The 71,599-nt window shown below is 40.9% G+C and overlaps 3 protein-coding genes across 5 annotated transcripts; all 3 read right to left on the bottom strand.

The window, feature by feature from the left end:
* Positions 1-984: 984 nt before the first annotated feature.
* WBP2 (WW domain binding protein 2) lies at positions 985-19,727 on the bottom strand. 2 transcript variants are annotated; one of them, XM_063293068.1, is made up of 8 exons: positions 19,593-19,724; positions 16,547-16,655; positions 15,200-15,335; positions 9,863-9,955; positions 8,844-8,984; positions 8,203-8,322; positions 4,316-4,392; positions 985-3,118 (listed from the first exon to the last, which is right to left on the bottom strand). In XM_063293068.1, the coding sequence occupies exons 1-8, from the start codon at positions 19,649-19,651 to the stop codon at positions 3,065-3,067; spliced, it is 789 nt and encodes a 262-aa protein (XP_063149138.1). In that variant the 5' UTR covers positions 19,652-19,724; the 3' UTR covers positions 985-3,064. The 2 variants fall into 2 exon arrangements, with proteins under 2 accessions (XP_063149138.1, XP_063149137.1); XM_063293067.1 differs by lacking the exon at positions 4,316-4,392 and having other exon boundaries at positions 19,593-19,727.
* Positions 19,728-26,704: 6,977 nt separating this feature from the next.
* TRIM47 (tripartite motif containing 47) lies at positions 26,705-52,083 on the bottom strand. Its single transcript, XM_063293062.1, has 6 exons — positions 50,938-52,083; positions 41,821-41,916; positions 39,516-39,746; positions 38,464-38,659; positions 31,074-31,148; positions 26,705-30,486 (listed from the first exon to the last, which is right to left on the bottom strand). Exons 1-6 carry the CDS (start codon positions 51,601-51,603, stop codon positions 29,861-29,863), a joined length of 1,890 nt encoding a protein of 629 aa, XP_063149132.1. The 5' UTR covers positions 51,604-52,083; the 3' UTR covers positions 26,705-29,860.
* A 1,824-nt stretch (positions 52,084-53,907) lies between these two features.
* TRIM65 (tripartite motif containing 65) lies at positions 53,908-71,370 on the bottom strand. Of its 2 annotated transcripts, XR_010067187.1 has the most exons (7): positions 70,919-71,370; positions 69,614-69,709; positions 69,124-69,357; positions 61,416-61,578; positions 59,917-60,000; positions 54,650-55,575; positions 53,908-54,245 (listed from the first exon to the last, which is right to left on the bottom strand). XR_010067187.1 is itself a non-coding variant. In XM_063293059.1 (6 exons), the coding sequence occupies exons 1-6, from the start codon at positions 71,360-71,362 to the stop codon at positions 55,004-55,006; spliced, it is 1,593 nt and encodes a 530-aa protein (XP_063149129.1). In that variant the 5' UTR covers positions 71,363-71,370; the 3' UTR covers positions 54,518-55,003. The 2 variants fall into 2 exon arrangements, 1 of the variants encoding a protein (XP_063149129.1); XM_063293059.1 differs by lacking the exon at positions 53,908-54,245 and having other exon boundaries at positions 54,518-55,575.
* Positions 71,371-71,599: the final 229 nt, after the last annotated feature.

Below are 71,599 nucleotides of genomic sequence, written 5' to 3'. Positions count from 1 at the left end.
CCAGTATACGGCTTCAGGTATGAGCTTTATGGGTAGCGTGCAGCCCCCTCTGTGTTCATCATCAACAGGAGCCCTTGCCTTCCTCTGAAGCAAATGCAGAGGTCACTCTATGGCTACCATGCAAACAAACCAGGTGGAAGCAGTACTTAGGAGGTGCCAAGTTGGTCCCATGGTTCCTGAGGAAGGAAGTGGCACCTCACAAAAGCCTATGTCTTGGGTGGAGATCCTGTGGCCTCCAAATCCTGCTGTACCATAAACACACAGCCAGCATGGCTAACAGTAAGGGAAACTGAGGACTATAATTCAGCAGCACTTACAGAGCCACAAGTTCCCTGCCCTCATGGAGAGGACTTCAACCAAAGCCCCAGTATTTTCCAACCTCAGCAACTTTGATATGGGTACTTCAACTCCCAGAATTCCCCAGCCAGCATGGCCATTGACAGATACGTTGAAATCCACACATCTAAAAGTTGCTGAGGTTGGGAAACACTGCCTTAACAGGAAGACTGGGCTTTAAGATGGCAGCCTCTTCTAAATCTCAGGAAGACTGATAGCAACTCAAACCACTCTGCCTGTCTAATTCAGGCCTGGACAGGTAAAACATTATGCCAAATAAACCAAGAAAATGGCAATACTGTATTGACACAAAAGGAGGTGTCTTGCTAGATTAGGCAGGGAAAAAAGTATATGCCTCCATTACCAGTCTCTCAGAAAGTCTTCAAGTGAATACAGTTTTTTTAATTGTGATCTACTGGAAAATGTGCATGCATTTCCACAGCTGACTTTCAAAGAACATCTAAACATAACCCAGGTCATTTTCTGATACAAAGGGAATTACCCAGCTCACAGGATAGGTAAAAGCCACAGAGGACTTAGAAGCATTCTTCACCTACCATCCCTTCCATATCAAGGCCTGTGAAGAATGCACAGCTGCAACTGAATTACTTGCCCTCCTGAAACATGTTGACCCATTGAACAAAGATATATGATGTCATGTATTTATTTCACAGTCTTAGCAAATCAAAAGACAGCATCGCATTCAAGAGAACCATTTCACATCCATAATGTATTAACAGAACTTCTTCAAAATACATACTAATTTTTAACATAACGATTTTGTTACATCACTGTCATTTAAATAGCAAATCTAGGGAAAAAATGCATGGCTTTTTTTAGAATATATATTATAGTTCAGCTAGAAACCATTTGAAAAACCATACTAAAGACAAAGTATGCCAGTCTGTCTGCAGACTTAGAGTTATTAGTTAGATGGTGTTTCAACTTTTGCTGGAAAGTGCTCTGCAACACTTTCGCTGAAAAAGCATCTGAACTGAATTTGCATGCTACAGTACTTCCACACTGAACTGAGGTGGCTGTCTCAGTTTTACAGCTGTGTAGCAAAGTGCTTAGAATAATGCAAACAGGGACATAAATAAGTCTGTTTGTTCATCTCTTGAATTTCACAAATTTCAGTAATAGTGAAATACTTTGCTAAGTCAGGGAAGCAAAAACCAAGCACTGTAGAAGCATGCAGAAAAACTATCCTGTTCTGCCCGTTGTTACTGGATGCTGTGTTTTGCCTCAGGACAAATCTGCAGCAAATGTCAGGAAGCAGGCGGTATCTACTGCTGAGTGGGAGAGTGCAGTCATGCGCCCAAAGCTGGAATTAACTGGTGTTGCTTCAAACACTACCTGGAACCTGGAAGTAACAGCGAAAGGAGGTCCAAGTTTTTTTGTATTGGCAGTACTGAAAATGGCAATTTCGAGTACTTTTATTATCACAAACAGTAGGGAAATATGGTTTTATAATAGTTCTATATCCATTTCATTTCAGTAGTAAATCAGATGCAAGGTTAAAGAATGAAGAGTAGATTTTCACTGATTTAGACACATGAGGGGATGCCAGCACTTGGATTTCAAGTGTTCTGATAAAAGTTTCCAAAATCTTTGGAAGCCATATGTCTAAAGAGCTACTGCCATAGAAAATTCCTAAAACCCTGCCTTATACCCCCCAATATTTTGTTCCTAGAAAAAAAATTGTGTCATTGTGATTTGTGTATGGCATTTTACTGATAAGAATTGTACTTGAGGAAACAGGAAATATGGAAAACCCTACAAAGCTCTGACTTTTTTTAACACAGCCTTTGAATTTGTCAAGTTAAACCAAAGAGTTACTGGATTAAAAGATAATCCTGATGTTTACCACACGTAGAGAGTGATGGCTGAACACCATAAAAAAGAAATCTGTTGCTTCAAGTTGCAATACACTCAAAATTAAAGGAATAAAATCTATGCAAGAAATAAACTAAACACGTAAATATGTTTACATATGAGTATCTTCTTTTTAGAAACTGTATCAGCTACTAGGATGATCAACCATTTGGTAAAATCAACTACCCTGTTAACTATGGAGGTTTCCTGGATAGAACTAAGAAGCCATCACTTTGTTAACGTAAAACCTAAAGAGCCAAGGTATTAAGGGAATAGGCAAGAATGTCCGTAATGTGAGGCATTTGTGCCACCATACATGCATCTTGTGGAATAAATGGCAGAAAATTCCATTGTCGAAGTAGAACCAAATGTCTAGTACATGCCATTAAATCTGTCAGAAGATCAGTGCGTTTCCTTGGTCATAGAATGGCAGGGTTCATGCAACCAAGAATCGATCAAAAGATCATAGAGTTAATTTTCTTCTGAAGCTTCACTGTGTAAGCGCTGGACATCACCTAAAATATCAACACCTACCAAATTCAATAGTTGTTGATAAGTTTCAGCTGAAGTAGTCTTTATTCAAAAAAGAATGTTCCCCGGGACAATTAAAATGTGGGATGGGAAAAAAATTTCTTCATTATGTCATACAGAGGAGAACAATATATTAAGTGTCTATGCACTGCCAATCCAGGAAAATGTTAGAAATGCTTTCCTACTGGCACATGTATCTACCATTTCTGTCCATGAGAGATACATGTACTGGGGGGAGACAAGGTGGCTCTTACCACTGTCATATCCCTAATCAATATTGAGCCATATGGCAATAAGGATGCAACATGTGACGATGGTTCCTCTACTGGGTTTTCTTGTCCTCTGGAGGAAAGTAAGGAGGTGGAGGAGGCTGGTCCTAAAATGTGGGGGGGAGAAAAAAGCAACTTCAGTTCATTATCACACATATTTCAACTGCAGAGCAATTTTTTTTTTACTTTAGATATATGACAATATATAAATTAGACCTATACTGTATGAACCATATTCTTCAACTGACAGGGAGATTTCTCTTGTACTATCATGTAATAAAAAATAAAGCTAATTTTTTGCCATCAGATCCGTTTTAGGCACTATTTATGTTTTGTCTTCTTCTACTCTTGCCTTACTGGAGTTGGGCAGTGTTAAATAAATAAATACGGCTCCCCTAATAATTAGGCTCAGGTGCTAACAGTATTCTTGTAATAGACTAATTAGTAATACATAGATGTTAAGAAGCTATTAGGAACAAGTTGGAAGATTACGTTATCTTTCTGTTTAAGACAATAGGGACATACATGGCAAGGGACCCTTGGACATGGTCTGAGGACATACATTGCAACCAACTTGCTGAAGCTAAGAAGATTTGGGTTGAGTTGGTGCCTGGGTGGAAGAGCCCTTGGGAATCCTATGAAAGCTGCTGTGAGTTCCATGATGAAAGAAGATGACACCCACAAATACTGTCAATCAAGGATGCATTAAAGGCTGCATATGTCCATGAGAGGTACAGCAAAGGCAAAAGCAAATGTGGCACTGGATTTTTTTCAAAAGCAAATCAAATCCCCCTGACAGACCCTCTGCAGAAGGGATAAACAAGATTAACTATATAATTATGGAAAAACATAATTTTCATAAACCACCCTCAGATAGTGCATCCCACCTATATACACCTGACCATCATCTATGTCTCCCTCATTCTCCTCCCCTTTCTTAAAAAATCTGAACATATATTTATGTCCCCTCGACAAATATACACATGTGGATTGGGCAGATGTGGGGGAAGCCAATGAAGCTGCAGTTGAGAAATCAGAAAGAAGGAAGTGGAGCAGGTTGGAATACAGAAAGAAGTGGAGAACACCTAGACAAATATCTAGGCAAATATACAGAGAAGAGAAAGGCAGCATTTGGGATGGTGAAATGCAACCCCCCTCCCCAAGGTTAAAGGTGAAAGGAGAAAAGAAGAGAAAAGAAAGGAGTGGTGGGTAGATACAGAGCAGAGAAATGCAGAGGGTGCATTTTGAGCTGCAACCAGGAGACATACTTTTTCACTTGCTCTAAATAAATTTTTAAAAGTTACCATGGGCATGTAGACATTATGAGGGTTGCCTGGGTTATAATAAGCACTTGCAGCAGCTTCTGCAGCCTTAGCTTCCGCTGCAAAAAAAGAAGAAGTGATTATTTGTTTAATCAGTTTATATAGCTGCCCATCTCACATATGTGACTTTAGGTAGCTTACAATAAAAATAGATAAAATTCTATAAAATATAAAAACCCATAGCAGCTGAGCATCAAACAATTATGTAAGAGCTGTTTTTGGACCTGTTGCATGGGTTCAGATAGAAAGAAATAGAGCACTGAGGTTTGGAAATAAGAGCTGGGTTTGCATATGATGCTCAGCTGCTGAGTAAAATGATTTGTTGTCTTTTGGTTTAACGTGCTTTGTATATTATGGTTTGTAAACCATGGCTTAACATGTTGTGTGAACCTAGACAGTTGTAGTTTATTCAACAAAACAGTTGTACATCATGTATGAGTCTTATGGATAACTATTAAGCTGGAAATGAGGGTTGAACATGAACGTACGAATTATCATCATACACTGGACTAGATCAAACCAAACATATCACACTGTGGTTTAATCATCTCTGTTCCAATTTTCTTGCAATTTTCACCCAAGGCTGCCATTTGTTCTTTCCAAGAGGAAAGCAATCAGCAATTCACATTCTATGAAACCCTCCAAAGTTATTCACCATACAAGGCTAAAACAAGGCAGCAGTTCCTCTCGTACGATACTTGCTTCAAAGACAGTGCTGTTGCTTTAGTGACCAATCACCATCTCACATGCAGTACTTTAGTTCAATTCCCATTTTTTCCTAAACGCATGCAGCACAAGGGAAGCACAATAACTGTACTTTCCCTTAACCACATAATGATAGGATTCTTCTGTTTCATTAAGAAGGGCTTGTTTAACCCACTTCCAACAGCAAACAGGGCACCATTCTATATTGTGTTATATAATGCTGCTTAGTCTTAAACTCAGACCTGCTGCAGGAATACGTTGCAAGAACTGTGGCCCTTCCTATTCTAAGAACCAAACTACGAATTTCCAAAGGCTACAGGCAGGGCAGAAAGCTGAAGTCTCCATGATTACTCTCTTCTCCAGGCAGATGTCTAGTTTTTGTGCGCAACAGGACAATTATACCCTGGGCCATACTGCTACTCTTCAACAATAACAGGTCAGTTGCCAAACATGGACTCCAACTCCAGGCGCTGGAGTCGCCTATAAAATTTTCTCTCTCTAGTTCTTTGCTAATAATAAATATTGTACAACAACAGTTTCCTCTTTGATTTGCAGTATTTGTCTAGAATTCCTAGCCTGTACAATCCTAGACAAGATTAAAATATTTGTGGGTTTTATGCTAATTCTTTAGAATATAAACAGTACCATATGCCGAATATTATTTATCCCTGCATTTCATGCTTTGATTACAACCTTGAGGCATTTGATAAAACTGTTCGGCAAAATAACAGGATAGAATATTAATTGTTCCAAGTTGCAATTGATGCCACTCCCTTCATTACCATATTAAGCCATCATCCATTTCAACTCTGTAATGAAGGTATCAACTATAATCATCTTAAAAATAAATAAATTGCTTAAGGAGATCACTTTGGATCTCAACAGATAGCAGTCATTAATTCTTACCCTTTGGGTGAGGTTAACATCGTTTCCTTGAATATAATATGTATAGGAATTTCAAATAAAAAAGTATATCTGCAACATATTTTCAATAATTTAATATAATATTTTGTTAATTTTTGCGGGAACCTTAAATTCTGTGGTACCTTTAAAAAAAGTTAAGTTGTCTATACAGAAGGGGTGCTGGTGGTTTTCCAGCTCTTGAATTATACTATTTTACATATCTTTGAGCTTGATCAAAATACTGGATGACTCCCCTTAGTGGAAACCCTCCTACTTCTGCTCCTCTAGAATAGTCATATATATTACATCTCTACTTAGTTGGACTGTCTTGAGATCAAAATATGATAGGTCTCAAACAGTTCTTTTTATTATTACATCAATTTATAGGAAATGACATTTTGATCCTTTTTCTACAGTAAGTTAATGACATAAGGTAATCCAGATCTCACAATTAATTTTAAAAAATCATATGGAAAAGCTGTGCAGAAGTCAGAATTTACATTCTGAATCAATTAGTAGATTAAAATGTTAATTTTTCATCATTTTTCTCTCTAAAACACAAATATCTGCCTAGTACTGCCCAATGATAATATTTACAAACACAGCATGTACCAATAACCAATTTGGGCCTAGGAGATTTTTAGCCTCAGAAACACCTAATCTGCAAATGAGCATTACGTCTTATAACAACAACAACAACAAAAGCCTATAATTACTCTTTATAAAATTCTGTTGGCGATCAGTCAATTAAATATGCAAACTTATGATTAAATGGAATTTTTAAAAAATTAGGTTCCTATGTAGCCTAGACAATGGGAAGAGGTTATACATCAATACCCAAAACTTCAAAAAATCTTACATCTTATTTAATAAAAATAAAATTTCAGACTTATTGCGACTCCACTACGCTTACACAGAAAAGACTTCAGTAATCATCATATTGCTGGAGATGCAATGCAATTAATGCTTCATTTAAACATGTCTGTACAGTGCCCTGCAATTGTTCCATTCTGGGAGTAAGTTATATGTATTAACTCAACTTTGAGACAAGATTTAATATTCTCAGGTGTTCATATTCCTTTCAACTATATTCTTGGAAATTGATACCTGGATAAAGAAAGTGGATTCTCCAAGCCCTATGTACACCTAGAAAACCTACTCTGGAAGGACAAACATTATTCTTGCAATTGCTCTATAGAGTTGATACTATTAGCAATACATGAACAGACTACTTACAGATGATAACTATGAAATATTTGTGTGTATATATATATATGTATAAGTGTGCATATACAGGATGTAGCAAGTCAGGCCCCACAGGCCAATCAAAGTAAGTTTTATTAATTTATGTTTTCAGATAAAATGTTACTGTACTGTACTTAGGAATGCTCAAAGGTCATGTGTCAAATGAGTAAGGAAGTGTTTAGAAGAAAATGGCAATCAATTCAACCATGTAATGTAATTTATATAATAAATTGTCCGCGGGGCCTGAATTTTGGTACACCTTGTATATATACACATACACCCATGAATATATGTCCCACATGCTTTTCTTTTTCTTGTCTATTTTTGTTTATTTTTGTTTGTTTATTTTTCTTTCTTTATAACTCTGTATTGTATATTATTTTTATTTGGTATTCAATTAATTAAAAAATATTATACAAAGAAGTCATGTAAATAAAGCTTGTGCTATTCTGTCTATGTAGGACCTAATCACCAGTCATCTTTACTAAAAACTCAATCCTTCCCTGGTTTACGTATGGTGAAATTTGTTGGATGTTTTGCCTCTTTGTTGATGATACACAGGGTGGACAAAACTCCTTTTTTCCTTTCTCTAGGAACTGGATTTGCAAAGCTTGGCAATAACAAAAGGCAATTCCTTTACAAATAGATTTAATTTGATGTCCTAAAAAGGAGATTAATGAAACTTCAACTGAACAATTTTTAGAATTTTTTTTTGAAATTACCAATCTTAGTTAAAATCACATCTCTTTAGCAAGGCTTTCCAAAATATGTTTTCTTTCAAAAGGGTTTTATAAGCAAAACAAATGCTGACATGCTCTGCTTAAAGCCTAGCACAGCCTTTCCAAATCTAGTGCCCTCACAATGTGTTGGTTGGGAATAAAAGAGTTGTATTCCAACATCCTGGGAAGACACAAGTTCAGGAAAGGCTGCATACGTGAATCCTGATTCAAAGGCTTTGTGCCATTCTATTATTTTTCAGAAAATTTCCTATCTTGGCCTTTGAGCAAACAACTTACCTGCTGGAGTGGTGGGAAGATCTGGGCCAGCAGCAGGTGGTTCCATAGGCCCAGGATAGGGAGGAGGTGGAAGCTGCATGTACCCCATAGCACCATCCATTGGTGGACCAGGATATAATTCTAGGACAATGGAAACAGACGGAATAAAACACTGCAAAAACCATTAGCTGAGTCAAACCACAATACTGCTGAAATTCCTTCCTCCAAGCTGGCCTTTTTAGGTATTTTAAAGAGCCCAATTTATTAAAAAATGCAGAGAATTCAGGAACTGGCATCTTATAGCATAATATGGCTCATGCCACATTCAGAGCTATTTCAGACCTATTTCTGACCAGGCTAACTGCTTCCAGCTAATCCAGATTGGCTCCCGTGTTATTACATGGAATCTGAAAACTTTAATCAACCTATGAAGACTATTGAGAAGTATTGGGACAAGGATGAATTGTCAGCCATGTATTACTCAATTGTAATTACTAAAAGTAAGTGTTTTTATGCAAACCAAATCATGCTTACACTTTACAAGGGAGTTGCCCATTTGAAAGGCAAAAATCAGGATGAAAAAGCAAGTCTTACTTGGTTTCCCTACCATGTTTCTAAATGAAACATTAATTAAAGTTTCCTTCTTCTACTTCCAAACTCACCAGGAGGTGGTGGTGGGTAAGGGTATCCTGAAGGAGGAGGAGGAGGATACATCCCATTGGTAGCAAGTGGTGGAAAGGCATAGCCCCCATTTGGCATGTATGAGTAACCATAGGCTCCATTTGGAACCTCTCCTCTTGAAGCTAGAAAACAAAGACAAGTAAGCTAATTCAACCAAGCCTACAGGATCTGTTTCAACAGCCAGAACCCATGTCTATAAGACAGTAAGTCTGGCACACATGAAGCTCACTGAGATCGCAAGAGCAACTAAATCAACATTAACAAAATTAGTAACTACAGGTCTTGCAGTCCTCTGTAACATTCCTTTAATTAATTGTGCTATATTCTTTAGTTCTGTCACCTCCTTTTCAGTGTTGGCAACACTTTGTGGAGCCTGGTGCCGTAGCGCAAAATAAAGCCTGCAGCAAGGCAACACACTTCTGGCCTTATGTTTAAAGGCCCTAACGTATCAGTTGGAAATGGAGTAGAAATACAGAGACACAGAGCAAGCAGAACTGCTTAAGTCCAGCACTGAACAAGTAAGTGGAGGAAAACACAGGATACTGCAGAAATGAAAGTTTGCTATGTCCCATGAAAGTCAATTTGGTACTAGAAAGAGTCCAGAGGCAGCACAGGGGGCCAGTGGAAAGGATTGGAAAAGTGAGTGAGAAGAAAGGCTATAATGCACAGTAAGGAGCTCAGAGAACAGAGACCTGCCAACCGATAATCTACTCGTTTATGCAACAACAGATATTAACAGCACACAGAAGACTTCCGTTGCAAGTGCTAAGCCAAGAGTGAATGTATCTACTGGGTCTCTCATGATAAAAAGAATGATCTTGAGATGATAAATACCAAAATAAGCATTTATTTTATAATTAGTTTTATACTTAACTGCCTCAACTATTTTAAGTAATCCAGGTATATATCTTGATTGGAAATGCATTTCCAGCCCTTCATCAAGCCACATCCAGATTCCTCCCCCATCAGCCCTTAGCAGAACTGCTTCTGTTATAAATACCTTGAGATGCTACTTGCAACATACGCTGTCCAAATTCAATGGCACCTCCAGCTGAGAATGTCATTTTGAATGTTGCAGATCCTTCCCAACCACCTAGTAAGATAAGATAGGTGGAAAAATTAAAATGGTCTTGTCTATTACCAGGTTATCTTTTAAGACTCCTGAGATTCAGAGAGCTCTCTCACCTTTCCAGTAAGTTTCATCCAAGGCTTTTCGAGTCATGTATGAAAGTAGCTTTGGAAAATGAGGGATGTGTTCTTCTTTTATTATATTATTATTATGGTCACACAGTCAGGCAGATGTTTTAGACTGGATTTGGCATTTTTGTGCACCTATCAAGTCCTTCCCAAGGTCCTGGGATAGGCAGATGATGTTGTTTAATAATATTAAAGGTATCGTTGCAGGATGTAAGCTGTTCCAAGTAAGGCTGACTTCTGCAATTGACTGATGGTGATTTTGTCAATGCTGATGAAAAAATCACCATCAGTCTATCATCATCATCTTCATCCTCTTATCCCACCTTTGTTTTATATAGTATGTAACTCAAGGTGGTGAACATACCTAATACTCCTTCCTCCTCTTTTCCCCACAACAACAACCCTGTGAGGTGAGCTGGGCTGAGAGGGAGGGACTGGCCCAAGGTCACCCAGCCGGCTTTCATGCCCGAGGCGGGACTAGAACGCTCAGTCTCCTGGTTTCTAGCCCAGCACCTTCACCACTACCCCAAACTGGCTCTCTACTTGTTGCTACTTTTAACAGCAGACACATGCTTTCAAACTGTGGAGCCACAAATAACCATTTTTTATTTAGATAATATAGTCTGAACTCTAGCTAATCCTAATAATCTGTGAATGTAATTTTTCTTGTCTCTACAAAAAAATATAAAGAACTCATTGGTATATAATGGCAGGGAAAATTGGGTAAAGTGTTTTTTCCATAATGGTTGAGCAAAATACTGCTCAGAATACCAAAGTGAAATTGAGTAATGTATATACAATGTCACAGGGAGATGGATTTAAACAACAAAAAAGATACGTGCCTTCAAAAGTCATCAAAGGCCAAAAAAGAAAAGAACAACAATAATTTGCAAACAACATCATCACATAGATTAAATTTGTTGAGTCAGCCAGGGCAAATCTGATCTGTTAAAATATCTTCACAACTACTCTTCAGATAGCCATATGTCAATCTAGAATGGCAACCATATGAAGTGAAATTAAAAAGAAATATGATTTTATCTGGGCTAAAAAAATGATATGGATTATAGTAACAATATAGAACTGTAGGATTGGAAAGAGACCACCAAACATATCATCAATGTGGTCCTCCTGAACTCCAGGGCTAGGACTGACAACGCGGTGTTCGTTTGGTGGCTCAGGCAGGTCCTCGGAGCGCCCAGATATTCTCTGGCGGAAGGAGATTTCAAGGAAATATTCCCTGTGTCCTCTGCACCGCTGCCCCTTGCCAGAGGATCATGAAATGGTGTTCCAGCGACTGAACAGTGAGTGATCAGCTGAGAGGTGGGATTGCCATCTCTTCCAAGCCATGTTGAAGCCGGAAAACAGATATTAACTCCAACCACCCCACTTCTAAAATCACCTGTTTTTGAACTATTGAATTTAAAGAGGCTTTCTCCAGTACAGAAATATTGATTCTCTTGGTTGAACTTCCATTATTTTTGGGATCTTTTTTTTGTATGTTATAACTGCTTTAAAGGATTAAAGTTTGAGCAAGGAAGCTGAAAGTTGAACTACTTTAGTAATTTTTTTTAAGGGAATAAATGTTGTAAGTATTTTCTATTTTTTATTTTTAAACTTTTTAAGTACTAAAAGATTTTGTTGGAATTGGGACTGGTTTTGTTTTTTTTAATCACTGTGGGAAAGTATCTGCTGTTTTTTGAAGTTGGGATTGGCTACTTTCTTTAAATATCGATAGAGGACAACTTATCAGTATTTCAGAATAATTACGTTAAAATATGAAATAATGTGAAAAAAGATATGTTAAGATGGGAAAAACTGCAACTGTCTCTTATGGGGAGAATATCTGTGATTAAGATGAATGTTTTATCTAGAATGTTTATTTATTTATTTATATTTCAAATTTCCATCACCGCCCATCTCCCCCAAAAAGGGGACTCTGTTGTTTCTCTTTCAGACTATACCAATCTTGACAACAGATTTACCATTCAAACAATGGCAGAAGGATATCTCTAAGTTCATTTGGAAAGGCAAGAAACCAAGAATTAAATATAAATTGCTACAAGATGCCAAAGAACAAGGAGCTTTGGGTTTACCTGATTTAAAATTGTATTTTGATGCCTGTTGTTTGCTTTCGAGGAAGGAATGGATAATTTTGAAGAACAGGAATTTATTGCAACTTGAAGGACATGAATTGAGATTTGGGTGGCATGCCTATTTGTGTTATGATAAAGTTAATAAAAATTTTAAAAACCATTTTGTTAGGAGTGCCATAATGAGGGTTTGGAATAAATATAAAACAAGACTGTCTCCTAATGTACCATTGTGGTTGTCACCTCATGAAGCATTTGTTAGAAGAGAAAATGTGGGAAGAACAAGTTGACTACATTATAAAGATTTGTTAAACTTTGAAGAGGGTGAACCTAAGCTTAAATCAAGGGAACAGTTAGAGTTGGAAGGTTTTGCATGTCATTGGTTCACATATGCGCAATTGTCAGAACATTTTAAAGTGAATGAAAAGAATTTTAAATTTGTCAATGAAACAACTCAATTTGAAATGGAACTCTGTATGAATGATGAACATGCTATTACAAATATGTTGTTACAGATGCATTTAGAAGATGAACAAGTTAAAGAATGTATGATTAAATGGGCTAAGAATTTTGGATATATTATGTAGGAGCAATCCATAGGGTTTTCATTGGCACGTTTTCGGGAGCAGATTGCCAGGCCTTGCTCCCTAGTCTGTTCTTTGTCTGGAAGCTCTGCTGAAACCTGCCCACCATGGGTGTCCCTTTTGGTAGTAGAACTACTGGTGGGATAGCCTCCAGCATCATAGCAACACGCAAGCCACCACTGTGTGACAAACTGACAGACGGGTGGTGGAACAGTCAGGCATACAGCGCAAGACCGAACAGCATTTTGTTCTGTTATACATAGGGTCACCAAGAGTCATAAACAACTTGACAGCAACTAACAACAACAACATCTTGGAGCAATGGGAGAACATGTGAAACAAAGGTTTGAAATTTACTTTGAATTATAACTTAAAAGAGAATTTTTATAAAATGGTGTATCGTCGTTACTTAACTCCTGATAAGTTGTCAGAAATGTATAATGGAGTAACTATTGTTTGTTAGAAATGTTCTCTTGGCGAAGGAACTTTTTATCATCTTTGGTGGACGTGTGAGAAGGCCAAAAAAGTTTGGGATCAAATATGTGTTAATATGCGAAAGATCTTTAAAGTGGACTTACAAAAAAACCCCAGAACTGTTTCTCTTGGGATTGATGGAGAAGCAGCTTGAGAAACAACATGGGACTTTGCTTTTATACACGATTACAGCAGCAAGACTTTTATATGCACAAGGATGGAAAGAACCACAAATTCCTATAGTAGAGGAATGGCTGATTAAATTGATGGAACTGGCCCAAATGGCAAAGTTAACAGCATTGGTAAGAGAAAATACCGTGTATGGATTTGTTGCTATTTGGCAATCACTTTTAGACTATTTGCTTGTGTCAGAAAAAATGAAGTTTTGATTTTGGGTTTTAATGATTAAATGGTTTGATTTGATAGAAATCATGATACTACGGTTTAACTAATAATAAGAGATTGTATTTGTAAATGCATTCATATCTGTATAGGAGAAGGTCGGAAGTCACTTTCCGTTTCTGTTTTCTGTGTGTTTTGAACTTTTATCGTTTTTCTTTTTTCTTTAGTCCTGTACTCTATCTTTTCTATATTCTATATTTTGTATTTTAACTATACTCTGAAAATTAATAAAGTTCTATTAAAAAAAAGAATCCTGCTATAGATTAATGACCTCTCTGGGATCTCTATGACCCAGAATGCTGTTTGTCATAAGCCATTTTATGAAGTTCAGTGGCTGATTTAGCTTTACTATCAGAAATACAGGAGGTGAGAACCATTTTTTGGTGACATCTTGCTTCTTTATACTTAATGAAAATAGATAATGAGTGTGGTCAATGTTTTCCTTAGAGTTTTGGTCTAAACAAATACTGTAGATGTTTCCATACCCTGCATTATATTTTTTTTCCTCATACTTCTAGTTGAGCTCAACTGTTTGTAAAGAGGAGGGGGAGCCATTCAAGGGAAATCCTATCTCAAGATAAATAAAAATATTAAAAAATTCAAAATTAAAATGAATAAAAATTTGAAATACAAAACATGAATGCATATTTTGTACTCATACAAACAATGAGTACAATACTGGAGTTTTCACAAAATTATATATATGTATTTTGCAAGATGAGAACAGGAGAGAGAGAATTGAATGGGAACAATATAGGTGGACTTGGGGGTACCCCTCTCATCATTTCAATGTACTATGAAAGACCATTCACCTCTTTGGCAAGGAAGCACATAGACTTCTTTAGCATGGAAACTTTGGTTTAATCATGACTGCTGAGATAAACATACTTATCTGGTCTTTCATTATAAATGAAGTAGCAAGAAAAATATTCACCCTCAGAACATGTCACCCATATTTGTTATTATAATGGACAATGATTCTAAGCATTTCACTAGCATGAAGTAATTACAGTACAGGTAGTCCTTGACTCACGACCACGATTGGGACAAGAACTTAAGTTTCTAAGCAATGCGGTCATTAAGTGAGGCATCATAGGACTGCACCTGATTTTACAACCTTTTGCCATGGTCGTTAAGTGAATCACCATGGTCAGTAAGCGAATCATGTGGTCAGTAAGCAAATCCAGCTTCCCCCATTGATTTTGCCTGTTGGAAGCTGGTTGAGAAAGTCACAAATGGTGATCATGTGACCCCAGGATGCTGAAACCATCATAAATACATGCTGGTTACCAAGCACCCAAATTTTGATCACGTGACTGTGAGGATGCTGTGACGGTCATAAGTGTGGAGACTGATCGTAAGTCATTTTTTTCAGTGCTGTTGTAACTTCAAACAGTCGCTAAACAAATGGTTGTAAGTCGAGGACTACCTGTACCCACAATTCATTTGTTACTTTTTTTGGAAAGTAAATTAAGATGAATTCACAGTTCATTGCAAAGATGACATAGCAGCACAATCACAATGGTTTATAAATTGATTTTTGTAAAAATAACATAAACCAAATGCCAAAAACACAATGGTACTTACCTCCTGCCTCTGCTTTTACTATACCCTTGATGTAATTTGCTCCAAACACAGGTTGCTTAATTTCACATTCTTTCATTAAATAAAAGGGCATCATGAAAGACTGCATTGGATCTTTTCCCTTAGATACAAAAATAACCTGCAGGCAAAATAAGTACAGATCTTTAATGTGTAGAATCAGAAAAAGAAACTACTAGAGATCATTGCTGCACACTATAACCGGAAAATCTCAAATGATACTCTGAAACTAACGCTTCAGTTAATGCTTCCAAAGTCTTAGGAAAAATAGCAACAAGCCATTCACTGAACTGATATTATGAAGCAGCAATATTAATCTACCTATTTCTAGATAGCTTCAAAATTCCCAAGTAGCTTAATTGATGCATTAATCATAGTGCTTGAAATACCCACATGTCCATGTACTTTCAAGTTACAGAAGCAATTCACCCATTCCATCACCTCTTTTTTACTAGCCCCAGCTTTCCCCACCAAGATCATTCTAGTACTGCTTGGTACCACAACTGAGAATACTCAAACTAGCCAGGGGAAATGAAAACTCAACTCATCACGAAGCTCAGGGGAAAAAGGCACTGCAAAAATCATGCCATGTGTTACAGGACCAAATCTTTCCTGTACATCCTCAGCCATTGCTACATTTTGCCTAGAAGATACGAACCTCAAATCATGGGCAAACAGGAACAGAAAATGACAAGAAAGGACAAGGCCAGCCTTACAAGTACCACCTTCGCTGCTCCTGTTTTACAGTTAAACTCATGTTATGTTTCTTTTCATTTGGCTTTTGGGCTTACTACACATACAAATTTCAAATGTCAGCCACATTAATACAAAGTTTAAATGCAATTACCCAGTTTCTAACAGAAGGGACTATATTAATATGGGTTCTCCCATATCAATATAGTTAAACCAGAATAGAGAAGGACTAGATTTTCCAGAGAGAATTATCGCTGGTTTTAGGATGTTGTTTTCTTTCCAAAAGGGACGCGGTGGCGCTGCGGGTTAAACCGCTGAGCTGTCGATCGGAAGGTTGGTGGTTCGAAACCGCGCGGCGGGGTGAGCTCCTGCTGCTCGTCCCAGCTCCTGCTCACCTAGCAGTTCGAAAACATGCAAATGTGAGTAGATCAATAGGTACCGCTTCGGCGGGAAGGTAACGGCGTTCCGTGTCGCCATGCTGGCCACATGACCCGGAAGTAACAACGCCGGCTCCAAGGCTTAGAAACGGAGATGAGCACCGCCCCCTAGAGTCAGACACGACTGGACTTTACGTCAAGGGAAACCTTTACCTTTACCTTTCTTTCCAAGGGTGCATGTAAATACACACTGCTGACTTACTCGATATGGAGTCATGAAGACACTGCCTTTCTTGGTCCCTTTGAAAGCATCTGGTATATGTTCCATATCATGGAATGTCATTTCAATGTGCTCGTAATTCATCAAGATGCTATACTCAAACAAAAGAGACATCAGATAGTAAGATTTATTCTCTAGTAATTCTTTTACGTCTAGGATGGACAATATGAGGTTTAACACCAGTCACACAATAGTTCAACAAATGCAAGCAGGCACACCATGATTATCAGTGAGGTTGTCAGCAACCCCTTTTGTTGAAAAAACATGAACATGAGAATCACCACCAAAAAAGAAGCCAATGTTACTCAGCATGAATAATGCCAAAGGCAGCATTCTTAACACAGCCAGAGCTACTATGCATGAAATGGCATAATTCAGTAAAATGCATATGTTATTTATTCCATATCCCACCCAATTATATTACTGTGGCAGCAATAACGAAGAATTCCACCTGTCACTTGGCCAGAACTGTTATTTCAATGCATGTATTTTCCACAGTCTGCATCAAGATGGAACTTCAGCTCTCCTAGTCTTCTGCTCTTCCACAGGGTTGAGGGGAAAAGATCCTATCAACCCTTTTCAGTATATGTTCCTGAGTGCTGCAGAAATGAAACTGATATGCTCTTAGAGTACCATCTACTCTATAATCTTTATCTAATGGCTTTAAAGTAAGACTTCAGCCAGATGATTTTTTAATCTTTTAGTGCTAAAATCATATTCTTGTTCTTTCATATGCTCTCTCTTCTAGGTTCTGCAGTTTCCAATGAAGAAACATATACAGGAAACTTTGTAACATGAGGGTATTCATACACGCTGCCACTTCCAGGATGCAACTGCTTGTTTGACAATGGAAGAACAAGAAATGGGGTGAGCATGTTCAGATGAGAAGAGCAGACATGGTGGTAGAATATACTATTTCATAATGCCCACATGGTATCAATAAGCCTTCTTATTGGACAAAATTATTATAAGGCACTTTATGGCATAAACTCTTTCCTATTGTGGAAATGTATATAACACTCTTTTTTTCGGTACAGCATTCCCAATATATAAACTGGCAATAAGAATAGTAGTACTGGTAGTAATTTAATTTTCAACTTGGCAAGATAAGAACCCAGTATCAATGATTTCCCCATTTAATTCCTTTAGAAAAATCATCAAAGGCTATATGAAATGTAAAAAGCTATTCAAGCACGCAGACATGGAGAAATCCTGCATTATATTATTTACTCTGTGAAGGAAAGGGATGGAGGCCAGGAGTCACTGTTTCTCAGTTGCTGCTGCAGCCTTGTGAAGTACCTTCCCCTTAGAATTAAAGCTTCTCTCACCCCTTCTTACCTTTGGGAAACTATCAAAGACGGAACTTTGCCAAACTTTATTTCTATCTTTAATTTACATTACTTTCAATTACTCATATTAATGGTTGATACTAAGTTATTTGGTTTTGCTAAGATTAGTTGTATTTACTTTTCATTATCACTATAATTTATCCTTTTGATTACTATGGGTTGTTTCAATTTATTTATATAAATATGGAATAACTTCTGTTATGGGTGTTTTTGATGATTATAAAATTTCATGATTCAGCAGTATATAAGTAGAATAAATAATGTTATAAATATATGAGGAGTAGTTATGACAAACTGGAATATAGCAGAAATCACAAAGTAATTTGGAATATTTACCTGTGTCAGCTTTCCAAAGCTGAAGTATGATGCTGCTATACATTCTGTAATTCCTAGTCCCCTCAATATTACATTTACAAATGTAGTTTTGCCACTAAATGTCACTGTCAATGTTCCAGCTTTTACTCCTTTGTTCTCTGAATTTTACCATGTACTCCTCCAATTATGTCTTCTCTGCTCCAACTGGTATTCCTTCCAACTTCTTTCTACAAATGAGTGTGTGTGGAAATTGTGATCTTTACACTGATCCTTGAGGAGGCTTGCCTCTTTTAACTTGCCAACTGCTCAGATTTGTGCATATGCCAACAATGGAAAAAGGTATCTACTGATAATTACTACTGGTGATATCATCCTGCTACAGGACAAAGGGAATAAGAAAGAAATCTTATCATTTGTTTCAAAGTATCTTCATGGGAAATGAGGGAAGAAATTAAAGAGTCTGTGGAAACAAAAAAGAAATACTCTCTGCACAAAATTTTTCAAGCTGAGGATATTTAGGATAATATGTCATCCTCAGGACAAGTTCTACTGCACACAATTCTTAGTTGATTTTCCATTGTTAGCTGTTTTTTTTTTTTAAAAACCCCTTATTATGCCTTCAGCCACACAAAAGCTGAGATCAATCTTTAATTTCCAGAAAAATGGCTATTTTGCAGCACAACAGAAAGGGTTATGGTACCCTAAGGACTACCCTATTTATTATAGTGTAATGATTTATTAACGACAGCTCATTTCATCAGATGCATGGTGGCAAATGCATTTGTGAAACAGCCTTCCCCAATTTTTGATCCTACAGATGTGTTGGGACAGTAACTCCCAGCACCTGCACGACTGTGGTACTCGAAATTCCGGGAGCTGCCATCCCAAATCGTCTACTGTAGGAGGATGCCAAGTTGGGGAAGGTGGACACAAAGGGGAGGAAAAAAGGTCGAAGCAGGAAGAAAACACGAGAGAAAGGCCCGCCCTATTTGTGGCATCCTAATAAAACAAACAAAGCGTCATGGCCTGAATCTGCCGCTATACCAGACAGCGTAAGCGCGTGTTAGTATGCCACGAAGCTCCCAAGGCAAGGCTCCCAATGCCTTGCCTTGGGAGCAGACATCGAGTGGGGCTCCTAGGCCGGTCCAGCAGGCTCCCGGCCACTTGGTGGGAAGGGGCAAGAAAAGGGGCGCGCCGGGCGGGCGGAATGGGACGGGGAACTTCCTCTCCCCGCCCCCGGAGGCGGGGCAGCTGCGAAAGGGCGGGGTCCCCGGGAGTCAGGACGCGGGGAGTGAAGGGGGAAGCGCCGCTGACGCAGTATGCTCGGACCGGACCCCACGGGCCGCAAACACCGCCCGCAGTACCTTTCGCTGTTATTGACGATGACGCCGCCTCCCTCCACATGGTTCCTGTTCAGCGCCATGGCCGCTAAGCACCTGCCGACTCTCTGCCCAACACCCGCTGGACTGAGGGACTCTAGCCCTTAAAGCGGCTCCTCGCAAGTTCTGCGAACGACTTCCGGCGTAGAGGAGCTCTAGGCAACGCAGAGAACAGGAAGAGAACTAAAGCAACGGTGCGATGCCAAGGCATGATGGGAAATGTAGTTCGTTGTTGGAAGGAGGTTGCTTTTGGCCGATTGCTGTAAAATTTGCAGAAAAGTGGGAGGGGTGGAGTTTCCAATCACGAGTTCTTGTCTGTACATAACATTATTAGATAAATACACTGGATTCCATTCACAAGTTTGTTGTTGTTTATTCATTCGGTCGCTTCCGACTCTTCGTGACTTCATGGACCAGCCCACGCCAGAGCTTCCTGTCGGTCGTCAACAGTTAATGCCTCAGTAAACTTAACAGTGTAATGCCCGAATAATGTTTAAAGTTACATAATGCTAGTGTTTTGAAGTTTTGCTAAGTAGGTAGTTTCAGATTCTGACAGTACTTACTTTAGATATTTACTTCCCTTCATTAAACTATCCCTAGCTTATTTTGGGTCACTCCTGGTTATTTTGGTGAGTGGATCCTTTTTGGACTTCTGCAAAAAACTTACTGATGGACAACGCTCATGACCTGATGCAAAAGTAAAAGGCAAGCACATCCATATGAGATAATGGAGGTTGCCTGAAGGCTCAGAAGCTAACACGTACAGAAAGATAGGGCGTCTTGCAACTCCAGATCCATTGGAAGGGTACCGAGTACCTGAACCTATTTCTGTTAAATGGGCACTTTTAACAGAAGTTGTGCTGGCTGGGGATTTCTGAAAGTTGAAGTCCACACATCTTAAAATTGCCAAGGTTGAGGAACACTGGCTTATTCTGTTAGGACCCCATCTAGCCATTAAGAGCTGCAAGAATGATTTTCTGAAGATGTACCTTTTGTCAGAGACTCATTTATCTGGCACATAAGGAGAGAGTTTATTCCTGTGTTGCTTCCAGACAGTAGAATATGTTCCTTCTTCCTTTATAAAGACAGTCCAGGTGCATTTCTAACCAGACTCTTATGAATTAATGCTTCCATTGGTTTTAATGTATACTTTTGAATTTCTATTAGTTTCTGTTTTGTTTTGTATTGTATTCTGGATTTTGCTTAATTGCTAGATGCTCTCAGTGCTCAAATAAAAAGATGTAAATAAATAATTTATTTCAATTTCTTTGGCTCGTTCCATTTTTTTCCGGAACCCATCCTGTGGTTTATGCATAACTAAGGTGTAGTTTGTCACTCATTCACAGTTGCTTAGTCATGTGAATTATGATTTTCAGCTCCCATTAATTCCTATGTGCATTCCTACCCTTCCTTAAAGGGGCCCTCCATCCACAGTATCCACAACAATTTGGCATTGTTGCCACATCCTCCTCCTTGCACAGCCAAACTGACTTTCTTCTGTCTTGTCTGTAGTGAGCAGGCAAAAGGCAAACATTCTGTTATGTCTTTCTGACATTTTGAGAGAATGTAGACGCAGATCATTTTCTGATTCACAGGAAGTTTTGTCTGTTGCCTGAACTGGAATCTCTCAGGAAATCCTATCAGGAAACCCTGTCTTCATCCTTTTAGTCAGTTTCACAACCTCTCTAAAAAGCACTAGCTTGATTTCTCCTGCTTCTACAAGCAGCTTGTGCTGTAGCCTTGCCTTACCCCACTTCACAGCATCTGGGGCTAAGTTAGTCTTTGCCTCAGACTTACACAGAGACTACACACTGGAACTTCCAACTATGGTTGCAACAGTTGCAATGTCTGGCTGCAAAACTATAGTGCTAGCCCATCGTTGTAAATTTTAATGAGAAGCAAAGAATTGTATCTTGACAAGCAGGCAGACTTTTCCTCATACCAACAGCTCAGCTCAAGATATTTTGCATAATGTCTCACACAGTATGGGGATGGACCTAAACATACAAAGCGGGTGCTCCAAGCAATCAATCCCCCTTCTGTATGGAACAGGACTGAGGGGATTTTTGTTACTGCAGGGCCTTAAGTAGCTTGCAGGTGGGTGATGCCACTGACTGACTGACAATTTTTGCATCTGCTGTTGGTTAGTTGGAAGGACTACTGAGCAGTTCATGGTATTTCCTGCCAGTGTGCAGTGTTAAAGTTGGGAGAAGAAAAGATGCTGATTTTAAAATGGTGGAGGGGAAATGGAGGCTTGCGGAAATGCTTTTAGTATGACCCATGAATTTATTTTGAAATTGTATTTAAATTGTTTTTAATTATTTTTATTTAAAAACCCAGTTTCTCCGACTTCAACCTGCTTGCACTCCCGAGTGCAGAACCTGGACATGGAACTGCTATCTAGGGAAGAAATTCAATGTAATCCCTATTATTCCTCCTGGAATCTATTGTTTTTAGTGGGACAGCACACAGTGAAAAGTATTTATTTATTTATCTATCATACTTTTATCACCACCCATCTCCCCCACACGGGGGACCCTGGGCGGTTCACAATAAAATGTTTAAAATTCAATAAAAACATAAATAATAATCAATAAATATAGATATAAAATATAATAAAATCCAAGTACCAGCAGATTTAATTCAACCCAAAGCCTTACCTTCAAGGCTTAACGCGATTGTATAAGCCTTCTAGTCTACTTTGAATTTCATTTAGTAATTGAAGGGAAATTTTCAGACCGCTTGGGTTTTTTGTAGAAACCTCAATGTTGAAATAAGTTTTTGAAATGTGATCTTGCATTTTCCAAACCATTTCCAAATTATCACTCTTTACTAAATGGTTATTTATTTTATTTATTACTCAAATTTAGCCACCGCCCATCTCCCCCAGAAGAGGGACTCTGGGCAGTTATATAGTAATGCAACTGAATTTTCCTAGACGTTGTACGTACATTAAAAACAAGTTTTCAGCTGAACAGACAAGTGGGAAAAATAATTGGATAGTGAAGGAGGAAACAAGAAAAGTCAAGAACCAATCAGTGGTATTGGTGACAGTGATGATGCCTAATGCACATGGTGGTATCATGCAAATATTAACCTTATATACTTGCATTCTAACATCTGATACAAGCATGTAACTCATGGCATCTGTTGACATTATCATACGTTTTGTCATTTGTCATCATCCCACCCCTATGGATCCCTGTAAGGCCAATTCTTGAAATCACAGTATTTTTAATATGTAGGGACATTCAAATAATCTTCTCCGCTGCTCTCACACTATCTGCATGTAAAGCATGTATGCTTTATATTAGAAGCTCTAAGTGTACGCAGAGAATCCATCTGGCTTTACTCTGGCCGTGATGCCAACAACAAAACAAGAATAATTGAGTAATCCCCCCCCACTTTCCCCATATGCTGCTTCAGTGCTATGGAGAGGGCATTAACTTAACCTCTAATTATTAGTGTGAATGGAAAGAGATAGAACAACTCGTGGTTTTGAGTCGGCCCTATCTCAATGGTTTTAACCATCAAATGTCATCAGACAGGCACTAACCAGATTTCTAGCTCTCTCAAATACCAGAATTAACTAGCTCAGAGTTTCATTTCATCCAACAATATTTATATTTATTTTCAACATTAATGTACGTGCTTGTTTTTTACAATAAAATGAATTAAATCATCTGAAGGCCACTTAAAGGTAGTTGAAAGCACATGGAACTGTGTGAGAAACTTGACTTTTAGTTTCTTTGCCACATAGAACAGGCACATGTACTGCCAAAGCAAAATAAATAGAAACACATTGGTATTTTTGCGGTTGACAATCTATTTTTAATATAGTTCCAGTTTGTTGTGGTTTGTGCCATGGATTTTTATAAAGAAATTTCCTGGCTGGCTCAGCAATGGATAAAACACATTTTTTTCCAAAGCTTTCTTCTAAATTAAATGCTCTGAGAACCGTATGTACAAATGAAACCTTATTATCAACTGTGGCAGAATAACTAGGCAAAACCAGAACCATAATGAACAGGACCTAGGAATATTAATTTTAACCAGATTATGACAAGATTAATGTTGGATCATTCAGAGAGCTTGGAATACCTGCTTTATTCAATGGTCTAAGAATAATTATTATGTTGTAATTATACATGGTTTCATGCCCTAAATGTTTGTATTGTTAATCTAGGAATTAAACAGTGAACTGAAGAACCAGGAAACATAAAGAAATTCCCAGTCAGCAGCCTCAGGCTGGTATCTTTCCTTTTTATAACCTTTGGAGCTCCCTCTGTACATCAAATTTTGGCAGCATGACTGGTAAAATGTAATGATGTAGTTTCCTGAGATGAAGCAGATAAATCACAAAGCCTATAGTTTAAATCACCTTAACACATTAAAAAACTCAATTCTCATCCTGAGTATTTTTTAAAAAGGAAAATCCTGTCCCTGCCATACAGTATGTATGACACAACTCTACATTTTGGTCATATTTGAATCCAGTTGGACAAACTCCTCCAAAAAAATTAAGTGTGGCCTTGCTGCCATCAACCAGTTATTCACCCCAGTTAATAAGTCATAAACCAATAGTACCTCTCCTTATAATGGCTGCATTAGGAGAAATGAAGGAATGCAGTGTCTATCAACCTAGCTAGGATCATCTACATGCTGGTCCTTTCCTCACAGAACTGTTAACATCTGTGCTCTTAGGGAGTAAGATAGTGAGGTCCTCTCCACCAACCTGAGTGCCCCTTTTGTCTTCCCTGCAGTGATGGTTCCACCTATTTCATTAACTAACCATCTTTAAATATTTAAAAAGTCCTAATTTCAAAGTAGAGTAGATTACATATTACTTTGACTTTCTCAGAAGTTCAACCTTCCATGGACTACCTTTATTAATCCCTGCAACCTTCCTAACACTAATTGGTGAAAGTGAAAGGTCCCCTGTGCAAGCACCAAGTCGTGTCTGACCTTTTGGAAGGATGCCGCTTTCACAATGTTTGCTTGGCAGACTATAGAGCGGGGTGGTTTGCCATTGCCTTCCCCAGTCGTCACCTTCCCCAGCAAGCTGGGTGCTCATTTTACCGACCTCGGAAGGATGGAGGGCTGAGTCGACCTGAGCTGGCCACCCGAGAGAGAATCCAGCTTCCACTGGATTGAACTCGGGTTGTGGGGAGAGTTTTCGGTTGCAATACTGCTGCCTACCACTCTGTGCCACATGAGGCCATTTAATACTAATTACTTGGATATAAATTTAGGATGTTACAATTCAATATATGCATCTTGTACATATCATTTTTCCTTTATAGAAAGATGGTGAACACCTTCTTCGAAAAAAAGAACACAAGACATAAAAAACCCAGGCACAATGAAGTAGAAACTTATTGTCCGAAGTACAATAAGATGGCACAAGCAATTGATTTGTTGCTAAGACTTGACACTACCTACTATGGAGGAATGGTTGGTAAAGTTGACAGATTTTGCTGAAATGGACAAATTGATTTGATTTGAGAGAAGACACTATCTACATTTATTGGTGACTGGATGCCTCTTATGGACTTTTTGCATAAAAATGAAAAAAATGAACTTGTGATATATGGTTTCAATCATTAGACAGGATAAATTACAGAAATAAGAGTAATACAATGTACCTTTAGAGAGAGAGGTTAAAATGTATTGTACTTACAACTGCTGTGAAGAATATCAGAAGCCACTTCCTTATCTTTTTCTATTTTTCCTTAAATTTTCTTGCACTTTCTGCTTTTTCTTTGCTTTCTTTTTTTTTTTCTTACTTTATACTACTTAGTGTTAGTTTTAAATCTTCTTGTTTAAAAGCTTTAATAAAAGTTATATATAAAAAAAGCAATTGATTGGTTGCTACTAGAGAGGAGGGACAAGTTAAGGTCTGCTCAGTTAGAAGGCAATGATGTAGAAAAAACACAGAATTTCATTCTTGGTTTGGAAAAGGAGATGGGATAATTAGTACTGGGACTGCATACTATATAATGGGTTTCCCCCTCACATACTATACTTGGTATCTACAACAGCTGTGTGTTGGATGTGGGGGGAAAGAGGGAATTCCCAAAGTAGAAATATTTCCACCATGCCAATGATGAAAAACAGCTTAGGAAAACCACTAACAGCAGCACAGTGTTAAGTGATGAAACCAATGTACAGGCCTTGTCCTTTTGTTCTTGAAACATTACAGTCAAGGCTCTGAAGACCTACAGGTAGTCCTCGCTTAACAACCACAACTGGGACCGGAATTTTGCTTGCTAAGCAAAGCTGTCATTAAGCAAATCTGAACCGATTTTAACTTTTTTGCGGCAGTCATTAAGTGGATCACCACAGGTGAATCACCACGCTAAGCAAATCACCACGGGTGTTAAGCAAACCATGTTTGTTAAGTGAACCATGTGGTTCCCCATTGATTTTGCTTGCCAGAAGCTGGCCAGGAAGGTAGAAAATGTGATGCTATGACGGTCATAAATGTGAACTAGTTGCCAAGCACCCAAATCATGATCATGTGACTGTGGGGCCATGTGAGGACGAGTTGTAAGTTTTTTTTCAGCACCTTCATAAGTCCGAACCATCATTAAACAAATGGTTGTTAAATGAGGACTACCTGTAGTCATTTCCCCAGACATGTGGAGCAGGAGATTAGGCAAGCTCCACTGTTGTTGGTGTGTTTTCTTTTTGTGATTGGGGTTTATTGTTTTAACCTTGGATGCCATGGCTTCATGTTGTGGTGTTTAATTTCTGTATGCTGCCCAGAGTCACTTCTGGGAGACGGGAGGCCATAGAAACTCTTAAAATAAAATAATCTGTACCTCCTCCAGAAGACTTACTGAGGACACAGAAATAATATAACATGTTCAGCAATTCTATCAGTAACGAGTAATGACTGAAATAGTCAGTGCCTGGTAGTAAGTAGGTCTGAACTGAAATCAGTTCAGTATCTAGATAAATCCACTCAGTTTGTGCTTGAAATCTGAGCAGCCAAGACATAATAAAATAGTAACAACCAAAAACAACTTTTGTGTATTTCGAAAGTTGAAATGCTGCAAAGCTTTCAATAACAGAAGTAAAAGACAAACAAACCATAAGGACCTCAAAAATTTTTTTAATGAAAGGTAGGAATATTTAAGGAAGGACCAGCAGCAAAGAAAAGTGATCTCATTAAATTTATCTCATAATTAATCAGATCTACTATACTTTCACCCTGGGTACAGGATATAATAGAATTTATTTTGTAAACAAAACAAGTTTTGGAGACAAATAATGTACTAATACTGCAGAATACTCTTGTAGACAATGTAATCTTGAGATCATGGAATTAATGAAGTGGGCTAGCATTAGAGTAATTCCATTATCTTCTTCAACGAACAAAATTATCCTGTGGTTGTAAAAAATCAATTCCGTCTCTAAACTAAAATTTATTCTTCTTCAGTCCTAATTTACATTACAAACGCTGGTAGTCTTATTATATTTGAGAATGAAACAAATCCAATGGACAGTTTATTTGAACTCAACTGTCAATCCCATTCTAAACAAAACAAATTACAGGTAGTCAAGTTATGACTGCAATTGGGACCAGAACTGCTGTCGCTAAATGATGCAGTCATAAAGTATGATGTCACATGACCGCATTCCCTAGCAATGGCAATCTAGGCAGCCCAGTTGTTGTCATATCCCAAGACATGTGGGTTGTTAAGCGGGAAGTGGAGGGAGTCACAGGTAAGGAGCATGGGTATGCCATGGGGGGGTGGGGCAGGCCGTGTGTGAGTTGGGGGAGTGGGTGCTCAGTGCAGTGCAAGCTCAGAATGGCCAGAGAATGAGGGCATGGGGTGCATGCAACTGCAAAGAGGCTGGGGAAAGAGGGTGCAGGGTGCATGCATATGTGTGATCGCAGGGAGACTGTGGAAAGAGGGTATGGAATGCATGATTGCAGGGAGGCCAAGGAAATAGGGCAGGGTGTGTGTTCGTGCAAGTGAGCGCAAGGAAGCTGAGGAAAGAGGGGTGGGTGTGATTGAGGGAGGCTGTGGAAAGAGGGCGCAGGGTATGTACATATGTGTGATGGCAGGGAGGCTGAGGAAAGGGCGCAGGGTGTCTTCAGGGAGGCTGTGGAAATGGGGTGTCTGGTACCTGTGTGTGATTATGGGGAGGCCAAGGAAAGAGGGTGTGGGATATGTGCATGCGTGTGTGCAATCACAGGGAGACCATGGAAAAAGGGTGTGGGGTGTGTGCATGTGTGTGATCACAGGGAGGCTATGGAAAGGGTGCAGAATGCGTACATGTGTGCAAGCACAGGGTGGCCTGGGAAAGAGGGTATGGTACATACAAGCAAAGAAAGGCAAGGGGGGAGACTTACCCTAGCAACTTGCGACCTTCCTTGCCAGCTTCCCATTGACTTTGCTTGGGGGAAGCTGGCAGGGAAGGTCGCAAATGGCGATCACATGATCATGGGATGCTGCAACTGGTCGTAAGCGCAAGCTGGATGCCAGGCACCTGAATTTTGTTCATGTGACCACAGGGGTGCTTCAACAACTGGAACTTCAAGTACTGGTTGTTAAATCCCTTCATCCAGCACTGTCATAACTTCGGTTGCTGAATGAATGGTCGTAACTCAAGGACTACCTGTAAAAAAATGCCAAGGCCTAAAGAAAAACTAGGGTCTCTTCATAGGTTAACTTGAAATCACATTATTATTATTATATGCAACAGCAGCTAGATCAGACATTGAATTTCCTCACCACTCCTGGGTTCTATCAGCAAGGCTAAATTATGATAAATTTATAAATGTTTGCAGTGTCCTCTTAGCTGTATATTTGTAAAGGATTGATTTTATACAGTTACATATCCTTGCTACACATAGAAGATCAATCCCTATTCTTCACCTTAACTGATGTTCTTTCTTCCATGTTACTTCCATGGATCTGTATTCAAAAGCCCCTAAGACTCCAGCTGAGAAAAGCAGAATGTATCACAGGAGTAGGAAACCTGCAGTCCTCCAGAGGTTGATATGCTTCAACTTCCATCAGGCCCAGCCAGTCAACTGTAGTTGAACATCCAGAGAGCCACTGATTTTCCACTTTTATAATACTTCTGTGCCTGTAAGACACTCTATGGAAAGGGAGACTTGCAACCCAATATTGAAATGTTCTATTCTCTTGTGCAAGTGCTCATCTCTTGAAACGATCATATTCAGATCTACAACCCAGTTTACCTTGTAGCACTTCTTAATCCAACATTAGTAAACAGGCCCATATACCATTAAAACACAGGGCAGAGAATATGCAATGTGACCTTGATGGAAATATGCAGGAACTGCTGCCTAGACAAAAGGGGCCAGAACAGTTTTTAAGTCCAGAACAATGAGATAACATTTGGAAGTGGTTCAGGCAGATGCCTCCCTAATTCACTGAACTATAAGGAGGAGGAGGAGGAGGAAGTACAGTACAGACTGACTTGCAAGACTCAGTTATTATAGCCAATCTCAATAAAAGTTTTACCCTTCCTGTGGAGTTCATTTCCTGATCTGGTCTACCTAGTGGGACTGGCACCAGCCAGAGGTGCTCCATTTAATTTCAAGGTTATATCTCTATTATATAGATTGGAATTTAGATTTAAGCTGACTGAGAACCAACTAAAGCGCCCTACAGCCCCATGCTACTTTTCTTGCTATTGTAATGCAAAGCTAAACATATTTGTTCATATATCCCATTTGCTGTGACATGACAGACAGTAGTGGCTGACACCACTGCTATCTCCATAGTTATTGTTTTTTTAAATGCAGTGGAAGAGCAGTATTCACCTAGCGACATTTAAAAACAAGTGATAGCCTTCAGCATATAACATTTTTGATCAACGGTAACATTTTTCCTGCCCGCTGTCTATTATGCTGATGGGTTTTCATGGTATTGTTGATGACTGATCCATGTATCCCTTGTGAAACAGCGCACAGCCTCTGGAGATACCAGTGGTTTATACAGCGACTCATTAGATGAAATGGAGGTAAGTCGTTTGCTCTAGAGCAAGCCCTTTGTAGATAAGCCCTAATATGTCCAAGAGAAGAAAAGGCTTTGCTGGAAAGTGCTGCTTTAAACTTTTAAGATACTTATCAAGTAATTAAAAAGGAGCAGTAGCAAGTATGATTAATTCTTCAACCCTAACCCAGAAAGATCACACAGTGGTCCAGAGGAGATGTCACCATCATCCTACTTGTCAAATTCTGTATTCTTGGTCAGACCCTGACCAAATTATCGCCGCTTAAGTACTGAAACACAGTCCTTCTTCAAAGGCCCGAGCTGCATGTGAGCATCTACACTTTCAAGGAAAAAGGCGGGCTTGAGGTTGTGTACAAACAGGGCTGGAAACTGGTGGTTGATCTTATTCTGGAAAGGGTCAAAATGTCCCTTTTTGAAGCGAGCCACTTTGAACTGCTGGAGGCAAGTCATCTTGGAATCCTTGACTCCATAGAACGTCAGCACCTTCTCTGAATACTCCAAGTACACCCCAATAGTATGAAAGAACGGCTGCTGTATAACACAGTCAAATCCACCAAACCAGGCGACATAGTTCTGCCCATTCCACTGCAGACAGCAGGACGTCTCATTCCTGCCTAGGCGGCCCCGGTCATAAGACTCCTGAGGGTTGAAATTTTCAGTGATGACCCCAATGCTCACCCAGCCATCTATGATCTCCACTTCCCAGTAATAGTTGCCACGATTCATTAGGTTCTCGCCCAGCACTTGCTCACAGTTGATGAACCTGGTTGAGCTCTCAGGGTAAGCGATGGGGCTGAGCACACGCTTAGCCCCCTTGGTTCCAAAGAGCTGGATGAACTTGTCAGCAGTATCACTGTCCAAGTCAATGATGAATGCAACTGTGCAAAAGCAGAAATACGAAAAGCAAGAAAACAATAAGCAAGGAAGGTGCATGGCACGAACAGTTTTTATTTTGGCATGGCACCCCCCCCAAAAAAAAGCAGGGACTGTGGTTTGTACCTTTTACTAAACCATGGCTTGATTAATCTTGGTTTACTGAAGGGATGAGAAATGTTTAGGAGGCCGTACTTAACATTTGGGAAGGAGTGAGAACTTCAGTGTGAAGAATATTGAAGCAAGATGGCAAGGACTATCATATATATGGGCAATATTTGGATTTTCAGAGTGGCAAGAGGGGCTTTATTTTAAAATGCTGGTTATTTATTTAAAATACATACCGAACTTCCTGTTTTAGACATCTCAAAGTGGTTTACACTAAAAATCAGCAAGTAAAACAAAACTTGGTAACAATTAAAAAACCATACCTTTAAACATTATACAAACAGTAAAGTGCCAAAATGAGAATAAAGATATACCTCTGTAGACACCTCCACTTACAGTTATGTATGATGTTTTAAAGACGATCCACTGGCTAACAAAAAAGGCATGAAAACTGAGAAGAATACAGAAAACAGAATGGCCTTACATTTGAGAAAATAATATCGTGATTCCAAACAGGCGGGGTTGATGCTCCTTTCTGAAACCTGGGGCTCAACTGTCACTGTGAAGAGAGGAATTTGTTGTCAGTGAATACTGTCAAATCCCAGACTGAACTGAAAATATCATCACCCTGAAGAGGCCCTTTGTCCCAAAGCAGTATCTTCTGTCTGATTTTAGACGAAAGCATGCTGGCATCCAGCCAGATGGGGGCACATCTTCTTACGCCTTACATTCTGTAATATTCACAGAACATATAGGCTTAAAAATGGTCTGCTGCATTAAACATTTTTAAGCTGATAATACCTCAGAAGAGAACAATTGCACGTGATATGACTGTAAGATCCAAAGTCTAACAATGGGGGACCAGGTAATGGCTTGCTAGCCACCCAGAAAAAGCTGCTACTTGAAAATACAGGTAGTCCTCACTTAATGACCATTCATTTAGTGATGGTTCAGACTTACAACCGTGCTGAAAAACCTGACTTACAACCAGTGCTCATACTTAATGACTGTCACAGCGTCCCTGCAGTCATGTGATCACAATTTGGGCGCTTGGTAACTGGTTTGCATTTTTTAATATTATTATGAATTTTATTAAGTTTAAAGAGAAAGATAAAAGCTACAAAAAAAGAAAACACTACAAAAAGAGATGAAAAACTAAAAAGGTGTGAAAACACAAAAGAATTTTTTTTTACATTACAGAAAGATGTGATTTCTGACTTTTAACAAGGATATACAGAAATTTTCTATAATTAATCACTTACTCTATATTAAACCAAAATCTCACTATTTCTATAAATCATTCCCCTTTAGCATATTATAAAATCTCTAAGTACAGTTACTTCCTCTCCTTATATTAAAATAAAGAAAAAATTCCTATAAACCTCCTAAACAATCAATAATAAGACTTATTTAATTATTTCCTTCCTATTACTATTCTATACATTTCTGTCTACTATAATAAAATTCAAACTAAAAAGCACATACATTGTCTGCCATTATACTAAATAATACAACAGTTTTAATCATCTTAATCTTAATAAACCCAAAAAAGAAAAGCAATTTGAACAATGACCTTAAATCAGATTCTTAAAACCATCCGAATAAACATTTTATACCCTAATAATCTTAATCCATATCCTTAAAAACAAATAACATCAGTCAAACCCTAAAAGCAATCCAGATGAACATTCTTCAACCCTTATCCCACTTCAAAATAAACCAAAGCATTATGTCCACAATGTGCAGAGCTTTTCTCTTGAAAAAATCAAACAGCCCAACTGCCCCCCTCAAAAATTCCAACTTCACTTCAGAAAACCTCCCATAATGAAACCTTCTTTTTCGTAACATTTCATCAAAAAGTCAGTTTTACTTATTGCTTGCAGATCCCTCTCTCTGTTGAATTTCTCCAACTCCACTATTCAATCTTCATCCAGCATCTCAACAGAAATCCCAAGCTCATTCTTAGAAGAAACATTTCTACCACTGTTGAATTCCTCAGTTTCATCCACTACATCCCAACCAGATGACACATTTTAAAACTCGTATTTTCCACAATGTCCTGATTGCCTTGCATAAAAACTTGATAGGAGTCAGAAAATATCTGTTTAAAATCCTCCATGACTCACGGAGTAGATTATGGCACCCCCTAGGAGCTTAACCAGCAAAAGTCGAAGATACGAAAATGTTCCAAAATATGTTTATACAAAGTGAAAGTGAGATAAACAGACAGTTCCCAAGGGAAAGTAGAAACAGAAAGCTGAAGGTTTAAACCAGCCAATTCAACGTGTAGGAAAATGCTAATATCTTCAAATTTAATACCAAAATAATAACAGGAAGACAATTATTTACTCTCAATCCTCCTTTATATTTGGAAGGGAAACGAATTCCAAAACTTAAGAATTTTTTAAAAAAGTAATTCCAAAAATAACAATCAGCACCAAGAGAGTCCACTTCTCCTTGCTGTAGAAAGCCTCTCTTAGGGTATGCATACTTAAAAAAATATATAAATTTGGTGAATTAGAAATGGTCTTAATGTCCCTTTAAGGCTACAGCGCAGCCTGGAAAATGGTGACATCCCAGCCTCCCAGCTAGCTCTTACAAGTCCAATGTGAAACGCTGTTTGCGATCTTCTGGCTGCAAGCAGCTGTCTGGAGGGCAGATGGGGTGATTCCTGGTGTTTTCCTTCATCCAGAGAACACCCCTGGGCTTCAGGAAAACCTGCCTGAGCCCGAAAAAACTGCCATGTTGTCAGTTCTGCCCACGGGCACAGCTGCTTAGTCCGCCATGTCCCCACCAGAAGTGCAACTGGTTTGCATTTATGACCATCACAGCATCCTGTGGTCAAGTGATCACCATTTTTGACCTTCCTGGCTGGCTTCTGACAAGCAAAATTGATGGGGAACACAATTCGCTTAATGACCACATGGTTCATTTAATGACCGCCTCAAAAAAGGTCATAAAATCAGGTCGGATTCACTTAATGACCACTTTGCTTAGCAACCAAAATTCCGGTCTCAATTGTGGTCGTTAAGCAAGGACCACCGGTGTACTGCAAACTCTATATAACCCACATACTAGAGAGAGAGAGGCCAGCAGAGAATTCTGTTTGTAGATTACTTGAGGTGGGCAAATTTTCCCTGATCCTGCAAGTACTTGTGTCTTTCTGTACCGAATGCACAACTTTTTTGGACTGAGCAGACGTGGTGGAGCCAGTTTTTAAAGAACTCTGCTGGTCACTACCATGAGTTTAGGGGAATCAGGAAGCTCTAGAGCATGGGTGTCCAACCTTTTTGGCTTCCTTGGGCCACATTGAGTGAAGAGGAATTGTCTTGGGCCACACATAAAATATATAATACGGTTAATGTATGTAAGTAATAAAACTTCATTTTTAAAAAGTATTTTTATTATAAAATTTTTAAAAAGAGGGCAACATAGAACTAGTGGGATATTTGGCATGGTTTTTGTGAAACTAATGCATCAGTGTCCGGTTCGATGAAAGTGGTTGCAATTCTCAGTGAGTTCTCAAGGTGCTCGTCAGAAATTCTAATTCTAATCTTCGTGTGCTTCATCCTTGAAAATAGTTGCTCACAAATGTACGTGCTGCCAAAAAGCGATGTCATGAATAAGGCGTGATTGTGAAGCGAGGGATATTTTTCTCTGGGAAGACAGGTCTTATGAAAGTCCAGTAGAGAGACATGATCAATTTTTTTTTTGAGTTGAATGTCTGATTGCAGCTCTATGCATTCCATTTGAAAATTCGGGGGTAATGTAGTTATGTCAACTGAAAATGGAGTCGAAAACATACCAAAATATTGATGATTTTTCTGGAAATCTTGAAACCTGTTCTCAAATTCTTGTATCAAACCAAAAAGCAAGTCTGCATATTTCTCATTGTTCACGGGACTCTGTTCAGCCAACACATTAAAATGTATAAAATTATTTTCCATAACTTGAGCTTGCCATACTTTAAGTTTCATTTCAAATGCTGTTATGGTTTGAAACACTGCATGGTAAGTTGGTTTTCACCTTGAAGATGCATGTTTAACTCATTTAATTGAGCAGTCGAATCCACCAAAAATGCTAAATCTGTGAGCCATTTTTCACCTTAAAGTTCTGGCACAAATTTTCTTTTTGATTCCATAAACGACTTGATTTCATTTCGCAAATCATAAAATCCTTTCAGCATTTTACCCCAACTTAGCCACCGTACTTCAGAAAAGTAAATGATGTCCCCATAATCAGCATCCTGTTCCTTTTAAGGAACTCCCAGAATTGGCAATGATTCAGTCTCTTGGCCCTTATGAAATTCACTGCTTTGATGACAATTTGCATGACATTATCCATTTTTAAAGCTTTTGCGCATAAATTTTCTTGATGTAGAATGCAGTGATACTTCATCAAACGTGAGTTGCTGGCGGCACTTGCATCATCTTCTATCGATTTTGTAAGTCCCTCACTTTTACCAACCATCGCCGGGGCACCATCAGTAGATATACCGGACATGTTGACAGTGGTTAAAGAAAATCGCTTGAATGTCATTTTTACTGCTTCATACAAATCAAGAGATTTAGTTGTGTCTTTTAATGGCACCAAAGAAGCCATTTCTTCAGTGACATTATATTCGTTATCAATACCTCTAATAAAAATGGCAAGTTGAGCTGTATCTGTAGCAGCAGTACTTTCATCCATCGCCAAAGCATAAAATTTGAAATTAGCAGCTTTACTCTTCAAACCTCTTTCGATAGATTTTCCTGTTTCTTCAATTTGCCTGGCTATAGTCTGGTGAGACGAACTGATTTTAGAAAAATCGCATTTTTTATCAGGACAAATTATATCTGCCATACTTTCCATACATTGCTTAATAAACTCACCATTGGTAAATGGTTTTGATTTTTTTGCAATCAGATTTGCTACCAAATAACTAGCTTTTATAATAGAGTCCTTTTGAATTGTGACTTTAAAAAAAACTTGTTGAGACGACAGACTTTTTTTTCAGTTCCGCTAATTTGTCTTTATGACAAATTCCTTGATATGCTTCAAATTTGGCAGCCTGTTTTTCCGTATAATGCCTTTTCAAATTGTAGTCTTTGAAAACTGACACATTTTCCCTACAAATTAAGCATAGTGCCTTAGTATTTGTCTCGACAAAAAAGTACTCATCTGTCCATTTTTCGCTGAATACCCTTCCTTCATCCACGATTTTTCTTTTTTTCTTTTCTTTTTTGGGTCCTGTTTTCTGTTGAAATGATGTTGAAGCCATGCCGGAATAAATTTATTTAGGAATAAATATATTTTTTAAGAAATAACACAACAAGCCCATCTTAAATTGTTAGGTAGGCAAATAAACAAAGCAAAATTTAATAATCAAATAAGAAAAGGTACGTGTCTACTTAATAATAATAATAATAATAATAATAAATGCCTGTTGTCACAGAACACGTGTAGGTAGGTTGAAATATTATATATAACACCAAGTCGCCACAAGCTGACATGCATAGCGGGCGGCGGTGTTAGCACTGCATTGCCCCCTCCCCTACACAGTGTTCCATTGTTTCTACCTATGCAGTCTGCGCTTGAGCACCGTGCGATCAAGTCACGAAAAAGACAGCAAAATAATGTTAAAAGTTTATGATTTGGGGGGGCCACATTACTAGCTGTTCAGGGCTGCATGCGGCCCACGGGCCATGGGCTGGACACGCCTGCTCTGGAGGTAATTTATTTATGGGAAAATCTCCATATATAGCATTTGCACTTTATGCTGCTGTGATCCTACATTGTCTCTGGTAGCTAAAAGAATTGCCATGCTAGTCCGTTTTTTTTTTTTTTTTTGAGAATGGGAGGGTATAGAGGAGTATGGAAATATCTTGAATAAGATATGTGGCAAGTGTTGGGACAACACGAACTTAGCCTGGGAAAGATGTGAGAAAAAACTTTAAGACCTTGACTCTTTGGTGTAAGGGGGAGGGGATGAGAAGCATCAGGCTTTCAAGGCTCTGTTATTGTAGCCTCTATCAATACAGAAGTGTTGAGTTATATTATTTCTTGTGGTGCTGTTTCCTGACCGGGCCTACATCAAAGGGCTGACACCGCCTCTGTGGAGGCTGTTTCACCATTTGCAGAAACAATGGCCTCACTCGGCCTCCTGCTTTCTGGCCCGAGCAGATCTCTCAACGGGAAAAGTGATGATAATTTTTCATAAAACCCATTTTGATTTTTGTTTTGCATATGATCAAACAGATGTACAAGACATGATGTAGGAATATGGATGGGTGGGGAGAGGAACGCAACTGTTTTGTTTTACTTTCCTTCTCTGTGGACTGTGGGTGAGCACCTACAGCAGCTCAGGTAAAGGCAGTGATTTTCATCCCTTGTTCTCAGTGTTTCTGAGCTGGCAGAAGCAAGATGACTGCAAATCACCTTCAAAGTTTTAAGTTTGGTGAGCAAAAAAGGTTATGGTCTAAAATGGGACTTAGTTGTGCATCCTTGCTAAGTGGATTTTTCAGGCATTGATAACAGATGGAGGAAACGATAACTTGTTCAAACTTGAGGAGGGACCGGCTGAACATCTAACAAGTCCTTTTTGTCTGCCCTCAACAGGGCAGGCGCTGCCTGGGTTGATGGCAAGGGTTCTCACCCCTAGCCACGTGGGAGGTGCTGGTCCTGAGCAGGAAGGTAAAGACATTCCTACTGTGATGGTTTCTTTGGGAAATACTGGAGGGGGGAGCAGCGTAATCATATATGGGAAAGATGGTCTTGGCTACAAAGAGCGGTTCTAGCTAAATGGAATGGGGGGGATGTGATGATGTTTTATGCAGCAGCACAGAGAAAACACGAACAACTGGGAGTTCAAAGTTAGAAATGAGCCAACAGTCTTCATTTTCGACTGAACCAACAACATGAGCTCTGAATCTGGCAGGATAGGAGCCTGGAAAGGAAAGACTATCAAGAAAAAAAGGTTTCTGTTTTATTTCAAGGATACCGGCTTTGGGTGTGCTTCCCAAACCACCAGTAACCACACCTAGTGATGGCTGTTTGTTGCCTCTTTATATATTTGAGTCATTCTGGAAACTTCTGAGTGCCATTCAGAGCCCAAATAACTAAGACCAATTAGACTCTTCCTGTCTTGCAAATTCTGTCCAGCTGCACCTCTTTGCAGCACTTTTAGATGGTGCTTATTGTGCTTTTCTCCTTGGAAGGGCTGGCATTTCATTGTCATCTGCTAATCACAAATGCTAAGTCAAAAGTGTTTTTTGTGCCCCTCCTAAAGTGCCACAGGGGACTTGGAGATATAAATGGCACCCGCTGGATTTGAATGTCCTCCCCCATCTAAATTCTAAAATAAAGAGTTACCAAAACTCTAGAGAATGGTTTACCATATAAAGCAAAGTTTGCACAAGGCAGCATGCCACAGTTGCACAAGAGAAAGGATTAGGTATTTTGAGAAAAAAATCGAGGAAGGGAGAAATACAAAAGCTATCTAGACCCTGAGAAGTGGCATGAAAGGAAAGAAGCAAGAATCTCACTGTGGCAAAGGTTGCCAGAGCTTCTAGGATTTTAGACTTACATGTAGATTATGACAGAATTGACATCTTGCCCCAAATCATGAATACTTAATCATAGTTTGCTGAATAAGACACAAATTAGATAGGCAAGCCCAATGAACTAAGCCAAGCTGGACAAACCATACTGTGGCTTAGCTTAATGGATGAATTCAGTCAATGGATCCTGGGCTCCACTGCTGGCAAAGAGCTTCTGAGATCTCTGCAGCCTTAAAGATCTTGTACTTAAGCTGCAGGGCAACTCTTGGGAGCTGCCAAGAATTCTGTCTAAGCCTCAGTGTGGAACACAAGGAAAGGGTTTCCTCCATTACAAACCTTCTGACATCCCGTGAAGAAAGGGTCCGTTCTCGCCCTTCCCCGACAGTTGGTCCCACTGGTTCTTGCAAATATTCCCCAGCAGTTCCTTCACAGCAAACACGGCCTGACTGGATTTGATAAAACTCAACTCCCTGGGGAAGTTTGTACATGCAATTTTTTTTTCCTCAGCTGCTATTTTCAGTGCCTGGAATTCCTGGCCAAGAAAACAAACAAACAAAGTTGCAGCAGTTGATTGACTGTAAGGTCTGTTCAACAGACATACAACAGCTCTTCTCAAGCCACTAGCATTTATGGCTCAAAATCACAATGCAGAAGCCGATATGGCAGGGAATGGGGTGGGGGGCAGAAGGGGTGCAAACAGCTCTACTGGCTGTAACTGCTGGCACACTCTGTTCCTGGGTCTTCATCTGGAACAGCACATGGAGCCTTCTCCCAATAAGGTCCCTCTGCCTCCAATAGTGAAACAAATGAGGAAACGTTTCCTGGAAGAGATCTTGATGAGAATGAACATGTGATCTTAGATTAATGAGAAGCAGACAAGTGGTGGGGCAATACTGTAAAAGAAAAACGTACCCAAATGCATAAGCACACTCATCTACTCATATGGAACCACCCCCTGGTAGACAGAAACTATCAAGCACAGCCTCTTTTTCCACTAGCCCTTCATATTAAAGACCACTGCACACAGCTGCTGCTGCTGCTGCTGCTGGCAGTGGCTCTGATCTTTTTCTTCTGGCTGCTCAGATTGCCCTGTGTCTATAATGATGGGGACACCCAGAGGCTACTTCATACATTGGGCTTTTAAGGTGCCCACCAAACAGATTTGGAAGTGCCCATCTGAACATGGGCTGTGCAAACAGATGTGTGTATGGAGATGGCTCTCAAGCAGGAGCTCCTGAGTTATCGCTGCCCTTCTCCAGGGAGAGCTGCTGCATCTGGGGTACTCCTAGTCTCCTAGTCTTGCCCAGGTGAAGAAAGGATGCAATGAAGCCTATACTGCCTCACTGCTGGCAAGTGGATCATCTACAAGAATAATTCCTGGAGCGCACCTGCAGGAAAGTGATGGTATCCATGCTAGGGACTTTCTCCAGGTTCCGCTTGTGTTCCATCAGCAGGGCATGTCGCTCTTCTCTGCGCTGCAGCTCCTCCTCTGCCCCGCTCAGCATGGCTCTTTCGTCAACCTCAATGAAGTCAAGGACTTCCTTCTTAAAGGTCACCAGGACCTTGGTGGCCTCGGCAAAGAGACTGCTGACTTTTTCCCTCTCCTTCTGAGCAGTAGCCTTAAAAACAAAGGTGGCTTTGTACCAACAGAAGTCCTTTGTCATATTATCATTGCCCCAAATGTGAACAAACCAAGCCTCTTTCCTGAATAAGAACAAATCGTATGTCATTTGAAACCCACATTTAAGAAGTAGCCTACGGGAACATGGTATGGAACCCATCGTAAGAAAGAATATTGTTTTTTATTACTAGCAAATATGTGGAGAGGAGGCAATCGACAGGCAGTTTAACCCTTCCTTCCCAACTCTACACTCAGGTTGGGCTACTTGTAATGGGTCAGGAGCAGTAACTCAGCTTTCCAGTTTGCTGAAGGCTCCAGAAGGCTTTCCACTAGTATTGTAATGAACCAGGAAAGAGCAGGGTTGAAGATTTGGGGATTGTTTTTAGGGCTTTCGAGCAGGTTAAAGACAGGAATGGGAACAGAAAGCTTCCTACCCTTACTCAGCCTCCTAATCAGTCCAAAATTATGGCAAAACCCCCAAATTTTAGTGGCGTGGTTTTGGTTCATTTGGGGAAGTTTGTGCAGGTGGGAATGAGGGCACTTTATTTCCCAGGTGGGAAAAAAGCAAAGGGGAGGGACAAGCAGTTGAAATCCAGCTATTTTGCTGCCCCACCCACCATCTATCCACTCTTGGCTCTTAGAAAGATACCTATTGGAGCAAGGAGACATTTTCCCTAAAACTATGGGGGATTTCATGAGAACTGTGCTGGAGAAGAAAAACATAAGCTGTGTCTCCCTACAAATTTAATAAAAGTTGCTCCTTAAAAAAAGTTTTCTAAAAATGCATTTAGGGCTGTATCTCTTGGCACGCTGAAAACAGTTGAGGTCTTATGTGTCTCATTTCTTTCCTTGTCCTTCAGGCTCACATGCTGCTTTTCCATCCTTATCTTAATCATTTTTCCTAATTCAATTCACTGCTCCCTTCCCTTTGCAGGCCAATCACATTGCTGTGGAAAAACTAGCATTAAGGTGGAATGTAAATGCTGAAAAGAGAAAAGAGGTATAAGAGAGTACTCCCCATCTCTTAACTATGGCTAAGAAACTGGGAGAAGTAAAAAAAACCACCATGGCTGTTCTAGAAATACCACGAAAGTGCAAAACCTAACCATATGGGAATGGAATGTTCTGGAATTGTCAGGAACATTCCATTCCCAAATTGGTAAGTTTTGCAATCTTTAAGGAATCACATCCAACCCTCAGTACATTTCATAAAATAAGGAAGCTTTTTCCCAATGTGTGGAAAAGCAGGTTATCATGAAGATTATCCATGAACTTTAACCTTGCCCTACAGTACTTCTTTTCTATGAATATGTGGTCCCAGCTCTAGGGATCAAACATTAAATGCTGTAACTGTCTGCTATTCAAAGAAAGAAACCTCATGTGATTCTGTTGCATTTGTAATTTAGTTCTCAGGAAACATATATTTCCATAAGAAATTGTGGAACAGTATATTTGTTCTTTGAAAGGTGAAAGGTCCCCTGTGGAAGCACCAAGTCATGGCTGATCCTTTGGGGGGACGCCACTTTTGCGACATTTTCTTGGCTGACTATAGCGGGGTGGTTTGCCATTGCCTTCCCCAGTCGTCACCTTCCCCAGCAAGCTGGGTGCTCATTTTACCGACCTCGGAAGGATGGAAGGTTGAGTCGACCTGAGCCGGCTACCCGACAGAGAATCCAGCTTCCGCTGGGATCGAACTCGGGTCGTGGGGAGAGTTTTCGGTTGCAATACTGCTGCCTACCACTCTGTGCCACTCATATTTGTTCTTTATATGTACACAAACTAGTTAACCCAGGCAATGATAGAATAGACATATAATCCCTAAATGGACATTTCTTGAAAACAGCTTTCCTTGATTAGATTTTCCAGATATGTTGGGACTGTGGTCTCTAGCATCCTGGTACTTGCCCACTTCCTGAGGGGAAGGATGCCCTATATTTGAAGAAGGATGGCCTATGTTTGTTACCTCTTGACAACAGACAATAATGGGAGGAAAGTCTGTGGAAAGGAAAGGTTTCAGACGAGAGTTCAACATTTTGCTTTTTACTGGGGATAAAATAAAAATGGTGAAATACTTTGATGAGGTCCACCATCCTCTTCATCTGTGCTATTGCAACTCCCAGTTCATCCAGCTGATTTTCAGTGTTGTTCAGGATTTTTGGCCTCTGGGCCTTTCAGGTAGGAAAAAAAAGGGGAGAGAATCAGAATCTCAACTTTCACGTACAGTAAAAAGCATTAAAACCATCACAACTGCACATACATATTTTACAATTGTCCTGTTTCTCTAAAGACTGAAATAAATCATTTATCTGGAAGTGCAAAATGCAGTCAGGGGTCAGGCGATTTCCCACTGTGTGTCATCCTCTTCTAACCCTAAAATCCCTATTTTTGCTTATACATGCAACCAACTGCTCTTAAGCTCTCTTCCTCAGTCTTACTTATTTTGTCTTTAACTATTACAAATATAAAACAAACCCTTTGCCTGGTGAGCAACTCAAAACACATGGAGTTGGTTTGATCTGAAATCATGATAGTCATGAATTACTTGTGCAAAAGCAACAGTCTTCTCTCTAGAAGGCCTGTAAACGAAGCTAAGTTTTCTCCTTCTTAATCACCCAGCATTTGTTACATTCTGATTGGAACTTTGCTGAAAGGAACAAAATGCTGTTGTCAGACCCCTCAAACTCCAGGAGACCATGTGCTGGATTGAGATAAAGACCAGACCTGGACTGAGATAGACCAGACTGAGAGGGCTGCCCTGAGAGGAACCATTGTTGCATTATCGAGCAAGAACCAGGGCAGAATAAATCAACACCCTCTTTCCCATCACAAAGCAAGGAAATTAGTGTGGTAGGAAGAGAGCTTATCTGCTGATGCCATAATAACCCACCAATCTCTTAAAACAAAGCCAGGAGAGGAAAAGAAAGAGATTAAATGGTAAAGTACCCCAGTCTGCCCTTTTCTTAAACAGATTCTGAAAACATAACTGTTTCCCAGATTGGTGAACATGTGCTCCTTAGTGATATGTGCTAGCAATATAGAAAATATTTTGCTCCTATCATTAAATAGCACAGGGAAAAAATGGTCATGTCTGCTTGATACTGGCCTTGCATGGAGATAGGGATGCCCTGGGGATCAGACTAAATCCTGCTTTTCCTGGAAACAATAGGGAAGTGTCTTGCCATTGTCTTCTTCTAGGATTTTCTGTTCAGTCCTGGGATTTCCTGGTGATTTCCCATCCAAATCCTAACCAGTCTGTCCCTGCTTTACTTTTTCAACATCAGCCAGGGTCAGCTGGGTGCTGCCACCTGCTGTGGGTGGCTGAGCAGGTAGCAATTCTATTAGGGAAGTATTTTGCAGAACTACTTTTATGTTCTGTTTATGTACTATATGTGGATCCTGACTCACACATAAACTACCAATGCTATTTCAGGTTTATCTTTAAACTAAGACAACTTAGTTAAGCCTTTTCAAGTGTAATCATCTCTGATACTGAGCCAAAAGCAATCTATTTTTGCCAAACAGGAAGACCTCTGCCTCCTCCCTTCCACCAGGAGCGATAACATTTTATTCCCGCGAGAAAGTAATTAATAGACATGTTCCTTTTCATTCATCAGCTGCAGACTGCTTTGGTTTCAGAGCTGGAGGCAATTTATGGCTCTTTGGCTTAGAAAAAGAATTGGGGTCTAGAATACAAAGGACTGCTTTATTCTGACTAAGAAACTGGTCCACCTATCCCAGTAATGCCTACCATGAAAGGAATTGGCTTTTCGTAGCCTCATGCCAACGTCTCTCCATGCATCGCAACTCATGTTTCTATAATTAGAGCTGCTGGATGATGGAGCCCAAGAACTTCTACATGCCAAAGATATACAACACTGTACCACTGGAGCATTAGACTGCCTATGGCAGGACTCAGTTAGTGGCTGGAAGAATCCAGCCTGGCTGGTTGGCCTTACCTAAATGGAATCAGGAATGCAGAGAATATAAATAAGCATATTATCAGACAAATATGAGGGCCAGAAACAAGGGGAAATCACTTCTGAGAGGGCAGCACTTCAACAGAGCACACCGTGTTTGAGAGTTAACCAGAGTTAACTCTCAGAATTAACTCTGTTAATTCTGAACTACTGTTCCTCCTTATTCAGGAACAATCAACTATCTGGCTCCTGGGTTCCACTAAAGCCTGAGAATCCAGTCCTGTTTGTCCTTGTCTCAACGGGAGCCAGGCAGTCTGTAGCAGAAGTACTAGGCACATCGCCCCTTTGCCCCCTGCCTGCCTGCCTGCCTTCTTGCACGTTCCTGCTATCTGAGGTGGAAATGAAGTGTAAAATCAAGATTTTAAATATAGTTTTTTAAAAAGAATGAAAAATCCTAAATCTTTCCAACAAACTAAAAAAACTCTGGGCCCTGGAAAATACTACTCATCCTTGCTGTGCCCGACCCAATTTGTGACATAGTACCACTCCCTCGGATCGTTTTTCACCAATACAATGACGCCCAGAGGCATCTGATACTGCCTTCAGCAGTCTCTCAGCTATTATATTAACCTGCTTATTATAAAAAAGAAACTTGGTGACATTTAAGAAAAATGTGATTATTCCCCCCACCCCCAAAAAGCATGCACAGCCTACTTAACTCTAAATATTTACAGCTTTTGGTTGATTTTCTAAGTATCACAGCCTTCCCCAACATGTCCTTACATTTTTGGAGCATAATTCCCGACATACCCAGCTAGTCTGCCTGAGGACCAAACCCATCTGGGCAGCCAGTAAAGTAGAAGGCAGTGATGAAGCAAATGTTCTTCTCTGTGTATCTATAGTGACTGCCTGTTTCCACTATAAAAGTTAGGGTGGTTTCCATCCCTATACAGGAATATGTTTGCCTTCCAAGGATGCTGGAAGAGAAGACCAAAGTGAAGACTCTCTGGTTCTTCAAAACACACTATACTCTATATGGGCTTCTTGGTGAAAGATTATATCACAATACTTGAGGCACTTTAAATGGTTCATTACACCTTAAGAATATTTGTAGGCAGTGCTACTTTCCAGTTTTCAAAGATCACTCCGCTTCTCAAGCATCTGCAATTATGCTGTATAAAGATAGTGCAAATATTAAAAGCATCTTGAGTATTACCATCTCAGTATGCCTTCCAACTACATCAGGGGGTGGCCACCTGGGTCCACCCAGCATCTTGAGCTTATGATGCTGACACTCTACAGCCAAATGCCAATTTTTGGAAATGTGACCTCCTCCTACCAAGATAAGGCTGAAGACTGCAGGAAGAGGCTACTCCTATTTCTACTCTTAACCCCTCCCAACACCCCAAAATGGCCAAAATTACACTGCTGAAAATCTGCTGTTTTCAGCCAATTGTCTACAGCCTTCAGATCCCATTCCCATCCTTGAAAACAACCACATGTCAATGATAGGTAAAAATATTGCTTCACCTCTTCCTGTGATGTCCCCTCCCTTTCCATGTCGTCATATTTTGCACCAAGCAACTGAAGGGGAGCAAGTTCTGCCCTGAATTTTGGGAAAGCTGTTCACTCCTGAACAAGGTGGACAAGGTTCCCTGATGTGATGGAAACTTGTCAGTACTGTACAATACAACCCCTTGAAAATATATTTATTTATCAGATTTACAGCTTGCCTTTTGTACAGGAGCTCAGTATAGTATACATATTGTTGCCGCCTCCTCCTCCTCCTCCCTTATGAGGTAGGTTGGGCTGAGAGTGTGACTGACCCAAAATCACCCAGTTAGCTTCTGTGGCTGAGGATGGACTAAGAACTGGGTCTCCCCACTCCTAGTCTAATGCTTTAACCACTACACTACACCACACTGGCTGTTAGGGAACCTGGGTGTGGCCTATTGGGAAAGAGTTGCCAACACCTAATGCTTCATCGTTGTTAATGAATTGATTCAAGTGCTTAGTACTCCTTGAAAGCCTTTCCAAGTTTAACGGTCCTTCCACAGAGGCCCAGCACGCCCACAGAATGCTTGGAGATGGGATTTCCCAAGTAACCCTACTCTAGAATGACTTAAACTGAAACTGACAGCTTAGTCAGAGCCATCTGGGAAGGGGAGTGTCCGAAAAAACATAACACATTAGCAGAACCCGAAAGACAAACGGAGCAAGGAGCGGAACCTGGGAAAGAAGCCAGCGGAAATAAAGGAGCTGGACTGAGCCACTGTGGGAAAGCGCTACAAGGGAAGGAATGAGCTCCTGCTGTCATCACACTGAGCCCAAAGCTATCAAACTAGGCTGGGCCCAGTTAGCCCCAGATGGAATTAATTACACACTGCAGCTTCCCTGCCCCTTGTTTTTGCTTTTTTTCCAAATCCAAACAAAATAGATTGCTTGCATGTGTATGGTTTGGGGAGGCAGACAGAACCCACCAAAGTGAAGTTCAACTAGTAGAACAAAAAGATCCCATTGATGGTTTGGAACACTGATTTCTGGCTTCTCCTGGTCCCCAAATAATTCTTTCTAGAGAGGGCTGCAGAAGGCTAACCATTCAGCCTTAATGCCACAAGTCAACTTCGCTTTTTCCTTCCAACTTCCTTGAGTCAAATCATCTTCACCTGCTCTTCCTGACAGTTCTTCACCAAATCCATCCCCCACCACAGAGAAACCAGGATGTACTGGAGAATGTATCCTCAGAAACACTCTCAGGACAGATGTGCACATGGGCCTCTGTCATTTGATGGCTGGGTTCTCACAGCATGCTAAGCTAACCTGACGGTGGGTGCCTTAACTTGCGTGACCCAGGCCATCATCTAAACTTGCTTCCAGTGACTTGTTCTTGAAAATAACTGAAAACTGTTAATTATTGCCTAAGAAGATACCAACAGGATATAAAAACTACAGTTCTGATGGTAATCTAGCCCTGACAGTCCATCTCCCTGATAAACTCTATAACTGTAACCTCCTGGGAAGTCCTTCCTTTTCAAACTGTTCTGATCCATAGGTTGCTCAGTGCTGTCATTTACATTCCAATCTTTTCAGGCAATACCTAATTCTCTAACGCTGCTTCTAGATTCTTGAAGTTCTTCCCCACTCCCTCTCTAGAAACCACAGCTTTTACACCTAACCAAGTTCTTTCTGCATCAGAATATTCTTTTGCAATATCACCTACTTTCTAATAAAACAGGCATTTGATTCAAAATGTGAGAGTGTAAAATGGGTATTATTTCCCTAGTTTAGTGCAACCTTCCAGCAGCATGCCTTTTCTCTAAACTTAAATTCAACATGTTTTATAACATGTTGAATTTGTAACATAATCTGTGGGGAGTTGCTCATTTCTCAGCAATCTGAGCAACTGGGGGAAAGTCAAATGGAATTAGCAGCATAATAAAAAACGTTAGACCGGTTGTGATTGACACCTGTTGGCTGGTTCCCATGTTTAACATTCCTTTTCTATGCTGCGTCAGTTTTGGAATTGTTTATTGTTACTTGTTTAATGCATATAAATCAATGTATATCTTCACAAATCCATTCACAACCCAATCTTAGGCACGTCTACTCAGATTCCTACCCAGATTTTGATTCCCTTACAGGTTAGTAAACTTAGCACTATTTTAAATGGAAAATAATGGTGCAAAGTTTTACTTCAGAAGAAAATTGACTACACCCAAGATTTTTTGCAATTTGTTCCAGTCATTGTAACCTTTGCATGTACTTGTCTGGCTGCAATTCAGAACCAAGAGCCAAAGGATTTCCCCTCCCAAGCATGGCTTTCCCATCCATCATTAACTACCTTACACAGGGCCAAAGCCAAGGCTTGGTAACTGGGAATATTTCTATATAAGTAAGTGTGCAGTTGCTTTTGCCCTGAACAAAAATGATTTGGTATATTCCTGCAACTGAATAACCTGATAAAAATCCTCAAAGACTGCAGTCCCCAACATGTTGTTCACTGGCACCTATGCCTCCTTTGGTGCCTGCTAGAAATTTTAAAAAATCATTTTAATTTAAAAATGGGAAGCCCACATACTGCAAAGCAAAAGTCTCCAGCAGCATACTGATTCCCAATAAATCCTTTGGGCCCTCCAAAGGCCCCATAAGCTTTCAAAGCAGCATAGGGTTGGAAGGGACCTGGGGGTCTTTGAGTCCAAACCCCTGCTCAAGTCAGACCATCCCAATCAAACAGATGTCCAACCTTTGCTTGGAAACCTCCAGTGATGGACCTCCATCCCATGACTCTAGGAGGCACACTGTTCCACTGATTACTAGCTCTCAAAGTCAGGAAACTCCTCCTCATTTCGAGTTGGGATCTTTATTTGTAAACAGTTGGCTGGTTGGACATTGGTTCTGTCCTATCCTTGGGCACTATGGAGAACACAGCTACCCCCTCTTCCCTGTGACAGCCTTTTGTGCACTGGAAGACTGTTATCATGTCTTCCCTTAGCCTTCCATTTTTTAAAGCTAAACATTCCTTGTTCCTTTCTTAGAAAATAAAATACTGCACCTCAGTGTGTAGGGTTTTTTTGGCAGGGGGGAAATATGCTGAAGAACAAAACTAAGGTAAGCAAGAATAACTTGCAGTATAGAGCAACTATTTATGTCCCCAATAGGAATTATTTTGTGAATTAGCTTCCCTTTCCCTGCATGGCCATTTTACATGGATACCCATGCTATTCTCAAAATTCCAAGTGAGCCCAGTAGCCCACAACATTTGGACACATTTTTCTTTGTAATCCCCTTGCTGTATTCCACCCCATCCTTTCATAATGAGCTCTGGCCACACCGCTAGCATCTATTTAGGTCAAATGTGCTCTGTTGTCATGCACTGATAATCTACTGCAACTTCAACACCAGGCAGCAGTTCCTGCAAACAGATGGGCAAGGGAGTCTTCCATCATTCCTTGCACCAACCATCATGCTTCCTCTGTGCCTTCATAACCGAATTCCTTGACGGATGCCCTCCCAGTCTGTTGCATTACAACTCACCATCCTCAGTCATCATGCTGGAGGGTGGGGGATGATGAGAGCTATAGTCCAACCCATTTGGAGAGCTTTTATCAGACATGGTGACATTTATTTTTCATTTAAATCTATTTATATGGCTGCCCATCCCACAAATGCAGCTCTAGGCAGCTAACAAATGTAAAGTATTAATACAAAATAATAAAACAATAAAATCCAAAACAAACAGAAAACGGCAACCAAGGAAACCAACCAATGACCACGTCATGGGCTCAACTAACCTCCTGACCCCTATGCCAAGCAGAAGGACTTTCCAAAAGGCCAAGCAGGGCCAGGGGCAAGCCAATCTCAGGGGCTATGGTGTTCCACAGCATATGGCCGTAAGGTCCTGACTGTTTAGCTAAGGTTGTCCATAGATGCATTCTGCACGTGCCCTCTGGCCCTATTTCCTCTTTGTACCTCTGTGCCTTGACCTTGTTCTATAGCCCTTGTTGTTCCACTCATATGATCATGCAGATCTACAGAGCTGCTTTATACAGAGATCAGCCTCTTCACACTACTCTCTAGGGCCTCTGGCAGCCAATCTTTCCCAGCTAGGCTAATCAACTTTCCTTTTACAGGCAATGCCAGGATTTAAATCTGACACCTTCTAGTTGAGTTTGTACCTTGCCATAAAAGTGTAACCCCTTTTATTTATTTTACTTCAAGTTATTAAAAAAATATTGAAATAAAAATAACTACAAAAACCCTGTAAACAAAAACAAAAAACATAAACAGCAATAAGCAAAACAGAAAAGGGAAAATTATGAACTATTTAGGCATGTGACCTGAATATCAAGTATTAACCAATATATGAAAATTTCAAATTAGAAAAACAAAATTTAAAAACACCCCAAAAACAAAAAACCATTTTTCCTAATTTGAGAGAGTATACCTCCTTTATGGTGCATGTCTGCATATCCAAATGTTCCTTATGTCCTTTTCAACATCCCAGATCTGTAATTCCCCAGGGCTGCCCTGCTTTTTACTTCTAAACCTCTTGCTTCTCTTAGGTTATGTATACAATGACTATCAAGAGTCTTGATAGTCTTCCTTCAAACCAGGAATCCCTTTGTAATGAAATATTAGAGAGTGGAATTATGGTTCTCATGAAGTTGACGGTTGCTCTCATTCATTCCCATTTACAGTTGCCTCACACCCAGCAACAGGGGTGCCCTATGTCCCAGCAGATTATCTGTGAGCCCGAAAAATATAAAATGTCCTTTGATTTCTCCCTTCTCTTCCTCTTTTACTTTCTTCAGCCTTGTGGCTCCCCTACTTGGGTAAGACATAGCTTTGCCAATTTTGTTACCCATACTTCCCTAATGTGGAGCCCTGCATATGAGTGGGAATTGCTCCCAGAATTTCCATTCTTGTTGGTTTGGAATTCTGGGGGTTCTAGTCCCATTATGACTGGAAGTCAGCAAGTTGAAGGAAGGGGATCTTTAATTTTGAGTTGCTGCCTGCATTAAGCAGGATTCTGCCACCCCAAAGTATGAAAATCTAGTTCTACCCTATTCTATACTGGATAAGAGACTCTCTCAGTCCAGTCAGCCCTAGACACTTATACAAACTGGAAAGCAAAGGGAAGGGCTCAGCTTCATTCAGGGCTAGCTGGATTCTTTTTGGTTCCAAGACAGAGCAGAATGCTTTCCAATTCTTAATCCACATCCAAGGGGAAGGTTCCCAAGCAGCTCCGAGCCCATCCCTTTTTTTTTTAGAAACTTAAGCACTAAGATCGTCTGAATCCTCTGGCGCAGAGTAAACTATAGCCTTCCTCAAAATTCCTAAACTTTGGTAGGTGAAACATAATTCTTAAATGCTTCTTCTCTTAACAATTAAGCTGAAAGGTGTGTTTCTGACCATGTGCAAACCCCCTTTCATTCCGCATTGGCTAAACGAGCCCATGCCCTTAAAGTGGAAATAGGCTTTGATTAGGTACACTTTGAGTCAGGTTCTGCGGTCCTTCGCCACTGCGGATTCTCGCATCTCCACCCCAGGGTTTCCAGTCTATGATTTTTTTCTAACCCCGCTCCTAAATCACAAACGTCCAGCAAAAATTTCACGCCGCCAGTAAGTTTCCGTTTATTCTGAGGCTGGAAGTTGTGATCGCAGCTTAGGGGAATTCCAGCCCAGCCCGACTCCAGCTGCGCCCTCCGTCGCTCCCGTGGAATCAGAGCGCACATACGAGCCCCTTTGTACCTCGACGACCGCCCTACCCACCTCTACGTGCTCCCGCTCCACCTCCACGGCCACCACCTCGTGGCTCCGATGCTCCTGGGCCCGGCAGAGCTGGCAGATGCAGCTGCGATCGGTCCGACAAAAGCTCTCCAAAGGCTTGAGGTGCAACTTACAGAGATTCTCCTCGATGTGCCGCAACGGCGGAACCAGCCGGTGGCTTTGGAAAGCAGGACTTTTCAGATGAGGCTGCAAATGAGGGGAGCAGAAGGACGCCAAGCACACCAAGCACGACTTGGCCGCCTCAGCCCGCTCCCCACCGGTGCAGAAGTCGCAGAGCACCTCCTCGGTCTGGGCATCGGCGTTCCCAGGAGCGCGCGGCTCTGAGGCTTCTTCGGGCGCCATAGCCAGGCCCGCACTGCTTGACGTGGGCTGTCGGAGCTGCAACAATTCCGCCAGGGTGTGGTTCTTACGGAGCGGGAGATCGGCTGGGAAGGGTTCCTGGCAGAGGGGGCAGCGGGAGGCACTTTGCTCTCCGGCTCCTGTAAGGCCCCCGGGGCGATGCCTGTGCGCCCCGATGCACTCCAGGCAGAAGTTGTGGCCGCAAGGAGTGGTGACCGGGTCCCTCAGAGCGTCTAGGCAAATGGGGCAACCGAAAGAACCTTCCTGAAGGCTGGGAGCGGGGCTAATGGGGCCAGAGCCCGCATCCATGCTGCTGAAGTCAATCAGGAAGCGAAGAGCGCGGCGCTGGGTTGGCCCCTTTCCCCGAGGTAGGGCAGGGGCTTGGAAGCGCCAACTCCGCCCCACGGGAACTCATGCCGATAACAGGCAGCCGCGGCCAGCCCCCAAAGGCAAGTGAGGGGCCACCTCCGTGTCCGGCGTTTCTCTGTAGGGGGCGACCTTAGAGAAAGCGCCTGTCTTCATCCACCCGCCTCAGTTAGAAAGAAGACAAAAATCTGCCACTGCCGTTCGAGGCGCGCGAAGTGAATCCACATTAAGCCTTTCCCACCCCACGCAGTCTAGTTGAAGTGCGTGACTAATTGCGAAAGAATCCGAGCGGGTGTTTCGGAAGAAGGGAAGCCGACCGTTCCCACTCCCCCGCTGCTGTCGATTATCCCGAGCAAGACCCGATTGCATTATTCTGCTTCTCCCGAGTCTCGTCCGTTTCAGCCGCTGGTAGCCGGGTGCTAACACTTAGCGAAGGTATTAGGACTAATAGGATTGCTGACAGAATCTCCCCGGTTTTGATGTAGTCAAAGTCCTGTTTTAACAACTTCTTCTTCTTGGAAGTCTGGCTCTTTTGAATCATATTTATACAACTGCCACCTTCAGCCATACAATTGCCGCACAAATTAAGTGTTCTTAATTTCTTCAAAGTGTCCATGAATTGATTTTATTCCCTAGGAAAGAGGCACAGGTGAAAGCTTGAAAACACAATTGCAGTTCCTATCATCTGGCCAGCGTCAAACACAGCTGAAGTATATTACTCTTTTCTGTTTTTAATAAATCTGTCACAACTACTTATAAACTGGGGGCAAGAGTGAACATGTGGATTTGATATGTTAGTCACATGCCTTCAGCAGTTAAGCCTTTTATAAGCTGGTAAGTTACACTGGATTGTGCATAATTAGATGTGCATGTAATATTGGAGATACCTGTTGATATAGAAAGCCTCACTGCCAAGAAACCAGCAGATGTCATCAAGGACTTTGCGGAGGGACCTTGTTGGTGAAAGGTCCAGGCGCCTTCAGTTCCAGCAGCTGCTCCTCCTCCATGCCCATGAATGGAAAGATGGTTTCATTTTTACTTGAGTGGTGGGGTAGGAAGTAGCAGAAGGTATGACTTAAAGAGTACACCCTGAAAGGTGTTGTGATGACTGGAACACGCATGCGCTCATTCAATTATGACTCATAAGCTTTTGCTTTGAAATCTATTTTAATGGTGCGAAACCTCCTATACAGAGAAAAAGTTGCAAATGAAATGTCCAGTGTGTTTCTACAATTAAAACTCTCAGTGAGTTCAAATCCCACCCCCACTGCCCCCTGAGATATGCACCCCTCCTTCTCATGCCAGCAGTTGTCTGTAATGGTTTTCTATGGACAGGGCCACAACTAGGGTCTGTGTCACCCGGGGCAAACATGGATTGTGTGCCCATTTTGGCGCCCCCCAGTGCGGCGCCCAGGGCACATGCCCCAGTTGCCTCCCCTAGTTGCGGCCCTGTCTGCAGATGACCTTGGTGCTGGGAGGTGGTAGTCTTAACAGGATGATTCACACTCCAAGCATGTTCCCCCTCCCTGCTGGTTGACTCGCAGGCTGACATGAGTTGCACCAAAATGGATGCGAGCACGATAAGATGTTCTGGGAACATTTGATCGAGGAGCATGACAGCTGTTAGGATTAGACAGACCCTTATTTGATTTGCTGGACCCCTAAATTTATATAGTAAATATAATAGAAGTTAGCAACCTTTTTAAAGAGTTTAATTCCTACCTCATACTCTTTAATAAACAAGATAGGGAAAGAACGCATAGTGTGGCTTTTGGAATTCTTTCTAACTCCTTAATAATGGCCCCTTCTGGGTCACTTGAATGGGAGGGAAAGTGCTTAGAATGGAGGAATTGATAGCAAGCTGAGCCACCGCCTCCTGCCCGTCCCACAGAGATGGACTGAAAGTTTATTTTTCCTGGATCTTTTCCCCAACAGCCTCTAGCCAGATCTGGCTCATTTTCAACTTTGATCTTTCTTTTTCCAGCTTCTTCCCCGCCCACCAATACCAAATATGGTCCTGTTCTTTTCAATTTTCTGAGAGATATCTTGTTGATGGACAGTTTTAAGATTCTTTACACAATTTTATTCCACCTTTCCTTTGGAATGAACAGAATAAAAAGGAGAATAAACATGACAAGAATCTGTAATGCTGGATTTAGATATGTCACAATTGCATAAAAAAATAAACATATTCTTTCCCTGCAAATTTGCCCAAACATAGGAAAACAGAATAAAGCCTGCTCCAGACCTAGACTACCTTTTAAACTGCCTTTTAAAAATGAACATTAATGCTTGTATTTTTATAATTCTGTTCTGCTATCAATGGTTTTATTGATGTAAGTTTTTAAAATATTGTTTTGGTTCTTTTGTAAAATGCTCTAGTCTCTTCTAATAGAAAAAAGGGGTAGAGAAATAAATTTTAAAAATTGCCTTCTGGAATGTGCATTCTTAAGAAATGGCTACTACCTAGTCACTCATGAGAAACTATATGTACTTACAGTTTCACAATATTCTTTCACAACGAAGTGACTGCAGAGTGTGTGTGAACAGTGATTTGTCTAGGGTAAATTCTCAACACTACAGTACTATGTGTAAGGATTGCCTATCCTAACAGACTCAGACTCACAAGCAAAAGCTTAAGAATATCTGGTTTAATAAAGAATAGTACGCAAATACAGAGAAAGCTGAGAATGAGCAAAAGCGTGCCAAATACAAACTAAAAACCCTCGGTGCAAACGTAATCCCTCCCCTCGCCCGGCCGTTTCAAACTCCCCACCCCAGGTGCTGGTAACGAGTTCTGCTGATCTCCTGGGAAGAAAACCTTGAACACAGGAGATGACCCAAACACATTCCATTCCCCTGAAGACAGATAACAAACCCAGCAGAAGGAGTTCGCAGACCCCTCCCAAACAGAACACGCATCCGCAACTTAACTTGACATGCGAAACGTTACGATGTGCAACGCACATGGAAACGGTGAACATGACACTATGCGATTTTCTTTCTGCCAACTTGGTTCTCTATTGGCTATGACAATTTCCCAACTAAAAGTTGATTATCCTCTTGTTTACCCTGTTTCTTTATTCATATTCATGTCTTAATTTTTGTAGATCACCAGATAGCTCTATTTAGCACCAAAATCATGTGCATCAGGTTCTGTGCTGCATTAGCATCTAGCTGCATCTTTGTCTGGAAGGGCAAGGAGGTCTCGCAACTCACGAGGGAGCTATAGAAGACAGAAATACAAGATTTGTCTCTGTGTAGTCAAGTAGCTTAGAACCTCTTTTTAACGTTCCAGAGTTATTTGCTTGCCTCAGAGTTTTTCCACAGGGGCTGCCTTTGCCTATAAATCAGGTGACCTCTCATCAGTTATAATCTGGCTGGGTGGCCTTTGGCAAAGGGTCACAGCTGTACCTTCACAAAGCCAGAAAATTGGGACAAGAGGCTCTGTAAAGGTGGTGTGAAAAATATGAAGGCATTTCATGTTATTGTCTATGCTGTAAAAGGATAAAACTCCTTGATCACAGTCCAATAGAACTCCAATAAATTTGCACAGAGGCTCTTTTATCTTTGTAGACTTCTTGTTGTACCAAGCCACATAGCTGTCTTCTTGGACATGCAGGCCCCAGGAGAGTTTATCCAACCCAATGGTGAACTTCTGATGAGCCTGTTTCCTCCTTGGGAATCTTTCACAAGCTACGCCAATGATGACAGAGTGGTCAGATAACTCCACTTCCCAGTAGTGACTGCCTTGGCTGAAGGTCTGAGTACACTTGACTTGCCATGGCTCAAACCTTTGAGGGTCATTTGGCTTTGGCTTGTGAAAACCCTGGGGATGAGTTGCCTTCTGGTGGTTATCAGATAACTGCAGGTATTTGTTAGCTGAGACTGGATCAAATGTCAAATTCTGCTGATCTGTGGGGGTGAGAATGATAACACATTAGGAAAAAGCAAAATTCAAGAATCTCTAAGACCACTGATTCACCTCCTCCCTGGGGTATTTCCTATTCTGCAAGTCCATTGAAGGGAAGTACATGTTATACAGCAGGATGGTATTATTAAAGTATTGGTGTAATTTAAAAAGTTGGGGGTGGTATTATTGGGCAGATCCTGCTTCATTATGCTGTGTTTTCTAAACCCTAGATGATATAATGTACTTTTGCTTCTTGTTTATTAGTGTTACAAGTCACCATTGTTTTTAGATGTGGAGTCTTTAACTCAGAATCTAGGAAACCATGTCAGATACATAATGAAAAATTAACTTGTTAGGGTTGGAAGATACTACAGTAATAAGTAGGAAGGTTGATACTATATAATGTACTATTATAATAATAATTTTGTGCCTTCAAGTCAGTCTCGACTCCTGGATAAGTCCCTGCAGTTTTCTTGGCAACATTTTCAGAAGTAGTTTGCCCCTGCCTCCTTCCTAGGGCTAAGAGAGAGTGGCTGGCCCAAGGTCACCCAGCTGGCGTTGTACCTAAGGCAGGACTAGAACTCACGGTCCCCTGGTTTTTAGCCTGGCTCCCTTGATATAGTTGATGAAAACTGAAATCTAGCTTCAGGGCCAAGGGATACCTCTAGCTGAAGAGCTCACAGCTGTCTTGGCCTCGATTTCAGAAACACAACTATAAAGGGTGTCTGTTCTTTCTGGCAATTCGGCATTCCTTTGATTAGCATTCTGCCTAAATATGATTAATGAGATAATTATTTCGGTTAGGGATACAAACCAGAAGCCCAAACACAGGAAGTATACAGACATACACACAAGTATATGCACATTACAGACTATCCTTGATTTATTGCTGTTACCTGTAGTTACTGAAAACAGTCACCTCTATGAGCAGCAGTTATGGCTTTCCACTTTGATTAGTTTCCATCTTTGCCAAAGAAGAGGAGCGATTGCATCTACTTTTATGGAAAAATGCCACTTATAAAGTAAACGGAGTTCTAATTAACTAGTTCCTCATGTTGTGATAATCTGTGCATACGAAGTCTCTTTTTAAAAGCAGGAACCTTAAAATATAATTAAAAAGAAGAGTAAGAGAGAAGACAAAGCAGGAGACCTGATCCTGAGACTTAAAAGAGGAACTATAAACATAATTCAGCCTACACTGATGCCACAGTTGTCTCTATAAACTGTAAGATAGACTGGAGGGCCATATAAATGCAGCCTTATCAAGCAGACGGACCAGAAACAATCAAGAATGGTGAGTCTGTGCAATCAATGCTCAGCAAAATAACTTTGGCTGGATGTACCATAGAAAATCTCATCACTGCAGGGCAAGCAATTTACTCTGTTATGTAATGTACACACACCTATGCAGTCATAGAGATGCAACTACACTTTTTTTGTTGTTGTTCTTACAATACAGACCGAGTTTTTTAAAAAATGAGGGAATAAACTACATAAACTGTACGGAAATCTAGAAAGCATGATGCAACATTGCCACTTCAAGGCCACTGTAGTCCTACCCGCACGCTGTGATCCTCCCATTCACACACAAAGGACAGGAAGCAACATATTTTTATCTTCGCAACAAACATCAAGTCCAGAAGTGAACCAAGTTCTGAACCAAGTTCTGCCCGGATTTCTTTCTTAGGACAGTCCTTTGCTACTTCCAGGGGCAGCTGCACTCCGAGGATGGCAGAAACTTAGCAACTCGACTTCACAATGGAGTTGAGCAGGGGCTGAACCCTTGGGTTCCAAAGAATCGTTTCTGTTTGTCCCCTTGTGTGACCCAAAGGCGTAGGGAATGATTGTTCATACTGGCAATCTCCTCTGGTGGAGAGGACCCCTGGCTGTGTAAGTAGCCCAAACGGAGGACAGGACTAGGGCCATCCGGTGGACACTGCTCCCTTAGTAACGGCAGCCTAGGCATCATTTCTGGCCTGGGGTCTTCCTTAGCAGGCCCAAGTGCACCAATTTGAGGCAGCACGCTCAATTAATTTGAGGCAGCATGCTTGGTATGTTGCCAGGGTTGAGTGTCTGTGGGCTCAGCCAGTAGTGCAAAAGGCTCTGTCCTGTACTATCTAAGCTAGTCAGAGGAAGGTGAAGGAATGGATCTGTTCCCATCTGGGACAACTGCAAACGTCTGCCAAGGCCTGGCATTGGATGCTTGGTAATAAGTCTTTTACTCAGCAACCAATGTCCTAAATGAGGTGTTCTACAGGACACAGTAAGCCATAAACTGAACATGCTAATTGGGTTTATACCACGTGCTGCGCTGCTAACAAGCCAAATATATTTTATCTCAGCATATTGTGTGAATGGAGCCTAGCATTTTTACAGCTTTTCTGTTGCCTACTGCTATTCTGCAGTTTTTCATGTTTCTCTTGTTGCCTATGGTGCTTTCTGCAACACTTGCTGACTCACATCCTCTCTTCCCTTCATGTATCCTGAAAATCCGTATATTCTACAACACTGCATCCAGAAGAATTATGCAGTTCGTGGCAATTCACACAAGTTTAATTACAGTGACTGGTAAAAGTAGATAAAGTAAATAGGTTTTCTTGCTGAGGAATTTGTTGGGCAATACATTGGGCAACAAGACTATGCTTCAGTTCTTTCCCTCGTAATACATCAAGTGAAAGATGAAAAGATAGAATTGTGTCCTTTTGATAAAGAAGAGGATGTCATAAAGAACAGACTGCTGAAACATCACTTGCATTTCTATCATACTCTTCGGTCTACTTGGAAGTCCCACTGAATTCAACAAAACGTACATATAGGATCTAGCTATCAGAGAATAAAGTGATTTTGCACTTTTCCAATTTATAGAAAAATATCCAACCCTGATAGAGTGCCCATAAGCAGGGAAATGTTGTAGTCATATGGAAGAGAGAATCCCACAGACAGATATGTATTTACTTGTACCAGGGCTATCCAGTAAAGTTTTACTCCAAGGTCTATCAATTGAAATCAGCATAAAAGTACAACAATTAAGTAACTCGTGGCATACAGGTAGCCCTTTTCTTCTGGGCAGATTACAAGCCCTTCCATCCAGAAGCAGGGAGGGCTGCAAAAGTGTCCTATATGGATACTTGCACCATCCCTCTTAAGTGCCTCTGAACTCTCACCTGGAATTACCATTAAGGTGAATGACCCAGATAATGCTTAGGCAACAGAGAGTTTACAGCAGCCTTTCTCAACCTTTTGACCCTGGAGGAACCCTTGAAATATTTTTCAGGCTCAAATATTGGCCAGAAGTTTTTGTTTTGTTTTGTTTCATGGGAAGGTCTGTATATGTGCATGAACAGTGATCTTAAACTGAAAATAAAGAATGAAACTTACCTTTTTAATGTGAAGTTGCTTGAATCTGAAATAACTTTTTAAATAAATTGTGATCTGCCCTAGTGACCTCTTGCAGAACCCTAGGGTTCCAGAGAACCCTGGTTGAGAAACCCTGGTTTACAGGGAAACCAGAGAATTCATTTCAACCACTCATATAAAAAGACCCAGAAGCCCAGAGAATATATTCAAAGAGGGAAGCCAAGGGAGAAGCAGAACAGGGGACACAAAACCCCCTGGGGGTTAATAACAGGCACTTGGACTGCTGTGGTGAAAACATTTTTTTTTCCTCCTTTGGGCTGCTGTTTGTCATCTCCCCCTATTTTATGTGGTCTCATTATCACTGAGACAGGCAGCTATTTGGGTTGGGGGAGCAGATTTTCAGCAGAAAAACTGTGTGAGGTCCTTTTCTGATTTTTTTCAGAATTAGCGAACACAAGGATCAACATGCTTTACACATACAGAGAAAGGCCTCCTCACGCAAGTAGCTTCTTGCATGAACGGGGAGCAGCAAACTCAGCCAATGTGGTCACCATTCCATGACCTGGAGTAAATAAGGAGTTTGTTTCCCTGCTTCTAATGGAAGGGGAGCTGCATCCTGCATAACTCTGCATTGCTGTCCCACTCTTCAGTCTGCAGTCCAAACATCTCACTGCTCAGACAAAAAGACTGCTCATGGGAGCATTTTTTCCTTTTGGGAGTTGTACAATTCCTTTTAGGATTGTAATTAAAAGCTGGAGAGAGAGAGTGCATTCACTGTCTAAACAGGATCAGTGGGAGACATCTTGGTGTATACCAGTGTTTCTCAACCTTGGCAGCTTTAAGAGGTGGGGACTTCAACTCCCAGAATTCTAGCTGGGGAATTCTGGGAGTTGAAGTCCACACCTCTTAAAGTTGCCAAGGGTGAGAAACACTGGTGTATACTGCAGAATCATATGTGACCCCACTTTAACAGCCCAGTTTCTTACCCTGTAGAAGCTTTGTCCTTAGTTCATTCTCTGAAAGACAAGGTCCAGGCATCCTCTTCACAAACACCTTTGGCTCAAGCGAGACTGCAAAGCGCAATATAGAGAGAAAAACTCAACAGCAGGAAGAAAGCAAACTTCAGCAATTTCCAAATGGTAATAAAATGTTTTTAAAAAGCAGTTTCTAACCATTAAATAACACTTGTAAAAGTTGCTCAATGGTGCATACGTCCTTATAGCTTTGAATGGGAGCAAACTTGAAAGAAAGCAACAAGATCCACAATAACACCAAGGAAAACCCCCATCCTTGAATACATTAATCGTTCAGGAAAAAGGACAGAAATATACACTTCACATAGAAAGCTGGGAAGAGAGCCAAGACATGTGTGAATTGGAAAGTCACTACAGATTTTTCTTTTAAGTGACAAATCCGGGTGAGTTGCTGCCTCTGAATTACATCTTCTTTGTGAAATTACATTTTTTAAAATCTCTTAGGTGATCTGGGTTTTGCAGATTATTGTGGAAGTAGGCATCCATTTGAATCATTCTTACTATATAAATCAATAAATCAAAGTTTCTTTCAATAGGCTAATTGAAACAATTTTCCCATTATTCTCACAGTATTATCCTTTAACCTACAAATGTACATTCGAAATTCTTTTTTTCACAGCTGTGCTAGGCAGCTAACAATGGTACATGTGCCCTATGCTGCTCTCCTGATACCCCTCCACCCCTTTGCAGCCTCCCAAACACTTCCAGAATGGGCAGAACTAAAATTTTGAGTCTACCCTTGGGGGTGGGGGCATTAAGGTTTTGGGGCTTAAGGTACTCGTTTCTCCTCTTCACCAATCCAAACCTCTCAAAATATCCAATGTTTTCCCTTTCAGTGAGACTTAAGGGGAAAAGATGGCTTAAGCTACTGCAAGGCACCCATTTCATGCCTTAAATTCACCCAGCCTCTTTACAAAGGAAACAAGAGCCAAGGACGTTGGCTCAGGCCATGACCCAAAGGCCATTAAAAAAAGTGTGGCTCCCACCATCAACAAAGCTGCCAACTCCTACTTTATTGTAATATACTGTACTTTCACACACCTGCCAGACACTGGAGGAGAGCCACGTTAGTCTAAGGCAGCAAAAAATCAGGAGGAGTCTGGTCGCACCCTTTCCAACTAACACATTTTACTAAACAGCATGAGGTTTTCTGAGCTGCAACTCACTTCGTTGGATGCACAGAGTGGCTAGGCTGATTTAGGAAAATGTGCGACCAGACTCTTAATTGACACCTGTCAAATATGACCCAATTTTTGGACTTCCGGTGGGATGGCAACGCAGAAGCCGGCACGTATGTGAGCACCTCTAGATAAATTTAAATTTTATAATATAAACATTGGGCAGGAGCTTAGTTGAAGCATACAGCATTAATATCAGCTGTGGCTTTTTGAGATAAGCCAAGTTATTGTAGACCCAATTTTCTCTTGCCCATAAAACAACTTGGTAATTACTTTTTCTGTCAGTCATTTGTGGATTCAAAGGATTTGACTGAAGTTCCTCCAAAAGCCTGTCAAACTCACTGAAGAACTCAGTGATGGTGTGTGCGTTGGTATCCAAATCAAGTTGAATGACTGGAGGAACTTCCAATTTACAAGGGGGAGAAAGGAGATGTTGCTCCTGCAAAAAAATAGGAAATAATTATTCTACCAGAGCATTGCTGGGTAAACTAAAGTATAGCAAATCCTGTTAAAGGGGACAAAATGCGGTCTGGTGATTGCTTTCATGCCTTAGACAGCATTTATGGGACTGTTTCTCAGGGCTGTTCAGATGCTTCACTGCTGATTAGAGCAAATGATATATTGCCAGAGTCTGGAAGGCTTTTATCAATCACCAGCTTGTTTCCACATGTAATTAAAATACCTTTTCAACTCAAAACAGTCTGAAGGAATAGCACATCTGAAGAACCACCCACTTCCATAAACCCATGCTTAATTGGTATGATCTTTGTCAAATTCCAGCTCTGTGCTCTTCCATCTGCTGAGAACATCTCATCTATGGAACTTTCTATCTTTATACAACTGACAAAGTACCTAATGATTACATTGGTCGAGTTACATATCACACAAAGCCAAAATGGAGTTTGTTTTCATTTGCTGGGTTGTGTATGTGAATCCTGCCATTATGCCTTGGCAATATATGTGAAGTTGGCTATTATAGCTCACTCAAAACAAGCCACATATAAATAGTATGAAAAATCCTAGCTTACCATTGTGTGTGTACTCAGCCAGTGATTATCCATCATTTAATTATTCAAAATGGTTGTACAATCAAATGGACTATACTGTGATTCTTTAATTTTCCAGTATTTTCTTTTTTGAGAGCCAGTTTGGTCTAGTGGTTAAGGCATCAGCCTAGAAACCAGGAGACTGTGAGTTCTAGTCCCACCTTAGGCACTAAAACCAGCTGGGTGTCCTTGGGCCAGTCACTCTCTCTCTCTGCCCTTGGAAGGAGGCAAGGGCAAACCACTTCCAAAAAACCCTGCCAAGAAAACTGTAGGGACTTGTCCAGGCAGTCTCCGAGAATCAGATACAATTGAACGGATAAAAAAAAAATCTCTTTTATAATAATTGCTATTTGTAATTGTTTTAATTACACTGTAAGATATTTTGGGGGCTATATTGAAAAACAAGGGATAAATATTTCAAATACAAATAAATAAAAGCAGCTGTTCATGATACCTGCATTGGTTAGGCTCTGCTTGAGCATTATTACTTGACACTATTCAGCCCATCAGATGCAAAACAAGAAAAGTCATGAAGGTCAGTGTAACACACTCTGGATTCTTGGTTTTCTGTTGGGATTAATAACTTCAAGTTTATTAATGACCAATTCTGTCTAAAAACTTCCTTTCACTGCACGAATGTCCTCTTCTATTTAAAGAGGGAGAAGCTCACTTAAGGCACATCTAATAGTCCAGTTTAATGTGCTTTCCTCTTGTCCATAGGATGGTACGAAGTATACCAATATAATTTGCTTTTTCTACAATGTTACTTTTTCTTGTATGTAGCTAGTCTCCATCTCTGAAATGAGACCAGCAAGTGGTACTGTCCGAATAGTTTACTACGGTGTAAATTAAGATGCGACTGGTGGATTTCCTGATGACAGGTAAAACGTCCCCTAATCACTTTCCCTGAAGTGGACTGGGGCAGGTGGTGAGCTTTGCAGATGACCAGAGCAGTGTCTTTTAGTCACCTGTCAGAACCTTTAAATAAGGATGATGTCATGAGTAAGGATGGCGAGCAGGGGGCTCCCATCCAGACTGTCAAGCGCATGCGTAGCACTGAGGAATTGGTCAGCCATTCAAAGAGACACAGATCGGGACCGCCTTAACCCTTGGGGTTTATATGTCTGGGTTTTCCCACGCTTCTTCAGTTTGTTAGGATTCCTGTTAAGTACTAGCAATAAATATTAGAGACCAGTTCCTTGTCTCAGTGTGTTTCCTGGCTGTTAGGACAGATGATAATAATACCACCACCACCATCGACAAAATCACCATCAGTCAATTGCAAAAGGCAGCTTTACTTGGAAAAGCTTACATCCTGCAACAATACCTTTCACACCATCAGACAACAACATTTGCCTATCCCAGGTCCTTGGGAAGGACTTAACAGCTGGATAAAAATGCCAAATCCAGTCTAAACATCTTTGTGACCAACAATAATAATTTACTTTTGTGACCTTGGTGTGAACTATCAGATCCATATGGAAAAAATGTCTGGATTGCAGTGCCCCACAGAGCAATCTGCTTGTCAGAATGTTTGTTTCTAGATAGTTCTGATACACTAGAGTAGCATCAAAAGCAACATGTTATCAAAATGAACATGGATAGATATCGACAGTGACCAGAGAAAAGGTTGTGTTCCCTCAGCAATTAAAAGCAGCCAGTAGGATCTGGGCAGATCTCAGCGCCAGCCATATCAGAGAAGTGATAACAAAACATGTACAGGGAATCCTCATTTAGAAACCATTCGCAGTTATGACAGTGATAAAAAAAGTAACTTTATGACCAATCCTCACATTTATGACCTTTGCTGGTCTGTAAAGCAAAGAAAAGCTGAAGTAAGATCATAAGCCCAATCAGTTTCACTTAGTGACCACTTCACATAACGATTGAGTTGCTGGTCCCAATTGTGGCTGTTAAACAAGGACTACCTGTATGTAAAAGGCTTGTGTCAGGTGAAGATGGAAAACACAACTTCCATAGTGGATTAGAAAAACTCAAGATGGGCTGGGGATGAGAGGAAGGCTGCCAAGGCATCTTTCAACCCAAGTTAGGAGGATGTATCTTTACTGGAATCCCCTCTTCCCAATCACACTTCAGCCTCACTCTTTAGCATGGCAAATGAAGCCACATTAAAATGGGGAGAAGGAGATTGAGTCCTTGGAACTTCATTTGTTGGGTGCCATGGAACTTAGCACTCTTCCTGCTGTATTTAACATCTATATGGAAGATTTTCAAAAGGACTGCACACCTTTTTTCAAATATGTGTAATGGACTCAAAAAGTTAATATGAATATATAGTATATAAATAGCAAATTACTTAACTGTTTAATCTCTTTAGAATTAATGAAGGCAATTTAGAGAATTAAGGGAAAAAAACCAACACGCTAGGATACTAAGCTGTACCGTCTAGAAAGTTGGAAACCCTAATCTTTCTATTTATTTATTTTTCATCTTACCCTTTTTATTTATATATATATATATATATATATATATATATATATATCCTTTTTTTCTTTTTTTCCCCTCTCTTTTTTCTTTTTCTTCTCTCTTCTTTCCTGTATTGTAAGATATTATTGTTTGTATGTAATTCTATGTTTATTAAATAAATTAATAAAGATTAAAAAAAAAGATGACTTGGTATCCCCATACCACTAAGAACTTGCCACAATTTGTTATGGTCCACACAGTCAAAGGCTTTAGAATAGTCAAGAAAACAGAAATAGATGTTTTTCTGACACTCCCTGGCCTTTTCCATTATCCAGCGGATATTGGCAATTTGGTCCCTAGTTCCTCTGCCTTTTCTAAACCCAGCTTGCACATCTGGCAATTCTCGCTCCATGAATTGCTGAAGTCTACCTTGCAGGATCTTGAGCATTACCTTACCGGCACGTGAAATGAGTGCCACTGTTCGATAGTTTGAACATTCTTTAGTGTTCCCCTTTTTTGGTATGGGGATATAAGTTGATTTTTTCCAGTCTGATGGCCATTCTTGTGTTTTCCAAATTTGCTGGCATATAGCATGCATTACTTGACAGCATCATCTTGCAAGATTTTGAACAGTTCAGCTGGGATGCCGTCGTCTCCTGCTGCCTTGTTATTAGCAATGCTTCTTAAGGCCCACTCAACCTCACTCTTCAGGATGTCTGGCTCTAGCTCACCGACCACACCGTCAAAGCTATCCCCGATATTGTTATCCTTCCTATACAGGTTTTCTGTATATTCTTGCCACCTTTTCTTGATCTCTTCTTCTTCTGTTAGGTCCTTGCCATCTTTGTTTTTGATCATACCTATTTTGGCCTGCAATTTACCTCCGATGTTTCTAATTTTCTGGAAGAGGTCTCTTGTCCTTCCTATTCTATTGTCTTCTTCCACTTCCGCGCATTGCTTGTTTAAAAATAATTCCTCATCTCTTCTGGCTAACCTCTGGAATTTTGCATTTAATTGGGCATATCTCCCCCTATCGCTGTTGCCTTTTGCTTTCCTTCTTTCTTGGGCTACTTCTAGTGTCTCAGCAGACAGCCATTTTGCCTTCTTGGTTTTCTCTTTCTTTGGGATGTATTTTGTTGCCGCCTCCTGAACAATGTTGCCAACTTCTGTCCAGAGTTCTTCCGGGACCCTATCTACTAAGTCCAGTCCCTTAAAACTATTCTTCACCTCCACTGCATATTCCTGAGGAATATTAGTGAGCTCATATCTAGCTGATCTGTGGGTCTTCCCTAATCTCTTGAGTCTGATCCTAACTTGTGCAATGAGAAGTTCGTGATCGGAACTACAGTCAGCTCCAGGTCTTGTTTTTACCGACTGTACAGATGTCCGCCACCTTTGGCTGCAAAGGATGTAGTCAATTTGATTTCGGTGTTGTCCATCTGGTGAAGTCCATGTATAAAGCCGTCTCTTAGGTTGTTAGAAGAGAGTGTTTGTTATGCAGAGTGAATTGTCTTGGCAAAATTCTATCAGCCTATGTCCTGCTTCGTTTTGTTCTCCCAGGCCATGCTTACCTGTAATTCCAGGTGTCATTTGACTGCCCACCTTAGCATTCCAGTCTCCTGTGATGAAAATAATGTCTCTTTTAGGTGTGTTATCCAGTAGGTGCTGCAGATCCTCATAGAACTGCTCTACTTCAGCTTCTTCAGCATCTGTGGTTGGGGCGTATATTTGGATCACTGTGATGTTAGATGGCTTGCCCTGAATTCGAATTGAGATCATTCTGTCGTTTTTTGGATTGTATCCAAGCACTGCTTTAGCCACTTTACTATTAATTATGAAGGCTACTCCATTTCTTCTGTGGTCCTCTTGTCCACAGTAGTAGATCTGGTGGTCATTTGATGTGAAGTGGCCCATTCCAGTCCATTTCAGTTCACTGACGCCCAGAATGTCTATCTTTAATCTTGACATCTCACCAATAGCCACATCCAATTTGCCCTGGCTCATAGATCTTACATTCCAGGTTCCAATGGTGTGCTGATCCTTAGAACATCGGATTCGCCGTTCACCACCAGCACCGTCAGCCGCTAGCCATCCTTTCGGCTTTGAGCTAGCTGCGTCATCACGTCTGGGGCTAGTTGAACTCATCCCGTTCCTCCCCAGTATCATTTTGACCATCTTCCGACCTGGGGGTCTCATCTTCCGATGGTATACCGACATATCTCTGGTTGTACTGATCCATTTAGTTTTCACCGCAAGAATACTGGGGTGGGTTGGGATCACATTTATTCTGACCTCTCTGTCATGACCTTCCCGTCTTGGGTGGCCCTTCACAGTTTAGCTCATGGCATCATTGAGGTGCTCAAGCTCCAGCACCACGACAAGGTAACAACCCCCCACCACCAAAAAAACTGGCTTATAGTCTGTCATCCTCTTGGACTTGCAACTTCTGCTTGATGAGCAGGTAACTGTGGTGAGGAGGGCCTTCACATAGTTTCATCTTATGTGCCTCTCTTGGGAGGTTCTATTCAGAGTCACTCATGCCCCAGTTACATCTTAAATGGACTACAGGTAGTCCTTGGTTAATTATGATAATTGGGACCAGAATTTCCATCGCTAAGCAATGAGGCTGTAAAGCATGACATCACATGACTGTATCGCTTAGCAACAGCAATCCCTGCAGTCCCTATTGCTGCCATTAAGTGAGGATTGTGGGTCATTAAGCGAGGACCTCCTTGCAACTTCCTGCCGGCTTCCAACAAGCAAAGTCAGAGGAGAAGCCAGCAGGAAGTTGCAAGTCCCAGGCAGCTTGCAAGCAGGCTGGCGGGCAGGTAAGTGGCTACTGCCAGGTGTGGGAGCAGCTAGTGCAGTGGGGCACAACTCCGGCAGGGCTTGTGATGGCTGACGCGGATGCGAGAGGGGCTGGCGTGGTGGGGCTGGTGGTAGCTGCTGCGGGGTATGTGAGACTTACCTGAGTGACTTGTGACCTCTTCTGCTGGCTTCCCCACTGACTTCGCTTGTGGGAAGCCAGCAGGGAAAGTCACAAATGGCGATCACATGACCGCAGGACACTGCAACCATTGTTAAATGCAAGTTGGTTGCCAAGAGCCCATATTGCAATCATGTGACTGCGTGGGTGCTGGGACAGCTGGAACTTCAAGGACCAGTTGTAAGTACCCCTTGTTCAGTGCTGTCGTAACTTCAAACAGTTGCTGAACGAGTGGTTGTTAACCAAGGGCCACCTATCCTGCAATGCACCATACATGGGACTACCCTTGAAGAGCTCTGGGAAGCTACAGATGGTTCAGAATATAGTGGCTCATGTAGATACAGGTACACCTGGATTTTCCTACATAACACCTCTACTTTGAGAGCTAAACTGGTTGCCAGTTGATTTCCGGGTGTAATTCAAGGTCCTGGGTTGACATTGTTAAAGCCCTTCATGGCTCAGGACCCAGATATCTGTGGGACCATGTGCTTACAATAATATCAGCTTGTCCAATGAAAGTGTGGGCTCCCTCCATGTTCCTTGGCTCAGGAAATGTCATCTTCAGGGACCACAGGTCCCCCTTCTATGAAACAGCACCCCCCCTAAACATATAAATGGCCTCCTCTCTGCTGGTTTTCCAAAAGGCCATTAAAACAGTTATTCCCTCAGGCCTTGGAGGTTGGAATGCTTGTTCCCTCTTGCAACTGAAGGCTTCTTTTCTGGGCTTGACTGAATTGTTTAATTTGATTAATGTTCCCAGTGCTATAAATATGTTGTATTGCTATTACTGATAAGGTTGCTTTCACTGTATTGGTTTCAACCTGAATTATTAAGGTAGGGATGTATGCTGCTCAGAGTCATTTATAATTAGGGTGGCAGAAAGCCAGAAAGCCAGCCAGCCAGCTTCGGAGTTAGCAGTTGGTTGTTTTCAACTGGCTCCCTTGTTGATTTGCTAATCCTTTTTCGCGTTCTACCTGACAAATGTAGAGTTCCGGTGGGCTTTAATGAGCACATAGATACCAACTTTTGTGTCTGCCAGGCTAACTCATCTCACTTTTACAACAACTTTTAAGAGATACTTTTCACTGAAAAAACAAATTAATCAGTCACTCCCAGTATCATCTTTCATTTTGAAAAAGCCCCCAAAGTAATTCTTCGAAATAAAAACAGAGACTGGTTATACTCACTTGTCCAGGAAAAGGAAAAAAGAGCCGGAAAGAGGTAGTAAGAAGTGTCCTGAGGCCAGAGAGAACATTAGGGAATAATCTCACCAATTTGGCTTCTAATAATTATACACCTACTGTGGCAGCTATTTCTAAGTTACTGTATTTGTGCTAGTGTTCCTAACATGCTCTCAGCATTCCAAATGCTTGTACAGGGTCAAAAAAAGATCAGGGGCTTCTGAAGTTGCTGGCTTTCGACACCCTGGTCCCAACTGCACAGCTTAGCCAAGAAATGGCATTAAGCGCACGATAACAGCAACACTCCCACGACACACAGACAGCACCCATCTTTTACCCACTTCAAGAAACCTGACATCATCAGCACAGCTCAGCAGCCCTTCCACTGTCTTGTTGTACTGTGTGAAAGTCTCCAAATGATGCTGTAGGCAATTCCAGTTCTCCTCCATTTGCTTTAGCAGAGTGGCATGCTCACTTTCAACCCTCTCCACCACCTTCTTCTGGCACTCTTTTAGGGTTTCCATGAGATGGTCAAACTTCTGCAAAATTCCTAATCTGAACTTCGTTGAGAAAACCTGGGGGAACAGGTAGAAAGCCAACATTCAAAACAAGAAGTTATCTCCATAGCAGCTAATTTTTCCCCATTTTTAAAGGCACCATATGGCAATAAAACAAAAAGTGGAGGGAGGGCAATGGAAGGGGTGGTGGTTTTTACCTTGTGGACACGAGCTGTTAAACTGGGGGGGAATGAAGAGCTCTTTGCTTATTCAGCATCTGCCACCAGAGGGGTTAAAATGAGCACTGCTGAAGCACAATTTCTATGGGACTCACTTTAGTATGGTCCATCTGCTGCTCCAGTTTCTGGATTTCTGTTACAATCTTTTCTACCTCCTTTTGCTTTTCCTCCAAGGTTTCCTTTATTGACTCCTGTCAAAGAAGACTAGAAGTTCATATAGGCAAGCGTTTCATACTTTTCTTGATCCTTCCAGCCCTATAGAGAAAACTTCACAAGATGCTGGCATATTCCTTCAGATGTTTCTTCCAAAGTACTACACATGTAATCTTTTGGAAAAGTCCTACAGCTCTATCAATGTCACCTTTCTGCCAGTGTGCAGTACTGGAACAAGGTGGCCAAGATCCTGGAACTGCTATCCACTTCAGAAAGAGTGATGGGCTCAGAAAAAACTTTATGGTATACGGGCCAATTGGTCAACTCACGTTCATATTGAACGATGGTAATAATTTGGATTTAGCAAGACTTTCAGATGTAGACTTATGTTCAAGTCAGGATTATAACTCATGTGAGATAGCATCACAGCAAAACCATTACACGTTTCAAATTGTGCGTGATTTGAGGACCAGACAACAGGCTTTCTCTGTGGTAGCTTCTGCCTTGTAGAATACTCTTCCCCCAGAGCCGGGTTACTCAATCTCAGAAAACAATTACTGCACTGTAAAGCAGTACTATTCCAATGTGCCTTTGGCCTCGGTTGATTATGGACAGTGAGCACAGATTTGGCTGTTGTATTATTATTTTTTTAATTGTTTGCATTTTGATTTTTATCCTGTTTTGTTGTTAGCTGCACCAAACGTTTTGGGACTGGAGCAGATTATAAATTCTGTGAAGTAAATAAATAAAATCCCAGGAAATATAATTTCATGAGATGTTGGAGCTTTGCTAAGATACCTTAAGGCACCTCAGGAAACTGTAACTCTAAACCTTCTTAATTCTGTTACATTGGAATATATTTGCCTGGTTGCATTTGGGGTAAATGTTTCAGCAGGAACGCTGTTCTCTTTACTGTAACACCAGTATGGGACCTCGGTGTTGCTGGGCAGAAAAGAAGGAAAACCTAAGCCTAAGAAGACCAACGTGCGTTCTTACTGCAGCTGGATCTATGGATACACCCTGGTCTACAGCTCTTAACTGGAGGTGCAACAGATAACTACAGTATTTGAAAATCAGAGTCATGTAAACATGCTCTAGTTCAGAGGCACACACATATATACAGTGAAAACCACACCCAACATTCAGCATTAGATGCATCTAAGCCTCTGTAAGTTTGGGCTGCATACTATATCTGCTACTGGGTGACTTCTATTACTGTAACACACCAGCCCTGCTGCCCTGCTTACTTCTTTCGCTTTCCGCTCCTCTTCAAAGAGAGTCCTCTTGTGCTTCTGGCAGCTCCTCACGGTGCACACGCAGCAGATGCAGCGTTTCTCAGCCACGCAGTAAAGCTCCAAGGGCCGGCCGTGCCTCGGGCACTTCCTCGCCTGAGCGTCACCTGCCTTCCCCATCTCAAACCGGGGCACTGCTTCCAATTTCAGTAGATCTACCAGACTGTCAAGTTGGACGGCTTTGCTGAGCTTGGGCCTCTCTGGGAAGCTTTTTCGGCATTCAGGGCAGGTGCAGACTTTCTGGCCGTTGAGTCCTTGTTCCTCTTTGTCCCAGTGGCTGCTGATACACTTTTCACAAAAACTGTGCCCGCAAGGCACGGTCACAGGGGTGGAAAACATCTCCAGACAAATGCAACATATTAATTTCTCTTCCAGTTTCTGAGAACCAGAGGAAGCCATCTCCCCAGAGGAAGCTCAGTAAAGAGAATGTGAAAACAACATGCCCAAAGCCCAGCACACAAGTTATTCTCTCCAAGGGGCGGTCCTAAATGTTGAAAGAGTGAGCCTTAAAGGGACAGAAGCTATGCATACTAATGTTTCCCAACCTTGGCAACTTTAAGATGTGTGGACTTCCATTCCCAAAATTCCCCAGCCAGCTGGAGTTGAAGTTCACAGATCCTAAAGTTGCCAAGGTTA

Source organism: Candoia aspera, chromosome 2, assembly GCF_035149785.1.
Source record: "Candoia aspera isolate rCanAsp1 chromosome 2, rCanAsp1.hap2, whole genome shotgun sequence".
Taxonomy (NCBI): domain Eukaryota; kingdom Metazoa; phylum Chordata; class Lepidosauria; order Squamata; family Boidae; genus Candoia; species Candoia aspera.
The sequence above is the reverse complement of the archived record's forward strand: the minus strand, read 5'-3'. Positions and strand labels throughout refer to the sequence as shown.

Excerpts from the sequence above, each read along its gene's own strand:
- TRIM47 (XM_063293062.1), bottom strand. The coding sequence starts at position 51,603 with ATGGATGCGGGCTCTGGCCCCATTAGCCCCGCTCCCAGCCTTCAGGAA. Across the intron at positions 39,747-41,820 it reads GGATGGTGGACCTCATCAAA|GCTACTGCTCAGAAGGAGAG; the intron begins GTATTTCACCAT and ends TTTGTTTTTAAG. Across the intron at positions 31,149-38,463 it reads TCTTCACGGGATGTCAGAAG|TGACAGTTGAGCCCCAGGTT; the intron begins GTTTGTAATGGA and ends CTCTCTTCACAG.
- WBP2 (XM_063293067.1), bottom strand. The coding sequence starts at position 19,651 with ATGGCGCTGAACAGGAACCATGTGGAGGGAGGCGGCGTCATCGTCAAT. Across the intron at positions 16,656-19,592 it reads ATCGTCAATAACAGCGAAAG|CATCTTGATGAATTACGAGC; the intron begins GTACTGCGGGCG and ends GTTTGAGTATAG. Across the intron at positions 8,323-8,843 it reads TTACCCACCACCACCTCCTG|AATTATATCCTGGTCCACCA; the intron begins GTGAGTTTGGAA and ends CCATTGTCCTAG.
- TRIM65 (XM_063293059.1), bottom strand. The coding sequence starts at position 71,362 with ATGGCTTCCTCTGGTTCTCAGAAACTGGAAGAGAAATTAATATGTTGC. Across the intron at positions 61,579-69,123 it reads ATGATGTCAGGTTTCTTGAA|CAACATCTCCTTTCTCCCCC; the intron begins GTGGGTAAAAGA and ends TTTTTGCAGGAG. Across the intron at positions 60,001-61,415 it reads ACAAATGACTGACAGAAAAA|TCTCGCTTGAGCCAAAGGTG; the intron begins GTAATTACCAAG and ends TGCGCTTTGCAG.